This window comes from Procambarus clarkii, chromosome 59, assembly GCF_040958095.1.
Source record: "Procambarus clarkii isolate CNS0578487 chromosome 59, FALCON_Pclarkii_2.0, whole genome shotgun sequence".
NCBI lineage: Eukaryota > Metazoa > Arthropoda > Malacostraca > Decapoda > Cambaridae > Procambarus > Procambarus clarkii.
This window is the reverse complement of record NC_091208.1, coordinates 1,783,338-1,855,426: the sequence shown is the minus strand read 5'-3', so window position 1 is coordinate 1,855,426 and position 72,089 is coordinate 1,783,338. Positions and strand designations below refer to the sequence as shown.

The 72,089-nt window shown below is 32.8% G+C and overlaps 1 pseudogene; it reads left to right on the top strand.

Moving 5' to 3' along the window:
• Positions 1-12,940: 12,940 nt before the first annotated feature.
• On the top strand, positions 12,941-67,902 carry LOC138353646 (ribonucleoside-diphosphate reductase subunit M2 B-like; annotated as a pseudogene).
• The last annotated feature ends 4,187 nt before the right edge of the window (positions 67,903-72,089 follow it).

Genomic DNA, 72,089 nt, shown 5'->3' with positions numbered 1-72,089 from the left:
ATATATATATATATATATATATATATATATATATATATATATATATATATATATATATATATATACTATAACTGGAGAAATAAAAAAAAATGAATGAACTTGATGAAATACCTTATGAATTAGTTGATGATGAAGGCCAACCTTTAATTAATAATTTAATTGACTTTGATATTAAAAAGTTACACTTGGTTCCTAAAATACATTTTCTTTCTACTTTTAAGAAAAAACATAAATTTATTCAATCTTTTACTCAAAAGGAATCTGCTTTTGTAGCGGCCTTAACATTAGCATTTATTCAATATGGCAAGACAAATGGATTTATATTAACAATATCAAATATTGTACATGAGTCCCTCTTAGAACCTAATTGGGGAATGTCAAATACATTTCCTCTTGAAATATATTGGCATCGAAATGGTGACTATTCATCACCAAAAACTTTTACTTCAAACAAAAATCATTATATCCTGAATCGTTTTCATCATATTGAAAAAAAAACAAAAAATCTAAATTAAATATATTTCAGTATACCATATTTCTTATTCTTATAATTTTAATAACATTATTTTGTTTTTATTATTTGTACATATATTTGTTTGATACCTTAGGAGACTGACTTCCAGCTGCCAATACTATTTGAAGTACCCCACCCCATTCCCTTTCTTCCTCCCAAAAATGTATCATGTATAACATAGGCGATTTTTTTTTTTTTTTCGCTGGAACCAAGTACATATCAAATAAAATTTTAGTATATTATAAAAAAATAGATACAATTATGTCAAATCAAAATCCAGTTCTAAGTGATACAGAAGAGATGGAGGAAAATGATTCGGATACTTCACTGGAACTGGAAGAATTGAATAACCCCTCAACTTCAACTTCTACTCCAAAGACAAAAAAATCAAAGCTAAATCGAACCAGCACGACACAGGATGATGATGATTCACTGGAAGATTTTACAACTTCAACTCCCAAAAAAATCAAAGTCAAACCGAACCAACACCCGTCAACGAACACGGGGAACCTCACCAGGCCCAGACACTAGAAGGAGATCATCTTCGGATATTGGATATAACAAACGTATATTATTTCCATTTAAATATTCTATCACGATGAATGATGTGGTAAAAGAGTGTAAATATAAGGTAATAGTATCTGAAAATATAAATCACATTACATTTAACAAGAAATTCTTCACATTTGTAAATTGTAAAACTTTACCATTAAGATTGTTAATTCACCAGTATATTACATTATCAATGTATATAATTATAAATACCAATTATGAACCCAGATCCCGTGGTTCATGTTATCAAGCTGATGGCTCCTATCATTTTCCCACGTCGTTTTGTGGAGATTTGCTCATTATCCGAAAAATATATGACATTGTTGGCCTGGGAGGAATCGGTAGAAATCTTAAATGGAAGATAAATCCAGCTCATGTTTCAGATAATGGTATTCTTTCAAATTATTGTGCACAATATATTCACAAAATTAATAAATCAGCTTCTAGAAACAGTGAAAATAAAAATATATTCATTTATATAAAATTACTAACTAATTTATGGACATTTTTAACTGTACAAAAAGATAATGAGTGGCAAAATGCTCTTAGAAATAATCTTATTGATGAAATTGGAAAATTAAGTAAAATAATGAAAGCAACATGTAAAAATATTTATAAAGTAAGTTTTTGTGTTGAAAAATCTCCAATATATACACCAGAAAATTTTGCCAAATATTTAGATGAAGTAAGAAATATGAAACACTTAAATTGTAATGTTAGTAAAATGTCTAAGGAAGAAGCGATAGAACTTCATTTTCCCTATTACAAAAATTTAATGATATTATAAAAACTGATACTCATATGTATGAAATTCAATATTATCTGGCATATATACCACCAGATCATTGGAAGGAGTCTCAAAATGAAAGTAATGAAGTTAAGGGAGAACAAGTTTTTTATAACAATTTAAACAAGTTAAACTTTAATCCATATACATGCAAAATATCTATTATGTAAATCCCGTTTTCATTTATTCAATTTCATCACATCCACCTATAATTGTTGGGATATAAGTAGAGGTAGTAGATATTGGAAAATTTGTTTACATATTATTTTGATTATGGGGTGCTTTTTTTTATTGTAATAAAAAATAATAAGCATAATGACTACATCACTGAAATATATATACCAAATTAATAATAATTCTTCAGAAAATAATTTGTTAACGTTGACATTCAACCAAAATAATACTTATATTGATGATTTATATCCAGGTTTATCGGAATCATCTTGTAGGTTAGCTCTCAATCGATTAATTTATATAATGTACTCAATAACAAAAAATATAGATGAGGTTAGTATTAGTAATCATCAAGTTCAATTTTGGGGTGAGCACAATTCTGAAATTTTCATCCAACAAATATATTATATCGCTGGTTTAACTACTAAACCAGCCTCAAATTTAATTAGTTATCATACAATTAAATATGATCCAGAAATGTTTATTAAAATATTAAAACAAAAGGCGCCTCAATCTTACAAATTACTACAACGTTTTGATTCGAAATTAATTTACTTTTCTCTTCTTACAAATTTATGGCATACTCTTCTCATGCAAAAACACAAGACATTAATATAATAAAGAACAGTATTATACATCATCTTATAAATAATTGTTTTTATAATGAGGACCAAACAATAATTGAATCTGGAATACTTGACATATACACACCTTTTTACAGTCCTATGCATATCAGTAAATTAATTAAGAGAGTCATTGAACCTTACCATAAAAATACAAATAATATACATATTATAGAAACTAAAGATCTGACTCATTTACATTATGAACTTGTGATATCTTTACATAAAAAAAACAGATATTTTATCTAATAAAATAAAGGCAATGGTAGCTTACTTACCTAATAAATATAAAAATAATCATAACCTAATAAGATCTTTTCCCTATAAGTTATTCAAAGATAATCCTTCAGATATATTAAAGAATATTTTAACTAATTATAAATATTTCTATACAAAAAATAGAGAAATAATGTTGGCGAAAAACAATAAAATTTTGAACAAAAAAAGTAGAAGTAGAAGTAGAAGTAAAAGTAGTAAAAATAAAAGTAGAAGTAGGAGTAGAATTAGAAGTAAAAGAGTAAAAGTAGAAGTAGAACTACAAGTGGAAGTTGAAGTAAAAATCTAAATAGAAATAAAAGTAGAAGCAAAGAAAGTAGTATAACAGGCAATAAAAATTGTGGAAATATAAATATGAAAAAAATACGTCAAAATAGTACTAGTACTAGTACTAGTAGTAGTAGTAGTGGTAGTAGCAGTAGGAATAATAGTCCAACAAATTCGAGTTTAAGGTCAAATCAACCTAAAAAGAACAAAAGAGATCAAATTTTAAATAATAGAGTGAGTAAAACAAACCAAAGCAGAAGACCTCTAAAAAATATTTATTTTATACCCAAAAATAAAAAAAATACTAAAAAAGGATTGAAAAGTATATTAAAAAGTAGAAGATGGGATAACAACATTAATTATTTAGAATACAAAAATTAAATATTTTCGTATAATTTTCCATACCACTTATAATAAATAATAATTTGGAATACAAAACATATATATAATAATAAAGATCTTTTTCAAATTTAAATAATTTTAAAATAATATGTTTCATAACTATAAGATGATGATAAGATTTTTCAGTCATAATTATAGAAGTTTCATTATCATGTTTATTTTTATTTTGAATATGTGAAAATACTTCTTCATCACTCGATGCAAGTTGAACAGGAATCCTATTATGTTTAATTAGATACATAAGAATTCTAAATTGATTATGTTCATAAATATTACTTGTTATAATTTTTATTTTTGTTGTATATTCAATCATGTTTTCCAGTTCAATAGTAATATTATAACATAATATTCTAGTTTGATCAAATAAGTAATAAGTTAACTTTAATTGGTACATTTTTAACTCTTCTAATTTATTGAGATATCCTTAATAATCATAAGAGTAATGTTCAACATTCATATTTTTTATTATTATAAAATTATATATTATTATTAAAATATATATATATATATATATATATATATATATATATATATATATATATATATATATATATATATATATATATATATATATATATATATATAAATAAACAAATTACCAAAATGCAAATATTTGTAAAAACTTTATCTGGAAAATCAATAACAGTAGATGTGGAGTCTAATGAATCTATTCAAAGTGTAAAAAACAAAATTCAAGATAAAGAAGGTATACCACCAGATCAACAGAGGTTGATATTTTCCGGGAAACAGTTAGATGATCAACACACTATAAGTGATTATAATATTCAAAAGGATTCAACCCTCGACTTGGTATTAGGATTACGAGGAGGAGGATAATCAATCATTAAAATTCCCTCTCATGTTTTTTATTTTAAAAGGGCCACATACATGGCTTTCAATTTTTCCTCATAATATTTGAAAATGACATGCCGCCTAATTTTGTAAGTTAAGGAAACCAAACCAGATTCTGGAGTCCATGGAAATTGACAGAGATATACTGCTGAAGGTAAATGACAAATTCCATATTTCCTACCATAAGCCCTAATCTCATTTAAAATGGTTTTAATTATACAGGAATGTCGACAAAGTACCCTTACATCTGACGAATGAATATTTAAATGGGTACTCATCTTTATAATCATAGGAGGCGATGGCACAACTAAAGCTAAGATTATATTAGAATTTGGATAAACATAAACACATACATTATCAATTAGAGGGTGAGTCTTTAGGAGAGTTTCTATCTCACCTAAACTTACATATTCGCCATTCTTTAATCTCTGGAAATTTATTTTACGATCAATTATGCGTAACATTCCTGATTCACAATTAATCTCCCCAATATCACCAGTTTTAAAACTCCAAATACCTCTTTTGGATAAGAAAAAGTCTCCACCATCATCTCCTTTTCCAGTAATCCTTGAATATTCTCGGGCCACCATAGGATCACTCACTACAACTTCCCCTCTAGGATGCAGCTTATCTGTCGTTTTAAAATCTCCTTCAATCCAATCAATTAATGATAGTTTTACTCTATAATTAGGATCACCACAATGTAATACATCATCACTTTTGTTGCTGCTAGTAATACAAGCCGTAGTTTCTGTGGTACCATACCCTATTATTACTGAACAATTGAATAGCGTTCGAAGCTTTTGGTATGACTCTTTTGAAATTAAATCACCTCCAATGATAACTGTCATCAATCGGTTACTAAAAAACTGCTCACATATTTTCCGTAAAATATATTTATCCCAAACATGAGTAATCCATTTCAGTTTAAAAAAAATTTCAAAGGCTATATGATCCCAAATTGAATAATTATTTTTTGTAATTCCATTCATTATATATTTTAACATAGAGGATACAAAAAAAAACACAAGTAGGTTGAGCTTCAATAAAATCCCCATGACATCCTTCCAAGATCTGCGGACTTTTGTTAGTTAATGTAGAGGGTGAGGAATAGGCAATTGTAATATTCATAGCAATACAAGATAATTCAATTATTAATTCTGTGACATAAGCCAATGGAAGATATGCTAAGTATAAGTTCCCCAATTGTCGATAATCAGCACGAATACAAAATGCTGATACCGCAGAGAAAATATTACCATGAGTTAACTTCACTCCTTTAGGTTCGTCAATAGTACCACATGTATACATGATAAATGCCACATCACTCTCATCAATATATTTAATGTTATCCTTACATATATCCTCATTTTCTTTGCCGGCAAATATTAAACTATAATATGAAATTATGTTAAAATTGTCACTCGTTTTATATGGTGAAACTGTTGGTCCTATTTTATTGATATGATCATCTAAGATAATGACATAATCTATTTGAGGACAAGTAGGTAAAATTTCCTTTTGGAGTTTAGCTAATAATGGTCCACAAGAGGTAATAATAATTCGAATTTCTGTTTCCAAAAGAGAATTGATAATTGTTTTTGGGGGCAAAATGGTTGGAAGACTGACGACAATTGCCCGTTGTCTAAGGCATCCAAGAGCTGCAATAAGCCATTCTTTCTGGGTTTCAGCATATATGGCAATCGATTGTTGTTGATTTACCCTATTATCATTATTATTATTATTAAAGTTAAAATAATAGTTTAAACCAATGCCGAATTTAATTACCAATTCATTGACCTCTTGATAAGACTGGTATATATATTTTCCTAGATTAAATTTTTCTATACATTTGTTTCCACCAAATCCTTGTCTTTTTTCTAAAAGCAGTCGAGTACCTAGACAATCATCTAAACCATAATTGGCAGCAGCAAATTGTAGAATAGAAGGGGCTGTAATTGCTTGAGACTTTATTAAATTATTAACTAGAAAAAATCCATCATATCTTCCTCCCTTTTTGAAGCTCATATTTAGAAAAAAAAGTCTTGGTTTCTTATTATATTTATATATATATATATAAAAAATACAGATTCAGCACTTTGAGATTTGGGGAAACGACAATTTATATCATTACATTATTATTAGCTGTTTTACACTAATCAAGTGTGGACCACTCACTGAAGGTCCCAACACAATCCTGACTTCTCATCCTTTCCCTCCTTATCCTCGTCCTAATTTCCTTCTTATTACTAAACACTTTCCACATTGATATTAAATTTAATTCTATCAAATGGAACTAGGTCATTAATATTTTTAGCTAACAGCTTACATTCCACCTCATTATTGCCATCCTGAAACTCAAAATCTGATCATTGTAGTAATAACCAGTGGCTGCATCCTCAATTTCCTCTTTAGAGAGAGCTAAGTCATATGACATATGACATTCTACAAGACTAGGGTCAGCCTTTTGTAGTTCACTCAAGGTGGTACCCATGCCTTGGGCAGATGTGGCAGGAGGTAATGGTAGACTCTCCACTGTGTCCTCGGCCTCGTCATCGAGTCGGGCCATGAACGTATCCACAAGGTCCACTTGGTCACCAAGCAGCTTTAAGATTTTAGAGAGAGGGAGAGAGTGAATGAGAAAGAGAGAGTGAATGAGAAAGAGAGAGTGAATGAGAGAGAGAGAGTGAATGAGAGTGAGAGAGAGAGAGAGAGAGTGAGAGAGAGAGAGAGAGAGAGAGAGAGAGAGAGAGAGAGAGAGAGAGAGAGAGAGAGAGAGAGAGAGAGAGAGAGAGAGAGAGAGAGAGAGAGAGAGAGAGAGAGAGAGAGAGAGAGAGAGAGAGAGAGAGAGAGAGAGAGGAGGACTCAAATAGAAAACGGGATTCAATGAGATGATGACAGTTTCCTGTCAGGCTATATACAAGACAGAGCCCCTCCACACATTCTTCACAGTTGCTCTCCACACGCGACCAGGTCAGTGATCTCATTTCCTTACCATAACAGATTTTTTTTTTATATATATTATACCAGAGTGTTTTTTTTTACAGTGAAACTGTGGGTATGGGTTGTTAATGTCATCCCAATATTTTTGTGCTTGTGAATTATTTTTTAAATTTGTGTTTTAATCTTTTAATAGTGACGAAAATATATCTTCGTTTCCCTTAAAAAGTCGCTTAATGCTGTAATGATAATGTGACGGTACTGTGGTAATTCTCCAAATTCGGAACTATTTAATATATCCACCGTAATGAGATGAGGTGGAATATTTTGTATATAATCATAAAAACATACAAATATACGGAAAAAAGGAGATACTAGATTTTTACAGTTTAGTGTTTTATTTTCTTTGCTCATGGTATTGCCTAACTTTATATTTCTGAGGGATAAGCTATTTTTATATACAATTAGGAGGAAAATTATATAATAGTCTAAAGCTTGTCCTCGTATGTCATAAACTGTCCAATATAAAGCATCCATAAACTTTTCATCATTCAGATATTTCTCGCTCTGTGAGGCAATGAGACAGAGCCGATCCACACTTGATTCACAGTTGATCTCCATCCACGCGATCAGGTCATTGTTCTCATTTCCTTGCCATAAAGGATTTTTATTTTGATATTCTAATAGACTGTGATATATATCACTATGGTTCTCAGATAAATATGCAAGTGATGGTTTTATGAATGGTGAATTAATTTTATAGCAAGAATATATTAGGCGATATAAAATAGGAATATATAAATATTTTTTAAAAGTATCCAATAGTTTTAAATCATGGAGATAAACCATGTGATATAGTGCGCCATGAATTGCTGATTCCATTGACTCGTTTGGCAATATATCTGTAAAGAGAGAATGAAATATTTCACCAATGGCATGAATCATAATGCGGAAAGTAATATTTTCATTAAAATAGATTGGGATGGTTTTAGATTTTTGAGCAACATTTATAAATTCTTTAACTGCCCATATATTTGTATCATTTACATCGCCCAGTTTATTTAGAAAAAATACGGAATATTCACGAAGTTTGTCAGATATAAATTTAAGAGAATTTTCTGACCACTTGTCAATTTTATTTAATAAATTATTTTCATGAAGTATTTTTTGGAATTCAGGAGACATTTTGAATTTTCCACTTTTTATCTTACCAGAAATATTTCTTTTTTCTGTGTGAAGAAATAAATATACTTTGTAATTTGGGAATCAAGAGTTTAAATATACATGATATTGATAGCAATTCATGGCTTAATTTTTCTCCATTATCGCCTAATTCCCATATATTTTCAGTTTCCAGTGTATTGAGAGCGGAAAATATAAGATCTGGAATGTTAGTCATCACACCATGTCTATGAACAAAAATGTTAGTATCATGTATATAAAACGTCATGTTAACTTCCCTGACTAATTCTGGTGGAAGGATAGTTTCAATGGGGATCACTCGACTTATGATTTGAATAAACCAATTAGTTAATCTACAGGGATCTAGAATAAGATTATTTTCTGTTGTAGATATATCTAGAAGAACCACTGGAAGACATCCCACAATACGTGTATCTTCTTCCTTTTGTTGGTGCTCCGTAAAAGTTGATTCCAAAGAAGTTAATGAATTTAATTTTAGTTTGAATAGGTCACTAATGTATTTACGATTTGCCCAAGTTATAATTACATCCCCTCCAGGAGTGTTGAGTATTTCTTTAATTGAAAGTGTACATGTTTTTTTATGGACATCATCTTCGTTTTTATACTGAAATACGATTTGTGAACTAGGTGGAGAGGCTACAAAAACATTTGATGGTTTTTTATGCCAGTTAAAATTCATATCCATTTTTTTATGTAAAAAAAAACTTAAAATTATGTTTAAAAAAATGTTAACATTCATAATAATTTTAATAGCATCAGGGAGTGTGGATAGTAATGAACTTGAAGTTATTATCAAAACTGGTGTTGTTTTTGCCCGCCAGTATAAAACACTGTGAGTAGATTCACAGGAAAGATTGTTCTATAGCTTCAATTTTACAATTTATGAAAACATTTTCAATCAATTTTTAACTCTTTTGAATAGTTGTAAGCAAAATGTCCTTTTGAAACATTTAATGGAATTTATAAACTTATTCGAATTATTAATCAACAACAAGAACTTATAAAAAAATATAAATTTTTAAAAAACTCTGATACAATAATATCCAATGATCATTTTGTATGGAAATATCCACATAAAGAAATTATTTCTGAACAAATTATTTTTTTCAAGGAAACAATTGAAATGTTAAATTCAATTAATAAAACAGAATTAAATCATAGAGAATTGTGTGTATATATCAGTTTTATACATAGTACCATAAATACAATTATATCAGACATTGAACACACAGAAGTAGAATTAGATTTAATTTATTCTACAGGAATACTCTCAAGATATATTTTCAATCGTTTACCATTTGAAAAGGACTTAATTCAGATTCGAAATCGAAAAAAATTGATCTTTAATGATTCATCAATTGATGAAAATGGAGTGCATCTTTAGAAGTTGAAGATAACAAGTACCTAATGGTATTACAAATTGAAAGTGAATATTGGTATATGGTAATGTCAAAGGAAAACTTTGATGTTATTAATAGTACCTTAGTCATCATTAGTTTTTCATATTTTAATTTAAATTCACACAAATCTCACAATTGTATTAATGCTGCTTTTAATCAATCTGATGAGGCTATTTTAGAATTATGTAATTATAAATTAACACAAAAATTCAATCCTATATTTATACCTATTGTACCTGGAATTTGGATTTATTCTATTAATAATATCTTAAAATTAAACATATTATGTGGTGGTAATATTAGTCATCGCTTATATCAACAACATATATTATATCCGGGTGTTAGTTTATTAGAATTGAATAGGGCATGCTATGCCTTTTCAAATTTTTCAGAAACATCATCTGATGGATTAAGATTATTTTAAAATTATAATATGGTATTTTCACATCTAAATAAGATACTAATAAATACACATCAATCTACCAATTTCCTGAAAAAAATCAGTGAGAACAATAATAATCCCAATACACAAATACATTTAATCGATGTGTATTATTTGTCAATAATAAATCAATATTTTATTATTTTATGTATATGCCTTATATCCATATTAATTATATATATTATTATAACCATTTGTTTATGTCACTATTGTTATAAACACTATTGTAATGCTACTACTACTACTACTACTACAACTACAACTCCAGTTAACACTATGACTTTAACAACTAGTAGTAATACACAACCAGAATCCACCCCATTAATAATGTCATCCTTTTCATTACCGCCTAATCTTCCCCCCTATCCTCTTTTACCCCCTAATCTTCCCCCCTATCCTCCTCTACCCCCTCTCCCTCCTCCTCCTCCTCCTTCTTCTTCTTTTTCTTCTTCTTTTTCTTCTTCACCTTCTTTTCATCCTCTGCCTTCAGCCACTATATATATGAATGAGAATTCTATTTATGATTCACCACGTGAACATTATATGACAATGAAAGGAAATAAATAAAAATGAGTACTATTATTTATTTTCTTATAATAATTTACTTATTTATATGTACAATAATTATAGGAGGTGAGGTGATACAAAGAAAAAGAAAGTTATTTCACTATGGTATAACAAGACAAAAAAATATATCGTCATTAGAATGGTATATTGATCAGGCTGAAACCGATGATGATGCATTAGATAATAATCCATTATTAATTTTATCAACATATGGACATCATCAGGATGACAATCATCATCAAGCCTGTAAAGTGTGGGAAGGTATGAAACTAAATCAGTGTTGTATATTTTTACCTTATCCTTTATATTCTAAAGAAGGTAATGAAATATTACCAGCTAGTGCCTCCTGGCAGGATGGATATTGGTTTGAAATATCTCCTACTAATCCCCTAAAAATACCTACAGTTCCAGTATGTTCAACCACATTAGGTAAATTAATATGGCAAGATTACAATTTCACATGTGAATGTACAACTCATGGATTATTTAGTGGAAAACATTGTGATCAATCCACGTCCAAACTTACTATAGATAATGGATGCAAAAAAGTTGGATGGATTCATGATCTGAATATTGTAGACATATCTAAATTTATTCCAGTCAAAGAAGGCATATGTGTAGAATGTTCTATTCCTGAAACAGTACCGAATATAGAAGGAATGGAACCTTCTTGTATCCATGTTCACCTTAATAATAATTCTTCCTCTCTAGACATAACCACCACCACCACGACCACCACAACTACTAACGCTTTATATAGAACAAATGTTCCATCTGATACCAAGGCACCTTGCGTGTACGACGCGTTAAATGAAAATAATTACAATGAAATTAATAAATATGTAGAAGGATATGGTTGCTCATGTGACTATTTCAGTGGTTACGTTGAGGTTTTAATTCCTTCATTAGTTGGCCTGTTTCGTGAAAAAAATTTGATTAGTAATGCCTGTGTGAAAATTGGTCATAACACAATAGACCCTCATCGAGTTGATTTGGCTTACTATACACAAGAGAATGGTGGCAAACCTTTACAAATGCACACTTACTATGAACTCGAACCCCTTTTCCAACCCCTGATGTCTAAAGCCAAATCAACATTAAAAAGTGATGTTGAATTTATTATAGATCAACCGGCAATAGCAAAGGTAAATGCCTGTGATTGGATGAATCGTCACATTAAAGCTGATCCACACCAAAAACTATGGCGTTTGAGACATGATGAACGAGAAGATGACTGGCCTGTTGTTCATAAGACAAAATTGATTAATCATTATAGGCGCCGACAAGAAACTTATCCCCTATATATCTATCGATTAGCGGTTAGTCCTGGATATGAAGACAAGCATTTTTATGAGACGACTGACGATCGTCGACTATCTAATGCTATTTGGGGCCATCCAATTGTATTCAGCTTTTACTCAGAGAGTATTTGGCATGAACTTACTACCCTTAATCCCTTGGGAGTAACTGAGGGGTGGTATTTTGGTTTAACTATGCTCACTCAACCAGGTCATATAGTTCGACTAGATACACGTGGACAATTTAGGAACCCAGGTGAGGTTGTACCTAATGTGGTTCCACCTGATTATCATGATTTAATTGACCCCCGGCAACCTATTGCTCATCCAGGTATATTATATATTACGTATGAGGTTAATACTTAATCTCTCTCTCTCTCTCTCTCTCTCTCTCTCTCTCTCTCGACTGGATTTGACCTTTAACACATTGATCTCCTTAGAGCCACACGCTGTGCATGGTCCAACACCCAGCCCCACTACCCCTCTTGACTACAATAACTGCGCCGCCAGGGAATCCCAAAAATTCCCGTGACTACTATACCCACAGGCCAGGGAATATAAATATATCCCTGTGACTATAGATAGACTCACGTGCCAGGAAACATACCCCTGTGACTACGAATTAATAAAGTACATTGAAGAAATGGAAAGACAATCAGATGACAAACAGCCAACAACGCCACCTCCCCTTTCTATATATTTTAATGAAGTATTTCGACCTATAAACCAGGAAGAATCTAATAATAGTGATAGTAGCATCAGTAGTAGTATCAGTCTAAATGATGTTGATGTTAATAATCTTTTAGAAATCAATAACTTCAGTAGTAAGAGATTTAATAAGATTGTAAATAGCTACCTCATGTTTGAAGAGGATAATATAATTAAATTATATTTTGTAAATGTAATGAAAATGTTGGTTGATAATAGTAGTAATATTAATAACGTTATTTTAAAATATTTCATTTGTGTTTTAGGTCTTTATTGTATTTCTATGTATTATTTTTACAATATTTATAACATTTTTAGTGTTACATCTTTAAAAGTAGTAACTAGAGATGATGTGAATTTTTGTAAAATGTTTCAAAAAATAATATACAAACATTTAAGTATATTTGTAAGAGTCAAGATAAAATTAACATTCTGATAAATAATCCTATTCTGTCCCTCAACAAAAACATTTACAATAGTTTATGCCATTTAATGTTTATTGTAATATTTAGAGGTCAATATTTACAATTGTTGTTTACAATATCAACAAAAATAGTTGAAGGGGAAAATGGACTTTATTTTTTTCAAAATTTGGAGTGTGATAGATTTAATATCGAAAGATGGAATCCGGATAAACTATTTCAGTTATAATCAGCTTTATTATAAAGATTCCTGCCTTTTCGGAGGAATTTCAGTATTATCTTCATTCTTTCTCTTTTGTGAAATAAATTGTGGACGGTGACTAAATAATGGAACCTGATTACTTTTTACTCTAATTATTTGTGAATTAATATTTTCATTGTTTACTTCTGGGAAATAGACTATACCGTCATCATCAAGAAAAATTCCATTTTCTTTATCATATTTAAGATATACAGTGAGTTCATTTTTATGCTTAATTTTAATTATTTTGTTTATATATATATATATATATATATATATATATATATATATATATATATATATATATATATATATATATATATATATATATAAATATATGTCCATCTGTTTTAACCCGGTTTATAAATTCTTTAATGTTGGGATGTGTCATTTGATAATAACAATTTTCAAACTGTATATATATTAGAAACATATATAAATAATTATAAAATAGTACCACACATTTTATCCAAATCACTTTGGTCAAAATTACTTTTTCCAAGACATAGAAAGTATGGTGCTAATTCAATCATACAAGGAGAACACACACTTAAATACTTACGATGATCACCCACAAAATTACTTGGTTTACGCCAATTAAACAGAAATGATATCTTGGCTGTACGATAATTACATAGAGTGCAGGATGTTGTTTGTAATTCTATTTTATTAGCCTGAGACATTAAAAAAACAAAACCTTTAAATGTATCATTTCTAAATGATGATACACTCAGTCCTGCAATTATCACATCGATTCCACAACCTTGACATACATGAACAAATTCAGTTAAATTTTCTGGATAAAACAAATGAGCATCGTCGATAAAAATAGTATCAAAGTGAAGAATATAGTCTTTATAATCTAAGTAAGTTTCACTCCGGATTTGGATTTCAGTCGGAATTATTGATCGACATTTTATTTGTTTTAATTGTACACATCTAGGCAAAATCAAAATGGTTTTATTTTTATTTTCCCTGCAATGTGTTTGAGTAAGTTGCAAAAGTCGAGACGATTTTCCTGAGGCCATTTAACCAGTAATAACTGTCAAAGTGCCCTCTCGGTTTTCGTGTTTATTAAACAAACTGACAATAGTTTTGTATTTATCCAAAACCAATGACTCTCCATGGTGGTGGTCTTTAGAAATATTTTCAGGGGAGTTTTGTATTCCCAAAACCTCTTTTATTGATGTTCCATTGAATGAGTAATCCAAATAGGTATATGGAATTCGATTATAGGAAATGGGATGTTCCTTAATTATTTCATCCATGTGGCTAACATCAAAATCCAACAGAGTCTCATCAAACTTATATATAAGCAATGTTTTTCTAACATCTTTCAATGTAAGAGAACCTGTCAAAATAGAATTTAGTATTGATTCACTTAGATTACAAAGAAGTATAATATGGGCATTGCGAAATTCAGATTCCAAATGACCATATTCCTCATCCTCATGCTCCATTGGATCATATATCCAGCTAGGGGATACCGCATTTGCAGTTAGACGAATATCATACTTAAGTTGCACACAATTGGAACCCATACACAAACTGTAAATCTTAACTTGGGGTATGTCCAAAAAACATTTGTCAGCATAATAAATAATTTCTTTTCCTAGTCTGTTTATTAATTCAATTGGAGATGTAATAAGGGTGGATTTAGTATCATCTGCCATGATTATGAGATACCCCGGTCCGAGCTCAGTTCAGGACAGCTGGAATAATTATAACTTATAGTCTTAATAAATACCTTTTATATTATTTATCATATTAAAAAATCTTATGCTAAAACATGAATAGTTCTTCTAATAATCTAATAAATTTTAAAGTTGTTGGGAATGATATGATTACTAACCCTTTACAGTTTCCTATCAATTCTACTGATGACATTACAAAATTTTTAAATACTACGTTAATTCCGGGAAATTTACCCATTCTCACAGATAATGATACATTAAATTATGTTACCAAAGAAACTCTAGAATCTCTTATTAATTCTTTGACACAACTATAGATTAGTCTTCCTGTTTTCCCTGCCAGACCAGCTTTAGAATGGACTAAAAATGTAGAGAATGAAGTTATTTTAAATATAATTGACGATTACATTAAAAATTGTCAGCATCTAAATGAAGAAACTCATTTAAAAGAATCAACAAAGAGGGCTGAAGAAATCAGTAAATTATTTGATGAAAAACTAAAAAATCTTACAAATTCTGCACAAACAATCCCACCCATAATATATGCACAACCACCTCCGCCACCACCAACCCAACTGCCCCAACATACACACTCTTCATTCCATTATTCACCCCATCAACAATTCCCTAGCTCTTATTATCAATGTCAGTGTCAATATACCCCCACTTCTCCTTACTGTTATTATCATTCCCATCCTCCTCCAACAAGTGTTGTTACCTCTTCTCCTCCTCCTCATCCTTCTCCTCCTCCCCCTCCCCCTCCCACTGTCAACCCCACCCATACTCATCAAAATTCTTATATACCACAATCTCCCAATACCCAATTACCATTCACCTCTCAATCATCACCACAGCAGCAAACATCCCAATCCTCCCCACCACCACAATCTTCCTAAAATGGCAAATGTACTGAAAAGACAAAAAATTAAACTTCCATTTATGGCCCATGATATGTATATATATGTTGAATATTCATTACATGAGACAAATGTAAATATCCCTGTAGATGATCAGGAAAGCATATTCTACATATCTAACAAGGGAGTTGGTATGAGTCTGCAGAACAAGAAAACTGGAAATTATTGTCGAATTGTAAAACTTGCCATATATAATTCGAATGATAAAAAAATTATAGAAAAATGTTCCAACCAGTACTCTTCGCCAGGTTTTATTGCTGGTTATGAGGTGATTGAATGCCTATTGTTTGCTGCTAAAACCATTGCTACTGAACACAATGTTTTTTCCATAACTCAACGTCCAGTTTTCATTGTGTGTAATGAAAGATTAATTATTGATATTTTGCATTATATAATAACAAATCTAATGATTAACGATGTATGGTGTAATGAATGGAAATGTGTTCCTAAAGCTAAAGATAAAATCAAGATCATATTATGGACATTTACAAATTTGTCTGATTGGATGGAAGCCAAACGTTTATTTAAAACTGCTATTGTTCATAATTCCCAATTAAAATACTCTCTCTCTCATACGACCAACCTATCCCAGTTAAATTTTTGTAAACTTCAAGATATTTTACCCAGTTACTATAAAAATGTAAGTCGCGAAAAGAGACATGCCCATATAATTAATCGGCATAGACAACCCATTGTAATAAAGCCTAGAATATATGTGAATTTCAATCCTCAGGATGAATTTGGAACAAATATTACTACTCAATACAATAATTGTCTTAAGGTTTTTAACAGGTAATAAATAATTACTTATTATTTAATTAATTTTAAAGTTTTAGTTAAAACTTTTATGTGATTATTTGAATATAAATTTAATGATGATGGATTACTTTGCCCTAATGATTTATGATATCGGGCACTATGAACTGCTTCATATACAATTAATTTAAAAAAAAAAAATAGTCTTGGTATGTTACAGAATCCCCCCACTCCTGCCATATGATTGCTTCATTTTTAGTTGAACGACATCTTTTCATTTGATTAAAAATTGAAACAAGATTTGTTTCTTCATGTAAAATGGTGTTTTTTAAAATGTCATGTTTACTGATTGTCCAACAAGATATGAGACCTAAATTATAGTCACTTCCAAAAAATATAAAATACAATACTGTTAAACTAAATAGTTGTTGAGAATTTATATTTAATTTAACCATAATATGATTATAATTGTTTAATCCAATGTATGATTGTCCATTACATGGTGGGATAACCAACATAACACGATCATCCTCTCGAAGAATGTACATTGCTGATATATCAGAGTCATTACTTATAATTATGTAACGGGAATTTTTATTTAAAATTTTATTAATAAAACGAAATAGAGTTATTTCACCCTCATTTCGTTGATCAAAAGGTAATGATTCAGTTGATAATGGAAATATGATATTAGGATGTTGAATGTCCATTTTTTTTTATCATTGCATTTGTACATTTTTCTAAGGATAATTTTTCATGGGGAGAAAGAATGGAAAAGGGGTCAGATTTTTGTTGATTGCTACGATTTTTTGTAAAGAGAGACTTATCATCCATAACAAAGTGTATTATCATATTATTACAAGTTCTTCCCTTATTATTAGTATTAGTATTAGTATTATTATTATTATTATGATCATCATCATCATCGGTGTTATTGTTACTTAGTAAATTCATGAGAATATCACAATAGGCACAAATTATATTACATACTTTTTGGGCTCTAGCATTGATATCAATTGTTCCAACTTGTTTCCCTTTTATGGTATGTGCATGGAAAAAACGGAACCATCAATCCCAATATATTTTAAATGGTTAAGACCTGAAGGAAAGAATTTCTTTAAATATTGATTTAGCTCTTTGTCATTTTGAACAGTTAACATTATCTTGGTATTAGTTAAACATTTGTTGAATAAATGAAGACCCATAATATTGTATAAAAAATAAGCTTTTGTAAGTTCTTATATAATAGTTGATGAAAAATATATAAATTATATTTTTAAATTAATGCTTCATTTCCAGAATCATCGGGTGAATGAAATAATAACCACCTCCAGAAGAAACATGTGAAAATGGACAAATTAAAAAAAAAAACTTTGTTTTAAAATCGAAAAAATGGGTACAAAAATGTAAACAGTTAGAAAAAATCGACAAAGAAACAGGTAGAAAATTGAATGAGAAAGGAAAAGAACGTGGAGGCCCCATTAAAGGACAACAGACGACCCAAGAAGACGTGAAAAAGTCTTCTAAAGAACAAAATCTAGAGCCCCGGAAAAGTGTAACCAACTTAAGAAGGACAGGAGGTCCCATTGAAGACCGACAGATGGCCCAAGAAGATGGGAAGAAGCCTTCTAAAGAACAAAATCTAGAGCCCCGGAAAAGTGTAACCAACTTAAGAAGGACAGGAGGCCCCATTGAAGACCGACAGATGGCCCAAGAAGACGGGAAGAAGTCTTCTAAAGAACAAAATCTAGAGCCCCGGAAAAGTGTAACCAACTTAAAAAGGACAGGAGGCCCCATTGAAGACCGACAGACGTCCCAAGTAGGCGGGAAGAAGCGAAAACGGACGTTTTCTAAAGAACAAAATCAAGAGGTAAATGAAGAAGCTAAACCAAAATCTGGAAATTTTATAGAAAAGATTAATCCCAAAAATATCCAAGTAAAAGAAAAATATATTAGGTGTTGTTGTTTACATGATAAAGTTATATCAAGACATTTGCTATTGTAGACAGAAGAATTAATATCCTGAATGAGAGGTGTGATTTTATAAATAAAAGATTGGATATTGTTATGGAAAGTAATAGAGAAAAAAACATTAAGAATCTAAATACATTATTGAATAATATAAATGAGAAATTGTATATTTTGGAAAGAGAGAAAAAAGAATTAAGATCCTAAATATTATATGGGATAATTAATTTATATGAGAAATTGGATATTTTGAAAGTCATAGAGATTTACATTATTAGATGGGTAGTAGTATATAGTATAAAAGAAGTATGTATATGAGCCATTAACACAAAGAGGAGCTGAAGAATAAATAACAAAAATGGTTGAAATATATGAAATAATACCTAATTCTGAAATAGATAATTTTACTTCTATGTTTCTTACACCAGATTTAAAAGAGATATTTATGAACAAATATTCTTCAATGATCAATTTTGATATGTGTATTAGAGATATGGTATGGGAGTTATGTGCTACCCCACTTATTCCAACTTATGTCCAAAAAGAAATTGAAGATTTGTTGTTAACAAAAGCCATTCATGAAAATTATATAAAAGATGCTGATTTAAAATTTATTCTTCGTATAAAAGACCAAACAATTGAAATGGATAAAAAAGTTTATATTAAGGTTGAGGAATTTACCCATTTTTTATGGAATAAAGTCAAAATTCAAATACATTTTGAAATGATAAGTTACCAACGACATCTATGCCAAGAAATTTATCAAAAGATGAGTAACGAACTAGATTATTTTTTCTTACACCCCAATATTATTGGTGCATATGAATTAAATAAATTATCACTTGTAGCATCTTTAGCTTACACACTACAGAATCTACATAAAATGTCTTGGCATGCATCCAGTTTTCAATTTATAAACGACCACAAAAAAGAGATTAAGTATTATCCTCAAATTGTAAATGGTATTAAACAAGAAATGTCTAATTCTTGGCTTTATATGAGTTTACTTAATGAGATGGTATATAAATGTAACCATAAATATAATGGTCAAATAAATGTCGTTTCCCTTAGAAATTTAGCCAAGTTCTCTAAAAAAAACACTTGCTAATTATACAGAAGAAGAAAAAATAATTATTTTGAAAATAGTTAAGGATATTAAAAAACAAACAATGTCAGAGTGTTCATGGTTTTGTTTAGGGTTACTTGATTCATTATGTATGTAGTTAGTTATATGTTCTATTTTTAGCCCATTTTGTAATTGTTATAAATATAACATAATAAAATATATAGCTGTTTTATTTGTTATTTTGTTACCTAAAGATCAGAAATATAAAAAAAAAAATAGAGAATGTTTATATGTCAAAAAGAAGTTAATTCCTTATAAGAATGTGCTTTTAGTTATATGCCTTTTTCCTATGAAAGTTGGTCGTGGAGTATTAATAATTCCTCAGAGAATAATTCAAAATTTGATGAATATTATTACCTTCCACTACATGACAATAAAGGATTTTATCAAATTGTTACCATGTTTCTCAAATATTGTAGCCAAATATATAATTCACTCTCTAATGATAAAAACCATAATCATAATGAATATATAGCAGGAAGATGCCGACTACGCCAATTACCAGGACTCTTGCTCTTAGGTTATGATACTGTGAAAAGAAAGAAAGGAATAGTATCTTTCTCATTTTTCACCAGTGATTTGCTATGCACTTGGGTTATTCCAACTTCGATTTCTTATTTTTCTGAAATTGTTACCAATCCAGGTTGGATTGCAACTACAATGCTAAAACCTAAAATACCACCTGTTTTTAATTTACCCCACCCTATTAGTATCTTCAGTCTTGCTGACAGTGGTTTAGTAGTAGCTTATCATTGGTCATCTATTCTCTTTTTGCTCTTACAACCCATATTGGTGATACCTTCTTCTCAGCTTCAATCTAAAAATCTAAAGGGTAAGTGGGATCCACATCAATTAGTAAATACAAGTAAAAAATATCTTAATGATAAAGAAGCAAGTTTAAAACTTCTCGGTTCTCATTATATCATTCAATATTTTCCCAAGTCTCATCTTAATGAAAATACATTTTCTATTGCAGTCTTTCACTCAAAGCATTTACCGATCAACCAATAACTACAACACGATTCATTTCAACCCTCAGATTTTATGAAATCCCTCATTTGGGGTATTTCTCTTCTACAACTGAGTCAAGAAAGTCTGAAATAAATAATGGCAGCAAGTTCTTATTCCTCTCTACCACATCATCCTCCTCCTCCTCCTTATTCAATCATAAAACTGCAAAGTAGTGATGGTGATATTTTTGAAGTAGAATATGATATTATCAGACAGAGTGGTGTTATAAAAACCATTTTAAATGATTTGAGTGATGATACCAATGATGAAGCTATTCCTCTTCCAAATGTAAACACTATTATTTAAAAAAAAAATTGAATGGTGTGGTTACCATCACAATAATAATGATAGTTCTATAATGTCATTTTCAAAATGGGATTTTGATTTTTTTGAACAAGATACATTGTTGCCAATAATTTTGGCAGCTGATTACTTAAATATTAAAGATCTAACTGACAAAGGAATCAAAATGTTTGCCAATATTATTAAAAAATTGACAGTAGAAGAAATCAGAGAAATATTTCATATAACTAACGATTTGACACCTGAAGAAGAAGAAGAAATTATTAAAGAAACTAACTGGTGTAAATTTATATAAATATAAGACCAGAAAGGATGTAAAAAATAATTACTGTGGAGTTCGTAAACCGTAGACTTTTTATTAATGGTTAATGAAGGCAGAGGACATGACCTCCTGGGTGTTAGTAATAATTAGATGCTAGAAATTAGGTTTTGAAGATTTACTTTAAGGAGAAAATACAAGATTTGATAATAGCTGTTGATATGTATTAATTAGATCCATATTAAATGATTGTTAGTAAGTAACAAACAGTACACTGATGAGGAAACATTATCATTATAACATCATTTATATAATATGAGTCTGTTGATATGCATACTCCTTTTTCTTCTTAGAATGATTCTCTAAATATTCATTATATTTTTGAATACACCAATCATATGACATCAAATATACATAATATATTAACATTAACAAAACAAAAGAAGTTAATGAATAATGTAAGATAATAATAAAATATTCATCATTATTATCATTTATTACATTTTCACTAACTTCTACTGAGAATGTACTCTGTTCCGTTAACACCAAAAGTGGTATTTTCGTAAATTACCACTTTTAATTACTTATTTGGAAAGACTAAGGAGACTCAGGGGTAGGTAGGAACTTGTGTTAATCTCCTTTCCCATACAACTCCTTTATATAGCTATCAAACAAATATATATCATTATTATTTTTTATTTATTTTAAATATTAACATTTTTACCAACAACTCTTGTGGGAACTACTTTATACATCATTTTCTCCTAAGGTATCAACCAAATATTGGATGGAAGTCAATAATATAGTGCCAGTCACTTCTAAGCATAGACAGGTACACTATTTTTCGGGTAATCATTATTTGTTTATTTTGTAATTTATGGAAAAAATTTGACACTCTTTTTTTTGGGGGGGGGGTTAAATGTATTATATATATAGAGAGAGAAGCTATATCCTAACTTATTGTATATGATTTTGGTGCAGGGTGACGACAACTATCATTGTCCATGATTAGAGGTAATGGTTTAGATATCATTGTCCCTGCAGGTGTATAAAGCCTCTCTCTCTCTCTCTCTCTCTCTCCCTTTCTCTCTCCCTCTCTCTCTCTCTCTCTCTCTCTCTCTCTCTCTCTCTCTCTCTCTCTCTCTCTCTCTCTCTCTCCCTTTCTCTCTCTCCCTTTCTCTCTCCCTCTCTCTCTCTCTCTCTCTCTCTCTCTCTCTCTCTCTCTCTCTCTCTCTCCCTTTCTCTCTCTCCCTCCCTCTCTCTCTCTCTCTCTCTCTCTCTCTCTCTCTCTCTCTCTCTCTCTCTCTCTCTCTCTCTCTCTCTCTCTCTCTCTCTCTCTCTCTCTCTCTCTCTCTCTCTCTCTCTCTCTCATTCTCTCTCTTTTTCCTCATCCACAATAACTTGAACTTCCCCAAAGTCAGATAGAAGAAAATTCTAAAATCGAAAATTATTGGCTACATGGCCATGCATGATATATAAGACAACCCACAACCTTATATTCCTTATATTAGTTCTCCACTGTGAAGGGAAGAGACCTCGCTTGGAGCTCGTATATATATACTATATATATATATATATATATATATATATATATATATATATATATATATATATATATATATATATATATATATATATATATATATATATATATATATATAAAAGTGTAAAAATTATTATTAAAACATATAGTTTTTCATTTCAACAGATATCATTAATTTTTATGGACACTCAGAGTTTCAATGCTGGAACAGAAACTTTTCTACAAACGGGGGAACAGGAACCTCTAGTCATGGATGAGGTAAAAAAAAAAAAAAAAAATAACTATATCATCATCTGAGACTCCTCATTACAAATTTTCATAAGATTGTGATTTGTCATAAGATTGTGATTTGTCTTCTTCAGTCAAAGGATGACTATTCAAGTTATTATATTTTATCAAATATGTTATGTAAAACTATGTTGTGAATACAATATAATAAATGATGTTCATTTTTTTTTTTTTTTTGTCATCTTATAAGGTAAATGTGGTACGATTTGATATGAGATTACAATTCGAGGGGGACAGCAAGGACCAACACTCCCGAGGCACAGAGCGCCGGTGCAGGTGCAGTAGGCGCAGCAAAGACCAGCACTCCCGAGGCACAGAACATCGGCGTAGCAAAGACCAACACTCCCGAGGCACAGAGCGACAGCGCAGCAGGCGCAGCAAAGACCAACCAACACTCCCGAGGCACAGAGCGACAACACTCCCGAGGCACAGAGCGACAACACTCCCGAGGCACAGAGCGACAGCGCAGCAGGCGCAGTAAAGACCAACACTCCCGAGGCAGAGAATGGAGGTGCAGTAAAGACCAGCACTCCCGAGGCAGAGAATGGAGGCGCAGTAAAGACCAGCACTCCCGAGGCAGAGAATGGAGGCGCAGTAAAGACCAGCACTCCCGAGGCGGAGAATGGAGGCGCTGTAAAGACCAGCACTCCCGAGGCAAAGACCAGCACTCCCGAGGCAGATACCAGCACTCTCGAGGTGGAGACCAGCACTCTCGAGGTGGAGAATGGAGGCTCAGTAAAGACTGTCACCTCCTTGAGTTATCACAGAGTAGCGGCGCTCCAAAGACCAACTTCAATCATGCTGCTCTTACACCACCTGTGCTGACCTGATGCTAGGAGAAAGAGGAAGGGTTGAATTGTACTTACCTCAGTACACGCATGAGGTTTCCGCAGGTGAACACCTTTCTGTTGTAGTTCTGAAATAATTTTAAAAATAATATAATCACGTGATACGACTCCTTTTGAATTTTAATTTATTCCTAGATATTATTTTCACTCTTAAGGTTTTCTTTATAGTTAAAAATGAATAATAATAATAATAATAATAATAATAACCTCTTTAAAAAAAAGAGAAAGAGGAAAAAGAAAAAATTGAAAATTTTGTCTCAATGGCCTATTTCCCATCAAAAGGAGGAATTTACAGTCCCAGTGAAAATGAAGAATCTAATAATAAAATTAGAAAAAACAAAACAGCTGCAACAACAGCAACAGAATCTAAACCAACACCAACACCAAGAACAACTAGTGAAAGAAAAAGTGAACAAAATCGAAGAAAATCTCAACAACAACAACAACAACAACGACGATACCGCATACCATTTGTCAAAACAGCAGGTGGCCTCTTACCCTCTAGTGACGCATATCGTGTAAACCGAGATGGTCACATTAAAAACGAGAAAAATCACTTTAATAGGGATGTTTATATTGATGATTATGATTTAGAGGAAAGAACGCGAATAGCTAGAGTTGAAAGACGTTTACAGTATATTGAGGAGTGTTTAGGTAAGAGTAACATCATTAAAGCTGAACCAATAACAGCTTTAATTTATACACATGAAAGTGCTCAATTTATTATAAATAAAGTTTATCATAACTGGATTAGATTTATGGGACATGTGGCTAAGCAACTTATGTCTAGAACAATTGAAAATTGGTTTGGAGCTGCTGATCAATATTTGTTTGAGGGTTGGTTTGAGATTCAAAAAAATTTAAGATTACCCCCACTAAATTATCATTTTATCGACTATAAGGAAAATGTATTAGAAGTAAATAAGGAAATTTTGAATTTGGCGTTAGAAGGTGATAGAGATCAAAATGGTAAACTCCTCTATCCTCAAGATTGTGAGTATATTAATCTTTATTTGGACAATACTACTAATAATGTGTATATTTTTTAATCAATAAATGAATTAATAAACATATATAAAACAAAAACAGATGATGATAAAAAATTATATAAACAAGGATAATGATCGGTCTCTTGTAAGTGGCCTAGATGCTTATAGTTTGGTTATGCCTGGAGCTGATAAACGATATAAGGTGTTAGGTTCCCATCGTATTTCATATAATACATTTGTAAATATGTCTAATGGAGAAATGTTCAACACTAGTCTAAATGGAATGGGAATGTCAGCTCTTAACGTCTGTGTTATTATTGTTCATGCCATGATTCATTTAAAATGTTTACTTGATAAAAATATACTTCCCACTGAGAAAATGCGACACTCTAACAAACATTTCATTGAAGAAGTAATAAAACATGTTCCTTCCACATTATTCGGGCATCCCATGTTACCAATTGTTACCTTCAAAGACCAATAAAAAAACAATTTAATTAATTTTTAAAAAATAAGAAAATAATGTCGTGGAATATGACTACAAAGCCACTTTTATCATATTTTCCTTCTGATATAACTAGTGATACTAATGCAATTATTACAACTAGTGACACTACGTCAACAACAACAACAACAACAACTACATCCACTGCGACATCTACAATTACTACTGATATATTGTCACCAATAAACAATGATGACAATAATAATAATAATAATGATGATAATATTAATAATTATTTTAACAGTAAACAAATGTTAGATACTGAAGATTTTACTCAAGATGTGTTTTTTTATAAATATGTATGATATCTTAACGAGGAAAAAAGAGCACCAGCTCTTCTTGTTTTTAATTTCGATAATACATTAGACATATATGATGAACAACAACATTTACAACTGAATTTGTCAGATAGTTTTCCCTCAGTATATACACGGCCATTTTTATATGAGATGTTAGATTATATGAAAGCCACCAACAAACACAATATTCTTATTTTATGGACAGCAGGAAAACGATCATATATTCAAAATGTTTTAACTTTATTGAACATGTGTCAATATTTTACACATATTTTAACGTATTATGACTGTGTTTTATCTAAAAATAAATATGGTGTTAGTAAGTCATATAAATATATTGTCAATAAATACCCTAAATATTCAGATATGAGAGCCATACTGATAGATAACTGGGCTGTTTATAATGCTTTGGGATGGAAAAGAAAGAGTTATAAGACAAATTATGATGATGGAATAGTCAAACAGCAATACAGTCGACTGATATCTATCAAACCTTATACCATATATGACGTGGTGAAAGAATTTGGGGCTTTCAATATACCCCCTCATCAAATAAATGATATTGATATGTTCATTCGTTCTAAAGGCTTAAACGGCAAAACCAATAATAATTATAATCATAATAATGGAACAGATTCATCCACACCAGGAAAATTAGACCAGTACCCATCATATGGGGACACAGCTCTCTTATCCTTAATATGTTTCTGTGAAAGAGAAATCTTTGGGATAGTAGCAACTCCGACTATACAAAACAAAAGAAGTATAAACAGTGACTACTATATTATTATGCTTGAAAACGATCAGTTATCATTGATAAATAGAAACAAGGTAGAAAATAGTAATATGATCAGAAGTAGACAATGCCGTCCCCTTATATGGATACAAATTTCAACTTAATGATGGTAGTACTATTAATATCTATTTTATATTTCTATAAGTTTGATTAAGTAGGTACTCGTGGGATTATGCCTGAAAGCTTCTAAGGCAGAATCCCGGCTGGAGATGCAACAATATGGTGTTCAGCTGACATTGGAATGGTCAAAGAGCGATTGGTTTGTATCCCTAGGACTCAATGATCGTTGGTCATCTTGTGTTAATTCATCATCATCATCATCATTCATTCCATACGTTTTTATTTCGGATATGATTTTTTCTATTAATTCAAGTTGGTTATTTAACATTAATTCTTGTTCATGTATAGTGTCAATAGTTGAAAGGTTAACCCTTTTCCATAATTCATTTTTACTTTCCTCTGTTTTTTGTAAATTTCTTCAATTTTGTTTTTATAAATTTCTTGAGAGTCTTTTAGTTGCCATTGATAATGTTCATGTAACTGTTGTATACAAAATTTATTATTGTTTTCCAATTGGTTTACATTATTTTGAAATGTGTTTTGAATTTTATTTATTTTTGAATTAGAGATTGTATTCATATTTACACAACTTTTTATGAGTTCATTCATGCGTTTGCATAACAGAAAACAAAGGTAAATCAAGTGAGTGTAGATTGAAAATGGTGTATAAAGATGACTACGTTCAAGGGCAAATAGAAACTGTTCAAATAATTTATATACACCAAAAATTCTGTCCATGAGATTGGGTTCATCCATATTTTCATTTTCAAGTTCATTGATTGCACAATGTATAAGGTTAGTTAGTAGATCGTTAATGAGGGATGAACCTACTATTTGGTCAATATTATCGGTATTTTTAAAGAATTCATTTAATTTTTGAAGATTTTCTTTCGGTTTAAATTCTTTTATATCATTTTTCTTATCTTCTTGTAATGCTAATTTGAACAGCGTTGAACATATTATCAAAGGAAATGGGTTTAGTCTCTCTGGACTATTTTAATTTTCGGGTATAATTTTAATTTCATTTACAAAGAGTGTTTTTAGAATAGATTTTTCAAAGTCTAAATAAATTTGAAAAGCTTTTTTATATTTTTTATTTTTAAGGGCATCATTAAGATTAATAATATCCAAGGTTGATTTTGAAGTCATTTTTTTTATTTTATTTTACTTTGTTAATTTGGTTGTTTTATGGACTCAATAAACTCGTTGTGATCTTTCATTTCAGCCAAAAAATTTATATTATGGGTAATATTCCCTAGAGAATTTTTAGAAATGAAGTTTGTGCCAGTATCTCGAGCTAATATATTTGGTAAAAATGTTGCCATATTCTTTAAAACTAATTTTTCATTACTGCATATATTTGTAAGGGAAATGAATCCTATATGAGATGAATAAGCAGTATTAGGAGGGGTGGTTTCTAATATCCTAATCATACATTCTCCATTGGATTCGTCAGTGGAAATATCAATATTTGAATTTTTTTCCGGTTTCAAGTAATTATCTAATATTTTACTAGGGTACATTCCCATTGCAATATCGAGAATGGAAACATCATTAATGTTATTTACCACATCCACATTTAGATCATCATTAAATGTATTGAAATACCGTTTTAAATTATCAGTATTTGAAGTTAAATGACTTTGATACGTTTTAACCATAGGTTTCTCAGTTGCAATATGAGACAGACAAGAAAATTTGGTCTCATGTATAAAAGAAGGGGGATGAATATCTATAGGTCTAACAGGATTTTTGAGCTGTTGTAATACATTGGGTGAACTGGTATTGGTTTGGGTGGATATTTTAGGTTTAAGAGCTCGTTTTAACTGTATACATTCAGTGGATTGATTTTTGGTAGTAGTTGTAGTAAAAATAGCTCTTCTTTGTCTGTTAACAATAAGAATGTTATGCATCGTGAAGATACATCGACCATTGAGAGGTGGTAATTCTTTAAGATCATCGAGGGAGTCAGAAAGAGCAATTGCTATAGCTATATAATCATGAGTCCTATGTGTCGATAATGGTTCACAGTATGACAATCGATTATTTCTTATTTGTAAGAGCCGTTGCTGAGATTTAATTAACTGAGCATAACAAATACTCATTATATTGTTAATATCAAAGATTTTTAATTCCACTGAATTAAAATCATCATTTTTTATAACTTTAATAAATCGTGAAGAAGGTGGAGCGCTTATTCCCTTTTCATTGTCATTCCATTGTTCGTTTTTTAATGGACGTTTATAGTAACCGTTTTCCAAAGGATATGGGAGACTTTCTACAAATTTTGTATAAATTTTAGTTAAATCGTCAACATTTATTTCATTTATTTCGTCTATTATTTCTTTAGTGTTAACCCAAACAATTTTAATATTTTGATCTATGAGATTTGATGGCATAGCTAAAATTTGTAACAAAATGTTGGGATTGGGTAAGATAACATTACCAGGGAAGAAAGATATGTTCTGTGTTTGTTTAATTTGGGGATAAATTTTGTAATTAATACCGAAACTAGATAGAGCATGCCAGAAATATCCTAAATTATAGGTGTGTATTCCAATGTTATTATGACACATTTCATTATAATGAAAATCATTTAAAGTTTCCCGAAAGATTAAACCCATTTTCACATACAAACATGATTGGCATATGGCAGATAAACTTATATAGGTATTGGATTTGGATAATTTTTCTTGGGGTTTCATATAGAGTTGTTCAAGTTGAAGTAAATAATAATCTTTATCTTCTGTTTTTACATTAGGTAAAATTGCATGTTTACAAATACATTGAGTACCTATCATATTTATTTGTTCTCTAATCATCGTTCTAATTAAACTATGTTGGGGTGAATCATCATTAATTTTAGAAATGATATTAATGACATCAGAATTAACTATGGGATTTTTTATTGAAAGTGATGATGTCGGTGATTGAGGTAAAGATGAAGACATTTATTTACCTTTTTATTTTAGTTTATAATAAAAAATATATGAAAATATGAGTAGTCCTGTAGGGATTCCAAATAGAACCAATCCTGTACAATCACCAAACCCACCATCAAACCCACCACCAACACCACCAGCACAAAACCAACAAACAAACACCATAACACAACAATCAGTAGTTGGTCTAACTCCGAATTCATCTATAACATCAATAATGGCCAATCCAAAAGTTAATCCAGAAATATCTGAAGTTCTTTCCAAAATTCAAGATATGACTAGATATATCAGTGACCCTAACCAACGTGCTTCTTTCATAAAAGCTTTGGGTCAACAGTTAAATATGATAGGTAATTCTTCTAAATGTGTTTGTATTCACGCTCTATTTCCTGACCTAAAATATGAAGAAAAAGATTATCATTTACAACAAATTGAAGATTTGTATAGAAAAGCACAGGAAAAACCAGTACATAATATTTATAAAAGTTTGTCTGCTATATGTCCACCCGGTTTATATCTAAAAATGGGTTTGTTATCAACAGACGTGGTGAAAGATTTTAAAGACTCATTTTGTTCCAACAAAACTGGGCCTCATAAAACTTATAATTTAGGACCAATGGCTCATGTCTTAACAAGTTATAATGTTAATCAAAAAGTCTATCCTAACATGCAAAATGCTATGAATATATCTTTTCATCCAGGTAATATTCTAATCCCTGATTCAAAAATCTTTTTACAGATGTTAGCTATGCCATCAAATCTCATAGATCAGGGGGTTAAAGTAATTTGGGTTGATACAGAGGAAACTGTTCCTTGCAATAATAATAACATTAAAGACCAATTGAAATGTTATGAAAAGTTTATGAACGCTCTCCCTGCTTCTCTTGATAATGGTTATTACAAAGGTGAGCATATACCAACTGACAAGAATAAATTAATAACTTCTCCACCTCATAAATTTGTTAAAGCAGCTAAAGGTGAAGAAAATTTAGTTTTACTAAAAGTTTTTGATGTAAATTCAGTTTTAAACATATATTATTCTCAACTAATTCAATCACAGCGACGTTTACAAGAGAAAACTATAACAGATAATGATGGAAGTAGATTATATTTGAATCCAACCAATTTTGCTTGTTATGAACCCTTGTCCACACATCGAATACATGATTTTCTAGCCATAGCGGTTGCCCTCTCGAATAATCCGGAAGATCTTAAAAAATACCCTCCACTCAATAATGAGTGTATCACTACTCCACATAATATTCTCATCATTAATAATAAAGGGAAGGCCGTGTTTACTGACAGTACTGAACCTAAATCAACTACAGCCTGTGAAAAATTGAAACGAGGACTTAAAGATGGTACTAAATATCCACCTCATAAACGATTTGTAAATACAGCACATACCATGACACCTAATACAAATCTCAAACCTGGAGATCCTATTAAACCAGACAGTTTTCCTGACTTAAATACTACCACCTCTCCTGATCTCGCTGATATTGCTATGGAGAAACATATTTATGATTCGGAAATGTTTCGTAAGAATTTAAAAGCAAATATAGACAATTTGAAAAATTACTTTTCAGAGTTTAATGATGACCTGAATAAACCTGTTGATATAAATAATGTTAATTATTCTATTTTTGATATTGCCATTGGAATGTCTCCCTCAAAAATACTCGATATCAATCATAATCTTGCAGGTGAAAAACCCAATGGTATAGATATATTTTCAGACTATCCCGAAAATGGCACAAATATTCTTGAAATAGCATCGCCTAATGTAGTATATTCAGATCAAATCGGTTTTGTTACTCTCAAGAGCCTATGTTCTAATGAGATGGTAGTATTAAAAAATACCATTGCCCATTTGCAAAATATTATGAATCGCAGTGTTGGGGTATTTAGGAAATTTGAAGTAACACCGGGAAACAACATTACAACTCTTCAACCTAATTATTTAGTACAAATACGAGATCCTTCTGAATATCTTCAAGTTGTTGATAAAACTATAAAAGCAGATACATCCATCCCCAACTTCCAAATAGAACCTCCTAATGATGTACATCATATACCACAAGATTTGTGCGGTTCAATGTCATTTAATCAGTATGTAAATTTGTATACCCCACCTAAAACACAAGGATGTATATGGTAGTTTATATTATAATTAAAACTTTTCAATTATATTAATATTTTAATGTAATGTTGGCCAATAAACGGTCTATATGGCAATTACCCAAAATACTTAGTTGTTGTTTTTTATTTTTTATGAATTATCCTCTAATATTTTTTTTGTTTTGGTTATTATAAAAAAATGAACATTTATATATTTGTTGTTGGTATATGTTTACTAATTATTTTATTTTTAATGTGGATGAGAATCCAATCCACAAACAGCGACACCATCTCTCAACAATCAGAAGATGTCAGTGCCACTGTCACCTACACCAGCACTCCAGCTGCTAACGACGAGACCACAAGTGGTGATTCCAGGGACGCCACTTCCTCTGGAAACCCCATACCCAGCAGTGACACTGTCACCACCTCCACCTCCATCAGCACTCCAGCTTCTAACGCATAATTAATATTCCCACAAGTTTTTTAATAAATGGCTAAGAATTATTGAACATTGAGAGGTTTCGTTTAGCATTAAATATATATATATATATATATATATATATATATATATATATATATATATATATATATATATATATATATATATATATATATATATATATATATATATATATATATATACATATATATATATATGTCGTACCTAGTAGCCAGAACTCACTTCTGAGCCTACTATGCAAGGCCCGATTTGCCTAATAAGCCAAGTTTTCATGAACTAATTGCTTTTCGACTACCTAACCTACCTAACCTAACCTAACCTAACTTTTTCGGCTACCTAACCTAACCTAACCTATAACGATAGGTTAGGTTAGGTTAGGTAGGGTTGGTTAGGTTCGGTCATATATCTACGTTAATTTTAACTCCAATAAAAAAAATTCACCTCTTACATAATGAAATGGGTTGCTTTATCATTTCATAAGAAAAAAATTAGAGAAAATATATTATTTCATGAAAACTTGGCTTATTAGGCAAATCGGGCCTTGCATTGTAGGCTGAAAAGTGAGTTCTGGCTACTAGGTACGACATATATATATATATATATATATATATATATATATGTCGTACCTAGTAGCCAGAACTCACTTCTCAGCCTACTATTCAAGGTCCGATTTGCCTAATAAGCCAAGTTTTCCTGAATTAATATATTTACTATAATTTTTTTCTTATGAAATGATAAAGCAACCCTTTTCTCTATGTAAGAGGTCAATTTTTTTTTATTGGAGTTAAAATTAACGTAGATATATGACCGAACCTAACCAACCCTACCTAACCTAACCTAACCTATATTTATAGGTAAGGTTAGGTTAGGTAGCCAAAAAAAGCTAGGTTAGGTTAGGTTAGGTAGGTTAGGTAGACGAAAAAACATTAATTCATGAAAACTTGGCTTATTAGGCAAATCGGGCCTTGAATAGTAGGCTGAGAAGTGCGTTCTGGCTATTAGGTACGACATATATATATATATATATATATATATATGTCGTACCTAGTAGCCAGAACTCACTTTTTGGCCTACTATGCAAGGCCCGATTTGCCTAATAAGCCAATTTTTCCTGAATTAATATATTTTTTCTAATCTTTTTCTTATGAAATGATAAAGCTACCCATTTCATTATGTATGAGGTCAATTTTTTTTATTGGAGTTAAAATTAACGTAGATATATGACCGAACCTAACCAACCCTACCTAACCTAACCTAACCTATCTTTATAGGTTAGGTTAGGTTAGGTAGCCGAAAAAGTTAGGTTAGGTTAGGTTAGGTAGGTTAGGTAGTCGAAAAACAATTAATTCATGAAAACTTGGCTTATTAGGCAAATCGGGCCTTGCATAGTAGGCTGAGAAGTGCGTTCTGGCTACTAGGTACGACATATATATATATATATATATATATATATATATATATATATATATATATATATATGTCGTACCTAGTAGCCAGAACGCACTTCTCAGCCTACTATGCAAGGCCCGATTTGCCTAATAAGCCAAGTTTTCATGAATTAATTGTTTTTGACTACCTAACCCACCTTACCTAACCTAACCTAGCTTTTTCGGCTACCTAACCTAACGTAACCTTTAAAGATAGGTTAGGTTAAGTTAGGTAGGGTTGGTTAGGTTCGGTTATATATCTACGTTAATTTTACCTCCAATAAAAAAAAATGTCCTCATACATAATGAAATGGGTAGCTTTATCATTTCATAAGAAAAAAATTATAGAAAATATATTAATTCAGGAAAACTTGGCTTATTAGGCAAATCGGGCCTTGCATAGTAGGCTGAGAAGTGCGTTCTAGCTACTAGGTACGACATATATATATATATATATATATATATATATATATATATATATATATATATATATATATATATATATATATATATATATATATATATATATATATATATATATATTAGCGTTCAAAAAGGAGTAGAAATGAGTGATGGCGCCTGCCTCCGCCAACTCAGAAAAGTATTGAAAAAATCTATTTATTATCAAATTGACATTTTAAAGAATTATTTATTAACTGTTATATGTCACTACTGCTGCTGCTGCTGCTGGTTTATATATCATGATGAGGATGAAAATAATGATGACATTAATGTTGGGAATGAGACTGATGAAGAAATTCAAAGAAGCGTGGGTAAACGGCGTGAGTCATATATCATACAGTGGGGAGTATGATATATGAAACATATGAAACATGTGAAGATTTCTGGGTCTAACATAATATAATATATATATAATTTTTTATCAGAATTGAAAAAAGTCTATATAAAATGGCGATTGTATTTTAATTATCTGATGGATGTTATGTAACGGCCTATTGAATGAATCTCAATCATCAACTCCCCACTGTATGATATATGACTCACGCCGTTTACCCGCGCTTCTTTGAATTTCTTCACTTTGACATTCAGAGCACTGGGCAGAAATCACATTACATAAACATCTATCTCTGACCATCGCATTGCTTTGCTTTGTTTTAATTAGACAGTCGGATTCCCCTGGTCCATGCCACTTTTGAGTTGATTACTATATATGATGGTCAATGTTGGAAACTAGTTCAACAAACAATTTAGTTATCATCGAACCTATATCCAATATTTGCATTATGAATTTCAATTGTGATGATGCTGGGTACCCATCCATCTTCAGTAGAACCCATCCAGAACCATTTTGGGTTTATGAGGTATGTTTTTCATATCTTTTTTTTTTGGGGGGGGGGGAGGACACTAGTACTAGTTTCATTTAGTCTTTTTCATTCCCAACCAACTTTCAGTTCAGTCAAACTTCTCGTATCCTAAAACAAAAACAAAAACAAAAATAAATTAATAATAAACCTTGATATTTAGCACGTGCATTTTAACTAACATAAATAAATTTGAAGAAATAATGTACTATTAACTCATCACCTCTATTTTTCTCTTAATTTCAATTGTATCATCTTTATTAATGAAGGTGTATTATTATTCATATTTATTGGCGCTTCTATACCAAAAACTGCCTTGTAAGGCGATATGCCAATTCCACGTGAATATGCTGTGTTTTTGGTGAATTGCACAAAGGGAAGTCCAGCTGACCAATCTCGCGTTTGATTTTCACACATCCAACTGCCAAGTATTTTAATTACATTTTCTTTTGTACATTCAATGCTCCCTTGGCTCTGTGGATGACGAGGTTTGCTATTAATGAGGAGCATGTTGGGCCACATTTCGTTTTTTAGCTCTTGAATGACCTCTGCCACAAATTCACGGCCGTTATCGCTCTGTAAAATTCGTTGGGCTCCCAAGAGAGCAAATATATTGAGTAAGTGGCGTGCCACTTCAATCGCCCGTTTACTGCGAAGAGCTCGTAAAACCGAAAACTTTGTTAAATGATCCTGATAATGTAAAATATATTTATACACACATCCTCCTTCTTTTTGCATATTTATTAAGTCCATTTGTCCTCGCTCCGCAAAACTGGTCGATACAATGGGCCGTATTACCCCTTTTTTTCGTCGAGGAAGTCGTTTCAAATTGCATATGTGGCAGACTGAAATAAAGAGTTTCACCGATTGTTGAGTGACGTTAGCGATAGTTTTACTTGCTTCAAAATAAGTTCTTTTTTCTCCTCCGTGACAAACTGCTCTGTGTGCATCATAAATCGTATCATACAATTGCCCTTGATGTATGAAACGACGACACATCCGGCCAGGATCAGCTGTTGTTCCTGTTGTTGTTGTTGTTGTTGTTACAGCCGTAGTAGAATGACGATTGTCACTGGTCAGTTTACGCTTGGTCCCCCGCTTCATTCTTCGTTCAGTTTCGTCGATGGTTACTAAGACGTCATCCCCAAATAGATTTTTGACATCATATCGAGACAATAGATCATATTCATGAGAATATTTCCAATTCAGTTTCAATTTAGCATTTTTGACTTCCTCAATGTATTGTGCTAATTTTTCTCGAGTGAAAATTTTCCGACTCCCAGGCCCACCTTTTTCCAACATTTGGCTTATCTTTAGCTCAAATTCATGTTTGCTGCAAAATTCTTCGTTTTTGTTTTGCCTTGATATCATCCTATCACTATTTTAATTTTATTTCAATTTGTTTATTTTATAACCACCAAGTTTTTTTTTTTTACAAATCGCCTAGAACACTAGTGATGATAATGGAATTTGAATTGAAAAGAAGAGTTTGAAGCCTTTACTGTAAACCTGAAGAATCTCGAAATATATATAAAAAAAAAATATATATATATATAAAATGCTATGCCTAGTAAATATATATTATGGTCAGACGGATTTAATAAATTTACCATTCATTAATTACATGCCAAAATGAGTGGACAACATAGCATGAAAACATTAGAAGGTTTAAATTTCAAAATAAATTTAAACATTTTAAAACGAAATGGGTTTTATTATAACAAACAAGAAAATCTATGGAAATGTATAAAGTGTCATTTGTCACTTACATTCAATATAAATAGTAATGCAATTGTATATCCAGAACATAATTGTACATTTATTTCACAAATTAAAACACCTATCAGAATGTTTAACAACATTTTTTTTTTGAAGTTTGAAAGTGCACGTCTAGACACATTTAACAATTGGAAATTCCCATGGATTTCCCCCTCTAAATTTAGCTAGGGATGGATTTTTTTATCTTAAAAGAAACGATGCATGTGCATGTATTTTCTGTAATACAGTTATCAAGAACTGGCAAATAAACGATATTCCACATAATAAACATAGACAAAGAGTTCCTTATTGTCCATTTATCATGGGAAAACCCGTTGGTAATGTCCCTTTAGAGTTATGTGAAGTTATTCTGCAATCCAATTTATTCCTCTCATTGTCACCTCATTGTCCCAGTGTCGATCGAACATATGAAGATTGTAAAAATCGCTTGGAAAGTTTTAGCACATGGCCACTTACATTACCAAACTCAGAAAATCTAAGTTCAGCTCGATTCTTTTATACAGGTCTTAGTGATCATGTGAAATGTGCTTTTTGTAATCTTGGGCTATGGAATTTTGACATTTCTGACAAGCCTCTACTTCTTCATATTCAATGGAATCCGGAATGTAGCTTTCTGAAAAGTTTCATGGATTTATCCTCGAACAAGATTGAGATTACAATACGAAAATTTCGAGAGGTATCTGTAAATGATAAAAAAAATCTCATTCAATCTTTAATTGAAGGAATGGATACCATATGCCAAACCATTTACCATGATAATATACCTCGAGATATTATACATAGTATTGTAAAAGAAACTATAGAAAAAAAAGAGTTTGTAGTATTGTTTTCATATATTTTATTTCGGTATAAATGCCAGGAAAAACAATTTGGTAAAAAATTTTCCTCAAATAATAAAAGATATGGAAACTACCACAACCCAAACAACACCCCCACTATCACCCTACCCAAACCCCACCAACACAACAACCCCCACAACAACCCAAACAATATCCCAAACCCCACCAACACAACAACCCCCACAACAACCCAAACAATAACCCAAACACTGCCACCACCACCACCACCACCCTCCCAAAACCCTAACCAACACAACAACCCAAACACTGCCACCACCACCACCACCACCACCCTCCCAAAACCCAACCAACACAACAACCCAAACACTGCCACCACCACCACCACCACTACCCTCCCAAAACCCAACCAACACAACAACCCAAACACTGCCACCACCACCACCACCCTCCCAAAACCCAACCAACACAACAACCCAAACACTGCCACCACCACCCTCCCAAAACCCAACCAACACAACAACCCAAACACTGTTACCACCACCACCACCCTCCCAAAACCCAACCAACACAACAACCCAAACACCGCGACCACCACCCTCCCAAAACCCAACCAACACAACAACCCAAACACTGCCACCACCACCACCACCACCACCCTCCCAAAACCCAACCAACACAACAACCCAAACACCGCCAGAACCACCACCACCACCACCCTCCCCAAACCCCACCAACACAACATCCCCACCACAACTTTTATAATCACCCACACCCACAATATACACACCCTAATCTCACGACCACCCCAATAACCTTACCACGCCACCACCACCACTCCCTACTACACATTACTGAATATAATCCATGTTCCGTTAGAATAAAAAAAATATATAAATTATTATATAAACACCATTCATTTTTAGATATAAAATAGTCAGTATGTCATCTCAGTATTGTAAAGAAACTGATTTTTATTACAAAAATGCACATCTTCCTCCCACTATAAATATGCCATTAATACAATTAAAACCAAACCAATTAAATTATGATAATAAAACTAAAAAATCTTTAGGGCTTTTATATGTAGATGCCAGTCAATGTTTTAGCACAGACGAAAAAGTTATATTAAAAAAATGTAAAATCCTAATGTTACATTCTCCATCATACTTTTATATTTCGTATCTTAATAATAAAAGTTATCGACATAAATGGAATGATAAAACGAAAAATGTTATTATTTTTGAAAATTCGTCCCCCATGAGTCAAGCCGAATATGTTAATTTATATCAACATATGTTTGGTAATGGAAATACAATAGAGGGGGAGTATACACTTCCTCGTGGTCAACCCGAAAAAATTGATCAAAAGATTCCGATAATTACCCAAATTAGAGAGTTTATGGAAGAAACACATTGTTTTCATTTAGATTTTATACCAATTATTAAAAGAATTAAATTGGGGATGATTCATAATAACCAATATAATTTACCAATGATATCAGAGGAATGGATAGCACTGAATGGTAAAACCTATCAGTGTGATTATAGTATTTTAATTGAAACTGAAAATGCAAATAATTTAATTCAATTTACACACTCTCGGTCTCGATGTTTAAATTGGATACTTGGAACTTTAGGATGTATTTTCAACCTAAATGATAAGAAGACCAACAACCGTGCAATTAAGAATTATATGCATCGTTTTCCTTTCAGTCATCGCTTAGATGAAGAAAAAATTGCCTGTTATTTCTCACTTGAAGAAGCCCTAATACATATAAACAGCCATCGACTCAAAACACTAATACCCTTCAATAGTGAAACATTAATTAAAACTATAATTAAAAAAATAAAAGAAAATCGTTTTAAATAAAATGGCACATCCTCATCTTTCAACAACAACAACGGCTTCAGGAGAGAATCATCAACAACTTCCTCAGTTACTACCTCAACCTCATGTTATGGATTTGAGAATAGCTAACAGAGTACATGAAGATTCTTATTGGAATCCAATACCAACGACATCAACAACTCTCGCAATTAATGAGAGACATGATAATAAGGAAATATCACAGGAAAAACTGAATGTCGTTAAGAAAAAAACAAATTGGCCCCTTTCTATTATGTATCTGTCTTTTTTGGTTGGTTTATTAGCCACCTTTTATCTTTTGGGAACAAATATTTCCAAATCATTAATGTCATTAGTAATTGCTATTATGGCTCTTTTATTAATTACATTTATCTTAACTTACCATCAATATCAATATAAATCAATTGTTTCTTATGCCAAAAAAATCGTTCCTCCAGCTAAACAGCTTATACATCTATTAAATTATTAAATTATAATTAAATTTCATAGTCATTTTATTATTTTTCTCCTATATAAAAAATAACAAAAAAAGATATGTTCGGTAATAAAATATTCACATATTTTATACTTATTATATTAGTTATCTTATGTTTGTTTATTACAATACCATCTGTTATGAATGTATATGATAAAATACCATTTATGGATTCAGTTAAATCTGATGATCACATGAAATATGTTATGGGGTCACATCATGCCATAGCTGGGCTAATTGCAGTAATTCTCGTGATTTTTACAACGATTAATACATATAAAATTATAAACCATGAAGAAAGAGACCAAATGAATTTTGAAGCACAGTAAATTTAATAAAGTATTCGAAAAAAATTGTTGTAATGTATGACATTTACCAAGTCATAGAAACAGGTGCTTGCTTTATTTTTTTAATACAAGTGTAATCAATAATGATCATAAAATTACATAAATTTTTTTTATTATAATCATAAAAACCTACAGTGTGTATGTGTGTGTGTGTGTGTGTGTGTTGTAAAAAGAAATATATTAAATTTGATATATACAAAATTCATATTCTATAATGTTTACAATTTCTAAGATCTAACTGTACATTTAATAATTGAAGGTGGTGGTATGCCTAATACAATAATAATAATAATAATAATAATAATAATAATAATAATAATAATAATAATAATAATAATAATAATAATAATAATAATAATAATAATAATAATAATAATAAAAATAATAATAATAATAATAATAATAATAATAATAATAAAAACTCTCGGAGAATGGTAATTCGAATGTAAGTTACAGTTACTAAAGAGATATTCATCAAATCCTTATTCTCAATAATGGATCCTAAGTGAGTGGGTAAAACGACACATACAGAGGAAGAAACAAACAACGGGTAGGTCTCCCGAAACCCATTTAAACCTATTACAAAAAACAATAACAACCACCAAAATAAATATATATATATATATATATATATATATATATATATATATATATATATATATATATATATATATATATATATATATATATATTAGTATATTTTGGTAGCAGTCTTTCCTGTAGACATATATTATTAAATATGACCGAAAAAGTAAGATTAATAATTCTAACACGAATTTTCTCAATCTTTCGTACATTACGCTTCACTGTTGGAGGTAAATCAAAAATCACTTCTCCAAAATTCATTTTTATTTCTAGTCTGACGCGACACGGGCGCGTTTCGTAAAACTTATTACATTTTCAAAGACTTCACAAATACACAACTGATTAGAACTTACGTATCTCTGCTATTATATCTACATTTGAGTGAGGTGGGAGGGGTGATGTGGCATTAACACAAGACTGAACATGAGGGGATATTAATAGGGTATTAAAAGTATCAACACAAGACAGAAAAGAAACAATGGGTATTGAATAGAAGTGTTTGTAGAAAGCCTATTGGTCCATATTTCTTGATGCTTCTATATTGGAGCGGAGTCTTGAGGTGGGTAGAATATAGTTGTGCAATAATTGGCTGTTGATTGCTGGTGTTGACTTCTTGATGTGTAGTGCCTCGCAAACGTCAAGCCGCCTGCTATCGCTGTATCTATCGATGATTTCTGTGTTGTTTACTAGGATTTCTCTGGTGATGGTTTGGTTATGGGAAGAGATTATATGTTCCTTAATGGAGCCCTGTTGCTTATGCATCGTTAAACGCCTAGAAAGAGATGTTGTTGTCTTGCCTATATACTGGGTTTTTTGGAGCTTACAGTCCCCAAGTGGGCATTTGAAGGCATAGACGACGTTAGTCTCTTTTAAAGCGTTCTGTTTTGTGTCTGGAGAGTTTCTCATGAGTAGGCTGGCCGTTTTTCTGGTTTTATAGTAAATCGTCAGTTGTATCCTCTGATTTTTGTCTGTAGGGATAACGTTTCTATTAACAATATCTTTCAGGACCCTTTCCTCCGTTTTATGAGCTGTGGAAAAGAAGTTCCTGTAAAATAGTCTAATAGGGGGTATAGGTGTTGTGTTAGTTGTCCCTTCAGAGGTTGCATGGCTTTTCACTTTCCTTCTTATGATGTCTTCGATGAAACCATTGGAGAAGCCGTTATTGACTAGAACCTGCCTTACCCTACAGAGTTCTTCGTCGACTTGCTTCCATTCTGAGCTGTGGCTGAGAGCACGGTCGACGTATGCGTTAACAACACTCCTCTTGTACCTGTCAGGGCAGTCGCTGTTGGCATTTAGGCACATTCCTATGTTTGTTTCCTTAGTGTAGACTGCAGTGTGGAAACCTCCGCCCTTTTCCATGACTGTTACATCTAGAAAAGGCAGCTTCCCATCCTTTTCCGTCTCGTAAGTGAAACGCAGCACGGAACTCTGCTCAAATGCCTCCTTCAGCTCCTGCAGATGTCTGACATCAGGTACCTGTGTAAAAATGTCGTCAACATACCTGCAGTATATGGCCGGTTTCAAGTTCATGTCGACTAAGACTTTTTGCTCGATGGTACCCATGTAGAAGTTTGCAAACAGGACACCTAGGGGAGAACCCATGGCGACCCCATCTACTTGTTAGAGGCACCCTTCTTGAGCCCGGATGGGCACATGTATAAGCAAGTAGATGGGGTCGCCATGGGTTCTCCCCTAGGTGTCCTGTTTGCAAACTTCTACATGGGTACCATCGAGCAAAAAGTCTTAGTCGACATGAACTTGAAACCGGCCATATACTGCAGGTATGTTGACGACATTTTTACACAGGTACCTGATGTCAGACATCTGCAGGAGCTGAAGGAGGCATTTGAGCAGAGTTCCGTGCTGCGTTTCACTTACGAGACGGAAAAGGATGGGAAGCTGCCTTTTCTAGATGTAACAGTCATGGAAAAGGGCGGAGGTTTCCACACTGCAGTCTACACTAAGGAAACAAACATAGGAATGTGCCTAAATGCCAACAGCGACTGCCCTGACAGGTACAAGAGGAGTGTTGTTAACGCATACGTCGACCGTGCTCTCAGCCACAGCTCAGAATGGAAGCAAGTCCACGAAGAACTCTGTAGGGTAAGGCAGGTTCTAGTCAATAACGGCTTCTCCAATGGTTTCATCGAAGACATCATAAGAAGGAAAGTGAAAAGCCATGCAACCTCTGAAGAGACAACTAACACAACACCTATACCCCCTATTAGACTATTTTACAGGAACTTCTTTTCCACAGCTCATAAAACGGAGGAAAGGGTCCTGAAAGATATTGTTAATAGAAACGTTATCCCTACAGACAAAAATCAGAGGATACAACTGACGATTTACTATAAAACCAGAAAAACGGCCAGCCTACTCATGAGAAACTCTCCAGACACAAAACTGAACGCTTTAAAAGAGACTAACGTCGTCTATGCCTTCAAATGCCCACTTGGGGACTGTAAGCTCCAAAAAACCCAGTATGTAGGCAAGACAACAACATCTCTTTCTAGGCGTTTAACGATGCATAAGCAACAGGGCTCCATTAAGGAACATATAATCTCTTCCCATAACCAAACCATCGCCAGAGAAATCCTAGTAAACAACACAGAAATCATCGATAGATACAGCGATAGCAGGCGGCTTGACGTTTGCGAGGCACTACACATCAAGAAGTCAACACCAGCAATCAACAGCCAATTATTGCACAACTATATTCTACCCACCTCAAGACTCCGCTCCAATATAGAAGCATCAAGAAATATGGACCAATAGGCTTTCTACAAACACTTCTATTCAATACCCATTGTTTCTGTTCTGTCTTGTGTTGATACTTTTAATACCCTATTAATATCCCCTCATGTTCTGTCTTGTGTTAATGCCACATCACCCCTCCCACCTCACTCAAATGTAGATATAATAGCAGAGATACGTAAGTTCTAATCAGTTGTGTATTTGTGAAGTCTTTGAAAATGTAATAAGTTTTACGAAACGCGCCCGTGTCGCGTCAGACTAGAAATAAAAATGAATTTTGGAGAAGTGATTTTTGATTTACCTCCAACAGTGAAGCGTAATGTACGAAAGATTGAGAAAATTCGTGTTAGAATTATTAATCTTACTTTTTCGGTCATATTTAATAATATATATATATATATATATATATATATATATATATATATATATATATATATATATATATATATATATATATATATATATATATATGTATATATATATGTATAAATATAGGTTAGGTTAGGTTATATAGGTTATATATATGTATATATATATATATATATATATATATATATATATATATATATATATATATATATATATATATATATATATATATATATATATATATATATATATATATATATATATATATATATATATATATATATGCGAACAAGCCTGAATGTAGATATATATAGATATATATTTATATATATATATATATATATATATATATGTCGTACCTAGTAGCCAGAACGCACTTTTTGGACTACTATGCAAGGCCCGATTTGCCTAATAAGCCAAGTTTTCCTGAATTAATATGTTTTCTCTAATTTTTTTCTTATGAAATGATAAAGCTACCCATTTTATTATGTATGAGGGAAATTTTTTTTTATTGGAGTTAAAATTAACGTAGATATATGACCGAACCTAACCAACCCTACCTAACCTAACCTAACCTATCTTTATAGGTTAGGTTAGGTTAGGTAGCCGAAAACGTTAGGTTAGGTTAGGTTAGGTAGGTTAGGTAGTCGAAAAAACATTAATTCATGAAAACTAGGCTTATTAGGCAAATCGGGCCTTGCATAGTAGGCTGAGAAGTGCGTTCTGGCTACTAGGTACGACATATATATATATATATATATATATATATATATATATATATATATATATATATATATGTCGTACCTAGTAGCCAGAACTCACTTCTCAGCCTACTATTCAAGGCCCGATTTGCCTAATAAGCCAAGTTTTCCTGAATTAATATATTTACTATAATTTTTTTCTATATGAAATGATAAAGCAACCCTTTTCTCTATGTATGAGGTCAATTTTTTTTTATTGGAGTTAAAATTAACGTAGATATATGACCGAACCTAACCAACCCTACCTAACCTAACCTAACCTATATTTATAGGTAAGGTTAGGTTAGGTAGCCCAAAAAAGCTAGGTTAGGTTAGGTTAGGTAGACGAAAAAACATTAATTCATGAAAACTTGGCTTATTAGGCAAATCGGGCCTTGAATAATTGGCTGAGAAGTGCGTTCTGGCTATTAGGTACGACATATATATATATATATATATATATATATATATATATATATATATATATATATATATATATATATATATATTGTTGGGGTTTCACCTCTCTACCCTTACTCTGGGGTGAGCAATAGTTATGCTCAAGGTCACTCACCGTAGCCCTGCGGGTCTTCCCTCGATCCTCACGGCGCCACTGCACGCCAGGAGAGTCTCCCAGTCAATCTTAACGGCCTCTAATTAAGAAAGAGTGAGAACACGACTCGTGCACTTGACTGTCGTGTGCCCTCCCCAACAATCGGGCTCTACGGTTAACCACAAGGTCGCCAACTGGTGTTTTAGGTGGCCAGTAACACCATCAGTGTACTAGTGGAATTAGTGGCAGCCTTGGCAAGGTCACACTCAAAAGATCAGGAATCAGGCAGGTACTTATTGTTATCACTCAATGCTTACCAGTATAATATAGCCACAAGATCAATGGAGGGGATGATATAAACACAAAGATAGTTTTGTATTTTACTTAAAATGTATGAAAGATGTCACAAAGGCCAAACAACGACAAAAAAGTCAACTGATCCCGACGCGGCCGGAAGTTCCCACGGATAGTATGAGATCACTATGGTGGCAACACCTCCCCCTCCTCACCAAGTGTCAAGAACAGCTGATCGCCTGGCCCGCGCGCGGAAGCTCTTTGCTTGTTTTCTAGATTCACGCGCGCTGTTTCCTTAAGTTCTCCAATATTACTATGAACTCGCACACACGATATTGGCTACAACAACACGTATCACTTGGTTACACTGTACTCAGGCTCAAACAGTCTTTTCTACAATCAATGCTATAATGACTCACTGTGATGGCCTTACACTGTTATTCATCCAACAATATATTATGAAATATTAACACTGGAGTTTTCAGTACTTTCTCTCGTGGGCGATAACTCAATAATTCACTGTACTCACAAACGACTTGTCACTGCATGAACATAGCATATATAATGTAGACACATCAAATATCAATACATGGAAAATAAATGATTTCTGGGCACACAGCCTAACTTTCAAATACTGGCATAATATTATATATAATTTACCACTATATGTTCATATCAAAATCTATAGAAAGATATACACAACACAGTAAATTTATCACTTGTTCCTGGTGCCTGTACACACCAATAATCAACATGAATATTACAAGTACTCTTGATAGTACTGTCTAGCACACTGGTGCATTATCGTGACATGGGTGAGACTTGCTCACGACATATAAAATCCTCAGGCTAGATAATATAGCCAAATAACATAGCTAACTAAAGGGGAATGGGGAGGGAACTAGAAACACCTACTTCACCCTATCCTCCGATGAGAGTCGAGATGTAGCTCCTGGTCCTCGTGTCGGGAACGCCCCCACACTACACGTCGTCGTGTCCTACCAGAGCCTCTCGTCGTCCCACCGTTTAGCGCGTCGTCTCCGTGCCTCCTCACTGCATTCCGTCCTCCTTCTTGACTTCTTGAAGGTTGGAGTCGGTCTCCTGGCCGTCGTCTCCTCCCAGCAACGGCTGTCGCCTACGTCTCAGCTACAGTCGTCCGGTTTCCCCAAATAGTCCTCTCTTCCTCAGCTACCCAGTGGCTCTGTCAGCCACTACACTGTCACGAACTGGTGAATTGCCACAGACGCCACATACGTCACTGCACGGCTTCACTGCTACTGGCACAGTACCTGACTGGAGCACTTGTTGCTCAAATAACCGTCAATTCCCTCTTCTGGTTCAACACATGAACTAGGGAAGACTTCTCAGAATACTGGCGGACTTCAGGTGACGCGTAAATCCACGGGAGCGGGAAACACTGTCCAACTGACAGGACCATTCGTCGCACGTCCAACCTCTATGACGTGTCGTTTCTGACCCCTTCCTTCGTGACGTCACTTTCGCTATGGGAAGTTTTCATTGGCTCCCGGTGCCACATTGCTGTCGGTGACCAATCCGGTGCCACTGACGTCACACGGTTTTGGCGTGATATCAGGGAGGTAAGCGCCATCTTGGCTCCCTAAAGGGCCTAAACCACAGGCCAAAATATTAATATTTCACAAATTTCTCGCCTCTCCGAGAACACTCCACTCTCTCCCATATATCAAATTTTAGCCTGCAACGTAGAGAACGCTTGGGAAAAGTAGACATGACTCTTACTGCAGGCGTGGGAGAATTATAAGGGGGGGAACTCCGTCACATACCCCTCCCCTTAAAATAAGAGTCATGTCTGGTTAGTGTATGCGGGATTGGGCGTCCGCTACTACGTCGTCCTTCCCCTTGATGTGCTTGACCTTGATTCTTGTCAGACTCTCAGTGTCGGTGAGACGGGTGCCGTCCGCCCTGGACCACTTACTTTCCTCCTCCGGGAGTTCTCGTTTCCTCGGTACACACAGACCCGTCTTCCGCTGGGTTTCTCGGGTATCCGTTCCGTCCTGCTTGTCGGCTCTTCCTTCCACAGTGAAGAAAGGTTTCAGGCGGTCTGCGGGACACACCTGTTTCTTTCGGGGTCCATCCGGCTTCCCAATCTCGTACGACACTGGACCCAACCCACCCAGCAGCCCTCGGTATGGTCTCTTGAACCGCGACTTGGTCATTCTACCTTTACCTGGCAGCACAACCATTACTTTGGATCCGGCCTGAAAATTCCTCTGCGCAGCTCTCCTGTCGTACCACTCCGACATCTTGCGTTGCGCCTTCTTCAGGAGTTTCCTAGCCAATTCCTTCGCTCGAGTGAGACGTTCTTTGAACTTCTGGACATATTTATTCACCGTCCTCACGGTCGCTCCTGGTGTCCATCGTTCCTTCAGCATGGATAGCATGGCATATATAATATAGATAAATGGAAAGTAAGCCTTCTCAGGACCCACACGTCCTCCTTCGGCCTTACTAACCAATTCGGGGAAGTCCTCCTGCTGTGACTCTCCGAGACGAGTGCGGTTTATATATATATATATATATATATATATATATATATATATATATATATATATATATATATATATATATATATATATATATATATATATATATATATATATATATATATATATATATATATATAACTGAAAACTCACACCCCAGAAGTGACTCGAACCCATACTCCCACAACTGGTATGTACAGGGACGCCTTAATCCGCTTGACCATCACGACCGGACATAAGGAAGTGATAGCCGAGGCTATATGAACCACTTCCCCGCCGGCACTCGGATGGTAATCTTGGGCATAGCATTTTATCAAATCACCTCATTCTTTGGGGCACACGTGAGGAACACAAATGCAAACAAGCCTGAATGGTCCCCAGGACTATATACAACTGAAAACTCACACCCCAGAAGTGACTCGAACCCATACTCCCACAACTGGTATGTACAGGGACGCCTTAATCCGCTTGACCATCACGACCGGACATAAGGAAGTGATAGCCGAGGCTATATGAACCACTTCCCCGCCGGCACTCGGATGGTAATCTTGGGCATAGCATTTTATCAAATCACCTCATTCTTTGGGGCACACGTGAGGAACACAAATGCAAACAAGCCTGAATGGTCCTCAAAGAATGAGGTGATTTGATAAAATGCTATGCCCAAGATTACCATCCGAGTGCCGGCGGGGAAGTGGTTCATATAGCCTCGGCTATCACTTCCTTATGTCCGGTCGTGATGGTCAAGTGGATTAAGGCGTCCCTGTACATACCAGTTGTGGGAGTATGGGTTCGAGTCACTTCTGGGGTGTGAGTTTTCAGTTGTATATAGTCCTGGGGACCATTCAGGCTTGTTTGCATTTGTGTTCCTCACGTGTGCCCCAAAGAATGAGGTGATTTGATAAAATGCTATGCCCAAGATTACCATCCGAGTGCCGGCGGGGAAGTGGTTCATATAGCCTCGGCTATCACTTCCTTATGTCCGGTCGTGATGGTCAAGCGGATTAAGGCGTCCCTGTACATACCAGTTGTGGGAGTATGGGTTCGAGTCACTTCTGGGGTGTGAGTTTTCAGTTGTATATAGTCCTGGGACCATTCAGGCTTGTTTGCATATATATATATATATATATATATATATATATATATATATATATATATATATATATATATATATATATATATATGTTGTACCTAGTAGCCAGAACGCACTTCTCAGCCTACTATGTAAGGCCCAATTTGCCTAATAAGCCAAGTTTTCATGAATTAATTGTTTTTTGACTACCTAACCTACCTTTTTCGGCTACCTAACCTAACCTAACCTACCTTTTTCGGCTACCTAACCTAACCTAACCTACCTTTTTTGGCTACCTAACCTAACCTAACCTACCTTTTTCGGCTACCTAACCTAACCTAACCTACCTTTTTCGGCTACCTAACCTAACCTAACCTACCTTTTTCGGCTACCTAACCTAACCTAACCTATAAAGATAGGTTAGGTTAGGTTAGATAGGGTTGGTTAGGTTCAGTCATATATCTACGTTAATTTTAACTCCAATAATTTTTTTTTTATCTCATACATAATGAAATGGGTAGCTTTATCATTTCATTAGAGAAAATTAGAGAAAACATATAAATTCGTGAAAACTTGGCTTATTAGGCAAATCAGGCCTTACATAGTAGGCTGAGAAGTCCGTTCTGGCTACTAGGTACCACATATATCCAACTCGAATTGATATACTCTCTGTAGTGATACTTTTTTTAAATAATATTTACAATAAGAATAAAGGTATTAAAAAAAAATATATATCATTTCTATACTACTTATTATTAAAATACTTATTTGTCAATTTAATTATATGGAGAATAAATGTGAATTGCTATATTCAATATCATAACCAGATTGTATTAACATGTGATACAAATAATACAACTGTAAATTATTTAAATTTGTGGTGTCAATTTTCCAATTTGGTGATAGATGAATAGGATTTTCTTTATAATAATTAATCAATGCATCATGAAAAATTTGCTCATTCGGCATTAAAATAAGTTGTTTGTAAATTGCATCTGAAATTTTATTTGGACATTTTGAAGAATTATAATACGGGATAACCATATTATTAATGATCATAAAAGCTAATTTGAAAGGTGAATTGGAATTATGAAAGTTGTTTTTATAATCTGAAACTTTTTCTTGTATAAATTGAACATATTTTCGTTTTTCTTCTTCATCATTTTGATTATTAGTAAATATGTTTGTTTGATCCTCCACAATCATTAAATTTTCAGTATTATCTTCTTTGAATGGTGGCAGTGGCGATTGTGGCAGTGGTGATTGTTGCGGTGTCGGTTGCAGTGGTGATTGTTGCGGTGTCGGTTGCAGTGGTGATTGTTGCGGTGTCGGTTGCAGTGGTGATTGTTGCGGTGTCGTTGCAGTTATCTTGAAGGTTATCTTGAAATGATTTCGGGGCTTTTTAGTGTCCCCGCGGCCCGGTCCTCGACCAGGCCTCCACCCCCAGGAAGCAGCCCGTGACAGCTGACTAACTCCCAGGTACCTATTTACTGCTAGGTAACAGGGGCATTCAGGGTGAAAGAAACTTTGCCCATTTGTTTCTGCCTTGTGCGGGAATCGAACCCGCGCCACAGAATTATGAATCCTGCGCGCTATCCACCAGGCTACGAGGCCCCTATGTGATTGGGCCTCGTGGTGATTGGGCCAGTGGTGATTGTTGCGGTGTCGGTTGCAGTGGTGATTGTTGCGGTGTCGGTTGCAGTGGTGATTGTGGCGTTGTCGGTTGCAGTGGTGATTGTGGCGGAGTCGGTGTCGGTGGTGATTGTGGTAGTAATGGTGATGGTAGGTGTGATAGGTCAGAATCCATTTTAAGGATTGCTTTTGGGATTTTTTTTATACATTTTATATATATATAAAAAAAGGGGGGCTGGATTTTTATTATAAAAAAAAACATTATACTAAGATGGTGAACCAATGTTTTTAAGTAGGGGTGGTGGTGATGGTGGTGGTGGTGGTGTTGCTGCTGCTTTTGGTAATAAACCTTCATCTTGATTGATAAACGTTACAATTTCATCCTTTTTTCCTGGTTTGAATGATGTCAATTAAGAGATGGGGATTTCGGGTTCTTAAAAATAACCATATTTTCGTTTTTCTTCTTCATCATTATGATTATTAATAAATATGTTTGTTTGATCCTCCACAATCATTAAATTTTCATTATTATCTTCTTTGAACGGTGGCAGTGGTGATTGTGGCCGATTGTGGTGATTGTGGCAATTGTGGCGATTGTGGTGGAGTCGGTGTAGGTGGTGATTATGGTGGTGATGGTGATGGTAGGTGTGATAGGTCAGAATCCAATTTAATTATTGATTTTGGGATTATATTAATTTATATATATAAAAAAAGGGGGCTGGATTTTTATTATAGAAAACGTTACAATTTCATCCTTTTTCCCCGGTTTGAATGATGTCAATTAAGAGATGGGGATTTTGGTGATTGTGGCCGATTGTGGTGATTGTGGCGGTGTCGATTGTGGCAATTGTGGCGATTGTGGTGGAGTCGGTGTAGGTGGTGATGGTGATGGTAGATGTGATAGGTCAGAATCCATTTTAAGGATTGATTTTGGGATTATATTATTTTATATATATATATATATATATATATATATATATATATATATATATATATATATATATATATATATATATATATATATATATATATATATATATGCGGAAAATCCACAGAGAAATATGAAATGAGGTGAACGTTTCGGCTTTGTTAAAGCCTTTGTCAACACCAGACTGACTAAGGAGAAGGGAGAAGGTGGAGGATATATAGGCCGACACCTGACCAACCCATCCCTAGGGTTGGTCAGGTGTAATTAACCAAAAACAGGTATAGCTTAGCTTAGAATGGTCAAAGAGGATTAAGCGGTCAGAGAATAAGGATGAAAGATTAAAGAAAAGCCTCATGAACACACAATATATGAATATACAATTATAATGAGACATTGTAAGCCTCTCTATCAGAGTTGTTTCTTAAACTGTTGTGCAATATTATAACTTAAAAATGGATCAAGTTTGTACATTCCAGTACTAACATTAAGAAGATTTGGACACTGACTGATTAGAGCAGACTCAATCAAATTCCGTTCCACGAAATCCCCACAATTGGTAATGCTTTTTACGTTTCAAGCGTACGTTTTATAATCACGTCCCTTAGGCGAAATCAAAAATTATTAACTCATTGGTGGTACCTTATGTGAGTGGACTTGAAAAATTGTATCTGATTTTTAAGAAACTTAATATAAATTTGGTGTTCACTAATAGTACGATCAAATCCAATTTAATAAAAAACTCCCCTGATACAGCAGGTTGTGTGTATTCGATTCCCTGCAATGATTGTGATTCTGTGTACCTTGGACAAACAGGAAAGTCCTTACAATTGCGGTTGTCACAACATGCTTATAGTATTAGAACTGCCCAAACGTCTAATGCATTGTATCTACATACGAGTTTATGCGATCACAACATTAACTGGAATGGGGCAAAAAGCATTACCAATTGTGGGGATTTCGTGGAACGGAATTTGATTGAGTCTGCTCTAATCAGTCAGTGTCCAAATCTTCTTAATGTTAGTACTGGAATGTACAAACTTGATCCATTTTTAAGTTATAATATTGCACAACAGTTTAAGAAACAACTCTGATAGAGAGGCTTACAATGTCTCATTATAATTGTATATTCATATATTGTGTGTTCATGAGGCTTTTCTTTAATCTTTCATCCTTATTCTCTGACCGCTTAATCCTCTTTGACCATTCTAAGCTAAGCTATACCTGTTTTTGGTTAATTACACCTGACCAACCCTAGGGATGGGTTGGTCAGGTGTCGGCCTATATATCCTCCACCTTCTCCCTTCTCCCTCCATTTGGTCACCACTTGGTCCGGGAGACATCTCCCGTCACGCAGGGTGCAGTTGCGCCTCCACAGATCTCCAGTATCATCTATTGATACTGGTGATGGCTCAAAAGGGCCACCACTTACGGGCTATTCATGCCCGTGCCACCTTTTGGATGGCTTAATCGTCATCTTGGACACATTCATGGGAGACATCTCCCGTCACGCAGAGTGCACTTGCACCTCCACAGATCTCCAGTATCAGCTCTTGATACTGGTGATGGCTCAAAAGGGCCACCACTTACGGGCTATTCATGCCCGTGCCACCTTTTGGGTGGCTTCATCTTCATTTTAACACATTCACACGGGAGACATCTCCCGTCACGCAGGGTGCAGTCGCACCTCCACAGATCTGTAGTATCATCTATTGATACTGGTGATGGCTCAAAAGGGCCACCTCTTAGGGGCTATTCATGCCCGAGCCACCTTTTGGGTGGCTTCATCTTCATCTTCTGTTTAAAACACGGGAGACATCTCCCGTCACGCTGGGTGAAGTCGCACCTCCACAGATCTCCAGTATCATCTATTGATACTGGTGATGGCTCAAAAGGGCCACCACTTACCATTTCATGCCCGTGCCACCTTTTGAGTGGCTTCATCTTCATCTTAACACATTCACAAGGGAGACATCTCCCATCATGCAGGGTGCATTCGCACCTCCACAGATCTCCAGTATCAGCTCTTGATACTGGGAATGGCTTAAAACCACTTACGGGCTATTCATGCCCGTGCCACCTTTTGGGTGGCTTAATCTTCATCAATCAATCATCAATCAATCAACCTTCTCCTTAGTCAGTCTGGTGTTGACAAAGGCTTTAACAAAGCCGAAACGTTCACCTCATTTCATATTTCTCTGTGGATTTTCCGCATAAAATGATCAGTGTTTTGTGATCGTCAATTGCATATATATATATATAAAAAAAAGGGGGCTGGATTTTTATTATAGAAAGAAACATTATACTTAGATGGTGAACCAATGTTTTTAGGTAGGGGTGGTGGTGGTGTTGCTGCTGCTTTTGGTAATAAACCTTCATCTTGATTGATAAACGTTACAATTTCATCCTTTTTTCCCCAGTTTGAATGATGTCAGTTAAGAGATAGGGATTTCGGGTTCTTAAACAATATTATCATTGGTCATCAATATCACTAAAAATACGAAAGTAATTCCCTTCGTCACATGATTCCGTGTTAATATGTCACAAAAAATTATTCCTGTTGGGTGTATTCATGTTTAATCTTTTGCTGGTTTATATACCATTCTTCATAAACTTCCAACTTTCCAGTTAATTTCAAATGTATTTTTTTTATACATTAGATGTCTATATGATTTAAAATAGTGTTGCCTTATCTAGATTTAAATAACCAAGTGTGTATATATGCTTGTGGGTGCCGGATGTCCAAGAGTGACTGAGGGGAGGAGCTGTGTGTGTGTGTGTGTCTTTATGTGTGTGACTTTGTGTGTGTATGTGTGTGTGTGTACTCACCTAGTTGTACTCACCTAGTTGTGTTTGCGGGGGTTGAGCTCTGGCTCTTTGGTCCCGCCTATCAACCGTCAACCAACAGGTGTACAGATTCCTGAGCCTATCGGGCTCTGTCATATCTACACTTGAAACTGTGTATGGAGTCAGACTCCACCACATCACCCCCTAATGCATTCCATTTGTCAACCACTCTGACACTAAAAAAGTTCTTTCTAATATCTCTGTGGCTCATTTCGGCACTCAGTTTCCACCTGTGTCCCCTTGTGCGTGTTCCCCTTGTGTTAAATAGACTGTCTTTATCTACCCTATCGATTGTGTGTTGTTGTGTGTGTGTGTGTGTCTTTGTGTGTGTGTGTCTGTGTGTGGTGTGTGTGTGTGTGTGTGTGTGTGTGTGTGTGTGTGTGTGTGTGTGTGTCTTTGTGTGTGTGTGTCTTTGTGTGTGTGTGTCTTTGTGTGTGTGTGTCTTTGTGTGTGTGTGTCTGTGTGTGGTGTGTGTGTGTGTGTACTCACCTAGTTGTGTTTGTGGGGGTTGAGCTCTGGCTCTTTGGTCCCGCCTCTCAACCGTCAATCAACAGGTGTACAGATTCCTGAGCCTATCGGGCTCTGTCATATCTACACTTGAAACTGTGTATGGAGTCAGCCTCCACCACATCATTTCCTACTGCATTCCATTTGTCAACCACTCTGACACTAAAAAAGTTCCTTCTAATATCTCTGTGGCTCATTTGGGCACTCAGTTTCCACCTGTGTCCCCTTGTGCATGTTCCCCTTGTGTTAAATAGACTGTCTTTATCTACCCTATCAATCCCCTTCAGAATCTTGAATGTGGTGATCATGTCCCCCCCTAACTCTTCTGTCTTCCAGCGAAGTGAGGTTTAATTCCCGTAGTCTCTCCTCGTAGCTCATACCTCTCAGCTCGGGTACTAGTCTGGTGGCAAACCTTTGAACCTTTTCCAGTTTAGTCTTATCCTTGACTAGATATGGACTCCATGCTGGGGCTGCATACTCCAGGATTGGCCTGACATATGTGGTATACAAAGTTCTGAATGATTTTTTACACAAGTTTCTGAATGCCGTTTCTGAATGTGTGTGTGTGTGTGTGTGTGTGTGTGTGTGTGTGTGTGTGTGTGTGTGTGTGTGTGTGTGTGTGTGTGTGTGTGTGTGTGTGTGTGTGTGTGTGTGTGTGTGTGTGTCTTTGTGTGTGTGTGTCTTTGTGTGTGTGTGTCTTTGTGTGTGTGTGTGTGTGTGTGTGTGTGTGTGTGTGTGTGTGTGTGTGTGTGTGTGTGTGTGTGTGTGTGTGTGGTGTGTGTGTGTGTGTGTGTGTGTGGTGTGTGTGTGTGTGTGTGTGTGTGTCTTTGTGTGTGTGTGTGTGTGTCTTTGTTTGTGTGTGTGTGTGTGTGTGTGTGTGTGTGTGTGTGTGTGTGTGTGTGTGTGTGTGTGTGTGGGTGTGTGTGTGTGTGTGTGTGTGTGTGTGTGTGTGTGTGTGTGTGTGTGTGTGTGTGTGTGTGTGTGTGTGTGTGTGTGTGTGTGTTGTATAAAAGGAGGTGGGATCCGGGCAGTATCTCAATTCTCATCCTGCCTTTCTTTGGATATTACTACAGTGAACTTCTAAAAGTTAGACTTACAACCATTGTGTTGTAGTATATTAACACTTACTAAGGCGTAAATAAGGGGTGAGTATTTCAGTGTTTTTTTTTTTCTTTTTTTTTAAGTAGTAGATAACTTTCAATTTTTGATTGAGATTGTTTCTGTTTCTCCTTGAATGGATTGATGATCATCTTAGTCTATTTCAATACACCAGACTATTTCAATTATAATATATATATTTTTCAGGTGGGGAAAAATGAACCAAATGGATATTGGTAATGGGGAAGCAGTTGGCATTGAGAAATTGGGAAATGATGAAGAGAGGAAAGTAAATGAAGAAGGAGTTGAAGATGAAAAGGGAGATGAAGAAAGGGGTGAAGATGAAGATAAAAAGGTAACTGAAGAGGAAGACGAAGATATAAAGGTAATTGAAGAAGAAGATGAAGATATAAAGGTAATTGAAGAAGAAGATGAAGATAAAAAGGTAAATGAAGAGGAATATGAGAAAATCAAGTTTTTTTAGAAATAAATTTGAAGCTCCATTTAAATATGGCTCTAATTTTAAAATATTTAAAGAATTGAAAAGTGAGCTAGATAGGATATTTCTTGAAACTAAACGTAAAGTTGAATGCTTAGAAAAATGTACATTCACTAAAGAAGAATTATCCGAATCCGGATTTCAAGATTTTATTAAATATGACCATATGGACCGGATATATAATTATTTCATTTATTATGGTTGGTATTCCACCATAACAGCAAGAATTAAGTATAATAATTGTTTGGTATATGTTCACATATATTATGTTTATGCAAACAATTGTTGTAATATGTGGGTTACTGAGGATGCTCAAACATTTCTTAAATTTCTTGTAAATTAATTTTTTCATCCAAGTAAACCCCATTCCGAAGAAATTTGGTTAGCTATGAAAAATGATAACTTAAATGTAGAGAAACCTCCTCAATATACATATTGAGTTTTATCATGATGAGATGATGTAAAATAGGATTGAATGTTTTTGGAAGATAAAAAACACTAACACAATATTACCAGATTTTCTATGGTGGATGTGAAGGTCCTAATTCCACATACATCAAGTTAATATCTTGTGATGACCATGAATTCATCATTAAAAGGAAAGATGCCTTCACCTCAAATTTAATTCAAGCTATGATGTCAAGTTCAACAACGTGTATTGAAAATGAAAAAATGAAATCTATTTTAAAACAATTCCGTAAGTATAAAGCTGTTAGAACAAAGTGTTATTTTATAAACTGTTATATTTAGAGATAAACTGTTATATTTAGAGAAACATATAAACTGTATATAATAAATAAATAATTATAATACTTTTATTTTTTTATTTTATTTCTTCAGATCATATCTTCTTCAAAAAGTGTGTACATATTTCACCTACAATACTCAATTCAAGAAAAATGAGATTACTACTGATCCTTAATTTCCAATTGAAAATAATATTGCTCTAGATCTGCTTTTGGTTGCTGATTTCCTTGATTGTTAATAATGACATCCATAACCATATATTTTTTACTAAATGTTGAAAGATTAAAATATAAAAACAAGCTTTAATGTTATATTATTTTTAGTTTATTTTGTGGCTTTAAAAATGATTCCAACCCTTTTATTATTATTATTAATATTATTAATAATTATTCCAGTAATTCCAATGAATCAAGAGTATGATTGCAATGAAGTTATAGTATTGAAAGATTCAATTAAATACTGGTTTGATAGAGGTGATGAGCAAATTAAATATAAACATGAAGAACTTTTCAATATATATGATTTACTATCACAACAAGAATGGTTCGAGTTCCAGTTAAACTTTAAAGACACTATACAGGTATATATACTAATAGGACGAAATTCATCTATTATACTTCCAAACCAAATAAACATAACTAACTTAGTGCCAATTTTAATAGAATGCCGTTATTATAATAATGAAAATGTACAAAGTTATAATGAAAATGTACAAAATTCATCTTTTATTAAAGATGCATATATGATTAGGACTCCTGTTAAATATATGAAATTTTCTGTATTGTGGGATTATAAAAATATACTACTATGTTGTAATCACTTGTCTATAATAGTAGGAGGTATCAATAACGAAACTCAGGTGTGTAATAATTTACAAGATAATTTGAATGTCATAATGTGTTGGTTATATGAAAAATATAACATTACAATCCTTGATAATAGTTTAAATATAAATAACAGTAAATATGTTACAAATAGGACCATTTATATAGGTATTACACACACCAAGAAAACGATATCATTATTTGTTAAGAAATTTTTCATTATATTAACAATTGTTTTCACAATTTTAAATGTTATAATTATTTTACATGGTGTTTTTAAATTGGTATGTTTTTTTTTTTTGTAATATCCCCTAAATTCCCATATATATCGTATATATGACTTGAAATTTTAAATTGGTAATTCCAATCATTCCAACATTGAAGGAAAATATATGGGTGGTGAGCTGTACTTTGGTGGTAGCATGGTAGGTAGCCTTGGCTATTGGCTAAGATATAATAACTTAATCCTCAATAAAGAGTTTTAATTTTTGGACTGACATTATTGTAAGAAGGGCCTTTTGATATACTACTATGTTAATCCCTATTACCTATTATTTGGGAAATTTGAGACAAAGATATGATGATACTACCCTATTCAAACCCCAACCCTAAATAAATTTTGTTAACAATGAGTGAGTATTTCTATTTCACGATTTATAAATATGGCTCTCATTGTAATTGTGTTATGGACCCGACGCCTCCACAGAGAATGGAGAAGCGATGGCAGCGCTGCTATCTATGAGCCGTCACCCACAAGTATGGGAAAAGAAGGCGCCCTCTTCTGGTCAAAAGTACAATTATCAGTGGTGAGTGACTCTTACTATGATTGGACACGGAATGGATTATTACAGTGCGATAGGTGTGGAGGAAGTGGACTCGACAAGGGTGTGGTCAGAGACAGTGTCCTGTGTGTGTCGCTCTATATAGCGACATTGACGCAATGATATTTTTTGGAGGCTACATTCAGTTTTATTATGTACATTAATGTACTTTCTATATATTTATATAATAAATAAATAAGTAAGTAAATAAATAAACTTTTATATTATTTATCTCCATTCTTAGTGTTGTATTCCTTCCTATATGTTATGAACCTCATAAATTCCCCTTATGAAGCCAATGTACATGATTTGTTAAAAACACTGAGCCCTGAAGATATTAGATGTCTGGCTCAGACATCAACAGGTAATCATCGCCTTTCACCTAAAAGTTCTCAAGAAGCCCTAAATATTATTTTATTATATACTTCAGACTTGAAACGCTTGTTTTCTTATCGACGTCTTACTGCCCAAAATCTTTTTAACTACCTCTATAAAAATCAAGTACCATCAATGCCTTTTGCTAAGAAAATGGAATTGGTAATAGCTGTAAAAGAGTTTTGGACAAAGCAGCATGGTAAAATAGGTATCGGATATTCAACTGAACAAGGAAGAGCACATTCAAACCCCCAAACCGATATTACAAGTGCTATCCAACTCTCAATACCCGGAAATACGAACATCATTTTATGTTCCAATCCAAGTTTTATTCAATATACAACTGGTGAAACCAAGAATATAATTAAAAATCCTAAACAATGTAGTTTTATGGGTACTGCAGAACGTACAAATTTAGGAACAGTACAATGTCAATGTGATTTATATATAAGTACACTATTACAGCATCAGACAGAAGAGAGTGAAATGAAAACTTTTACTCAAACAAATAATGAAAAAAAAACAACCTGTCTTATGTGATGATGTTCCTAAAACTTCTATTCGAACTGTTAATGAAAAAAACAAATTTGTATGTGGTGTTCTTTCCCCGTTAGAACATAAAATGGAAGTTATAAGAAGTGACGAGTTTATACAAAAATTTTGTAAGTGGTATTTTAGAATGATTAATCGTTTGCAGCCAGAGTGTTTCCACCTACCCGGAGATACTTTTCGAGGTGATATTTTTTATGACAACAGTTACACTGATATTTACTTAATTGGCCAGTCAAATAGTGAGAGACATGCTTTTGGAGGAGGAAATACTTTCCAACTTTTAAAACAAACATTTCAAGAGTATAAGATTCAGTTCAGTCCTAATTTAGAAAATGGAATACAAGCTTATCAGTCCAATTTTGGTATGGTCAAAATCAGTTGTTGTGGCACCATACATATCCGAAACTCATGTGTGGGAATTTTTGAACAAGAAACGGGTATGGTATGCAGTCCAAATGATCATGTATGGAAGATAATGTATATAAAGTTAAATTTAAAACATGTTAGTACACATAAACCTCCAAGTCTACCTTCATGTCAAGTGTTTGAAATTAAAATTTGAAATGGGTTTTTTGATTAACAACGAATAAATAACAGAATAAGTGAAATCTATAGACTTTACTTCTCCGGGATGTAGATGTATTCTGTCAGGATATTCTTTTTGATTTATAAATATACTATTTTAATTGATATCATCGCAAGATAAAGATTGTGTAATAACATTATGTACTTTTGAATAATATTATATATATATATTTTTTTTAACAAAGATATAAAATATGGGTTCTGTACCAAGATATAACCATTAAGGTTCCTAGACTCATCACAAGGATAACTAGTGGCACTAAAAAGCAAGTAGTTATTTCAGTCAAACTAAAAATGGAATGGAATTGGTGTAAATATGACATGAATAGTATGGTTTGGTCCCATTTAGATCTATTTTCTAAACACGCTATTTTCATGTTTTTTTCAGGAGGATATTCTAGCAATAATCATCATGGTATCGTCCTCCAAAATCACCAAAATCAACAAAACCCCTAAAATTATCAAGAAAAATCCCACTTTTGATGATAAATTTTTTGAACTTTTAATTAATGAGCGAGTGAAGAAAGTGGTGGACATGCTTATCAGTGTCCATGGTATTCATGGTAAAAGGAAAATTTATATCATCTCCAAGTTGGAAGATTGCTGGAATATGAGATCAACTTTTCCACTAAAGCGAGACACTTATATAAATTTATGTTTATCATTGTTAAGAGATCCAGCATATTCACATGATACTCTTAGTAAATTTAATGTTTTAACCCATAATGAATGTGGCGATTACATGTTTGGACATCCTGTTATAGTCAATGATAACCAACGAACAGGAAGTCAGCTTGATATTCAATACTCATGTTCGGAAGTGATTATCGGGACAGTGACTACTGAACAAGGACTGGTCAATGGTTTCATAAATACAGGAAAAATTACATTTACAAGTGTTAGGTGTACCTTTCTTGAATATTCAAAGGCTAAAAAATTCTATGATATGTTCATTTTAAATTGAACTATAATGTTTTTTTTTTTTTTTTTAAATCAGTTCATATTTAGGTAGGGTTGATTTTAGGTTTGGTCATATAGATATTTAGGTAAGGCTGCGATATTGACACTACTAAATACCTAACCATAAAAATACCTTTATGGTTTATATGACAGACAATCTGTAAAATATTTTTTAATAAATGGAATCATCCAGTCTGCTATATCTATGTGGTTTTCATGTGAACCCTGTTTTGTTATAATAAGAATAACTTCATATATAATGAAAAAATTCTAATACAAGCATATATTTATTTATTTACCATAATTTTTGAAAATATATTTTCAATTTTCTTCTATAAATTTACCATGGTCTGTTACTGTATGTGTTTACCACAGCTCTGTTTTTGTATATTTATACCAGGGGAGCCAGACAGATCACTGATAAGTGATCCAGTCACCAGACACACTAGTGTGTTAGTCGCCAGGCACACTAGTGTGTTGTACCAGCTTCACACCAGTGGGCTATTTAGAATTTATTTCAGAAAAATTATGGTAAATCGCAAATACACAAATAAACAAAGAAAATAACTATTTAATCATAGAAAGAAATTGGTATAGGTTATAAAAAAATGAATAAAAATCTTCTAATTGATAATAATAAGATCAATGACAAATTTTTACTAGGCCTAACTCTAATTATGAATCAAAATTTATGTTTAAAACTTTCAAATTTTTCTTCATTCCAATATTATGGAAAAGATAATATACTCCATATACATCCTGTATTATGTGAAATGAAGCCACTAGGTTTACTGGGCCAGTCATTAGATTCACTTTATCTTTCAAAGAAAATTATACCTAAAGAAATTCAGATAATATACATTAGCCCTCATCATATTTTTTCTCACGAAACCAATGGCCAAATTACAGCTGATTTACTCTTAGGTGGTTTCAAGAATAATATTACGCCACTTTATCTCTTAAATGAACATGATCTAAATTCCCTTGTTGCAAATCCCTCTCACAGATTTAGACTTATAGATGGTCGATCGGTAGAAATGTTTGATAATATGTGGAAGCTAGGAACTAATGATTGTGCAATTGATAGTAAAGATCATAATAATGATTTATTGGGAATTCATCCCATTTTGGGCTTGTGTGATTTATTTTCTATTTCTAAGCGTTTAATATATTTAACCCAATTGAGCGATTTGATCAATAAAATTCACCAAGTATTTAATATAATTAAATATTTTCCCTATCTAATACATCCATATCGTTTGCTGGTTTCTGAAACAGGGAAATTTTATATTATGTCATTTAGTCTCCTTCATTATTTATTTTCACCTCATGCTGAAACCAAAAAAATTAAAGATATTGTGTTTTCTCATCCCCAATCTTTAATACAACGTACTGAAAATATTGAAAATCTTGAAAGTAATACTCTAAATAGAATCAAAGTTAAATGCAAAGAAAATTTAATAATAGCTAGCAAAGACTTCAAAATATATCATAATTATTTAGCTCAAAGTAATTGTCGTCTACTTCTCGATATGTTACACTCTCTATTTGTAACTATTATATGGATTGCTAATGGTGGAGGAGTTATACATAAACAACATACATTGGTACGCAATTATTTGACCTTACAAGGGAATATTACCCTAAAACCCACCCACCCCCAAAATCCATATAAAGTTACATCACGAAAACCTATTCATAATCCTAGACTACCTTCTTCTTCCCAACCACCATCTCAACTTGAACTAACATCATCTCCACCATCACCGTTATCTAATAATGTTAATCAACAACTGAATTGCCAGAATCCATATGGTTTATGTCATGCACAGATTATTTACAGCTCATTCCATACAGATGAAATCAAATGTAATGTGGTTCAACATGTTCATAATTATGGTTGCCTTCATTTGTTGAATTATACTCCAACAGTTCTTGAGGAAGCCTTTAGTGAAACATTAACATCACACAGAGATAATATTCTAACTGATGTAATTGAAAATGAGATCAATATAATTTTAGCATTTATATCACAGATAAAAAAGGAGCTCGAGTCAACAATAATTTAATATATATATATACTAAATACCCTGAGATTATCTTGAGATGATTTAGGGACTATTTAGTGTCCCCGCGGACCGGTCCTAGACCAGGCCTATTTCTTCCCCCAGGAAGCAGCCCCTGACAGCACTGCTATGAAACAGGGGTACCAGGGTGAAAGACGCTATCCAATGTTCGCATCCACTCAGCTGTGTGGTGGTCTAAATGGAAGATTATTCATGTGTAGATTCGAACTGAGGATAGTCGTGACCCCTGCAGGTAACCCCACATATTGACTAGATGACCGTCGTATCAAAACTAACACAACTAAATCAACAAGAATGTTGTTTCGTTTAATATATAATATAATTATTAGTATACATTATTAGTTTAGATTTGAGAGACATTTTTTTATATAAAATAAAATAATAATGTCACTATCAAATTCTTTATATATTATAATATTTATGATGTTTTTAATTGTGATCTTTTTAATTATATAATTATATTATTCAAGAAATAGGTCAACAATTTCAACTCAGCATCCTCAACTGTCAATGAATTTCATTACAAAAACTAATACTAAACCTGCTGGTCTGTATGTTGTCTTTGAAAGTAAGTATTATATGGACCAAAATCGTGGTTGCGATATGATTTCTCATGTAAATACAGTTAATTGTAATGATGATACAACGATTAATCCTAATGATGAAAATAATAATGTATTTTGTAAATTTGATAAATCCATATTTGATCAATTTAGAAAAGAGAATTGGTATTTTAATACCTTAACATCGATAATTTTATTATCTATTCGTAATCTTCCAAATTTTTTACCTAATGTATATGATAGAATTGAAGATCTTCCACTCTCTTCAGATCATGAGATTACAAGCCTGCGTGAAAATATGAAGAAAAGCTCAATTGCTAATGGTAATAAGTTACCAAAATGTGTATGGGTATCTTGTTCACATATTTGGGTTAATAGTCCAAACAAATATACTCTGCAAGGTTTTCCTGTTTATTATTTTCCAACCAAGGAACATATAGATGGATATTATGCCCCACTTCTTCCTATTCAATTAAAACTTAGCCCAGGTGAAAATATTATAAAATGTAAAATGTGGGCAAAAAATATTAATATAATGAGTGACCCATTTGCTGTGGTTAAATTTAGGATCACGGTTAAAATGTAGGATTTATAATACTATAAAGCATGATATACTACCCTGTTTAAATATTATTACTAAAAAGATAATTATATAAAAAATAAGGTATGTAGATTTTTTCTTGTGGAACAAATTATTCATTCTACTCTTGTATCAACACATCTTTATATATTTCTGAGCTTATAATATACAAAGAACTATTTTTTTTATCATTTTCAGATAATTATAAAATGATGGTGATATTGGTTCTATTTGTTCTTCAAGATCCCAACTGTCAACAAGGGTGGCGCAGTTGCTTTTTTTTTTTTTTGTAAACCATGAAAAAGCAATATGAAATCTACCCCAGAAAATATTCTGTTATAATGCTAACAGCCCCAAAAAATATAATTCAAGTGTGGGATAAAATTGTCATATGGAGAAATAATTTAAAAATAAAAGTGGAATTTTTACAAAACTTTAATCCAACAATCAACTTGTATCATTTAGTGGAAAATTCATTTTTACTTATATTAGATAATGTTTCATCGATAAATGTAAGAAAAACATTTGCCGACGTATTAATTGATCTTCAAAACAGTGAAATAATTATTATGAAATGTGCTTCAATTACTTGGCCCTCAATAAATAAAGTGGAAAACTTTAATTTAAAACATTTTGAAGATGTTAAGATTATTTTAAATATGAATGACTGGGAACGAAATTATGTATTGGTAAATAAGTACCTTTCATATGAATTTGCAGACATTAGTATTAAACATCATTTAAAATCTTTAAATATTTTAACAGAAGATATAGGGAGTATCAATTCAGAAAAATTGAGAGCAAATCTACTTGATACTTGGAACAATGAAATACCTCCTATATACCCTTCTGAAGTTCTCCCAGAGAGTGAATATACTGTTACTGAAGTAAATAGCAACAAACGCAGCAGTGAGTCACAATCAGGTTCAATTGGCATGGCTTCAAAACATAGGAAGTATTACTGCCTGGTGTTATAATGGATACTGCTCATTGGGAAGCGTGTCAAAGAAAAGCAGCACAAGACACCGCCATAGTAATAAGCTCCAGCCCTGTCAACGAAAAGAGCAAGGTTATTTTGCCTGCTCTCTTCATGTTACTAGGTCATAAGCCAAATTTTAACAAAATTCATATATTTTTCCAGAAATGTTCTACCCTATCCTATCATAACATTAACCTAAACTAACACAATTAAGTCAATAAATCATGATTATAATATAATATAATAGTAATAATTCAAATAAACAAATTGGAAACAAATTATCGAAAATAAAGAAAAGCACTCAGCCTACTATACAAGACCTGATTTGCCTAATAAGCCAAGTTTTCATGAATTAATTGTTTTTCGACTACCTAACCTAACCTAACCTAACTTTTTCGGCTACCTAACCATATATACAGTATATATATATATATATATATATATATATATATATATATATATATATATATATATATATATATATATATATATATATATATATATATATGTGTGTGTGTATGTATATGTATATATATATATATATATATATATATATATATATATATATATATATATATATATATATATATATATATATATATATATATATATATATATATATATATATATATATATATATATATATATGTGTGTGTATGTATATGTATATATATATATATATATATATATATATATATATATATATATATATATATATATATATATATATATATGTATGTGTACCTAGTTTAGAAGAACATGTACGTAGTAAATTAATCTCTTTTTTACTCAAAATTCAATAATTTCATTCGTTTATTATACTATGATAGTGAACACAATGTTAAAATAAATATTTTATTTATTTATTTATTTATTTTTTTCAGATGATTGAACCCTTTTTGATTAAAAATCCAGGACGTTTTACACTGTTCCCAATTAAAAATCATGATATCTTTAAAATGTATAAGAAGGCGCTAGCATCATTTTGGACAGTTGAAGAAGTAGACTTGTCAAAGGATATTGTAGATTGCGAATAGAAACTTAATGAAGAGGAACGTCACTTCATTTCACATGTTCTAGCATTTTTTGCCGCATCAGATGGTATCGTCAATGAAAATCTTGTTGAACGTTTCTGCCAAGAAGTACAAATACCATAAGTGAGGTGTTTTTATGGTTTTCAGATTGCCATAGAAAATATTCACAATGAAATGTACAGTTTACTTATTAATACATACATAAAAGATTTACAGGAGCAGAACAGATTATTTAATGCTATTGAAACGCTGCCAGCTGTTAAGAAAAAAGCTGATTGGGCTCTAAGGTGGATTACCAATAGAACGGCAACATATGCCGAACGCATTGTTGCCTTTGCTGCAGTAGAGGGTATTTTCTTTAGTGGTTCATTTGCTGCAATATTTTGGTTAAAAAAACGTGGTTTAATGCCAGGTCTAACCTTCAGTAATGAACTGATTTCTAGAGATGAAGGGTTACACACAGATTTTGCTTGCTTGATATTTAAGTACTTGATTAATAAGCCTGATCAGAAATATGTATATTCTATCATTGATAATGCTGTGAAGATTCAACAAGAATTTTTAACAGATGCCTTGCCAATCAAACTTATTGGTATGAACTGTGATCTAATGGGGAAGTATATAGAATTTGTGGCTGACCGACTTCTCTTTGAACTCGGTTTTAAGAAACTTTATTATGTAGAAAATCCATTTGACTTTATGGAAAATATCTCATTAGAAGGGAAAACTAATTTTTTTGAAAAAAAAGTAAGTGAATATCAAAAATATGGTGTAATGAATTCAGATCAATACAGTTTTTTTTACATTAGATTCAGACTTTTAGTTAATTAGTTGATGGATGGAATAGAACATGTTTTTTTTATATAGAATATAAATAATTTAATATAAAAATAAAAATTTATATATATTATCTTTTACTATTTTACTTATCATATTTATATTTTGACTTGATAAATAATGAATTAAATACCTTACATTCTCTCTTTCCATTAATTACAAGTCTACAAAATATGAGGTATGTAATTATGGACATAATAACCAAACCATAATCTTCTTTATAAAATATCAACATATCACATGATTCCCAAGCAGTGCTACTATCGTCCGATGTAAACACCAAGTTTGGTTATCGCCATTGAATCAACTTTTCTATTTTATATTCACCAATGAATATAATTCAAAGAGAGAAATGAATCATTACATTAAGTTCCATGCAATATGCCGGTGATACAATATATAAGAGCCTCCGTATCCAGTCCAGTCAACCAGTATGCCAGAATCCTGTTCAGTAGTAATACGGGCTACTGTGTAATGGAGCTATCCAAGGAATCTTGTGGTGTAAGTACCTAAAAGTTATTTTATGATAAGCATGATGAAGCTTTGGACACTATATTATAATAAATAAATAAATAATGTCTCAGGTGCATTTGTGATGAAATCTAATCTTTCTAGGATGATATTAGCGATATCAGTGAGGGAGTCGAAGAGAAGAAGATAAAAGAGAAAAAAGATACTACTTCAACTAGCAAGTCTATTATTGTTAAAATAGAAAACCATATCCATTCCAATGATGAAAATGTGGCTTTGAGAAAGTTGGTTAATATAACGCCTGAGACTATATAAACAAACAACGTTATTGTGAAATTAATACTCAAAGTTTATTACAAATATTAGATTGGTTTGCTAACCACGATGGAACCGATGTGTTGCTGTATGAATTTGCCCACAGTGCATCATGTCAAAAAAAAACTTGTACCCCGATTTGTCTAATGTTTCGCCGGGTTCGTCATCATGTAGTAGTTTCTAGACATCCACATTGTTCGGTGTTAATCTTATATTCAACCCTCTTGCATACACATGTGTCTTCATGTGTTAATGATGCTTGTGGGTTGCCTGCTTGTCATAGACTGAAAACCACCAGATCAACTATAAAGTTTCGTCTTGCCAAAAAGAAGTGTGGTTGTTAACTCAATGTTGTCTGCTGTGTTTTTTTTTGTTTTTTTTTTTTCATAATATTTGACAAACGAACCTCTGTGAAGAAAAGACGCTTTCCTATTTCTGCAACGGAGGCCTGCCGCTGGATATTTATTGATTTGTACTAGTTAGAGATATGTTATATTGAATGTTTTCATCATACCCCTGACTAGTTAAATTAACATATATTTACAAACATAAGGCAATTGTGATCTGTTGTAGGTCATTTGGTGAGATGGTGTGTTAAATGGTTTCACCATAATGTGTGAGGATTCGATGAACATTGTTTTTATTTCACTGGTCGAGTCAAATAGGGGCAATCATCAGTTTCAGATGCTTCACCAACAACCGGGCTCATCATCAATGGCATTACATATTGCAATCTGTGCTCCTTCCTACTTCAATAATGAAAATGATGAGGTCTTGCGAAAGTGGAATCAACTTCATGCTTTTTGGGGGTTTGGTAAAGGTAAATATGTGGAGTTTTTTTTTTTTTGATGAGGTAGTGAGTAAACCATTATGGAAAACTTAGTAGATTTGACTAGTTGTTTATAATATTGTAAAATGTATATAATTAAAATAAAGTATAATTTTATGAATTTTATTCCAGGTTATTATTCGTCCAATATGTCACCTGTAGAGTTCACATCTGAAAATCCATATTGTCGTTTCAAAGTAGTTTGCTATACAAAAATTCCCAATTATCGTAATGAAGATGGTATTGTGCAAATTATAAATGGAAGGGGCCTTTCAGAAGTGGAGTAAGTAATTAATAATCATATACTTGTATAATATTCTAATAATTTTTCAGTGTAAAATATGACTAGGATCCGGGAACATTAAAAAATGTTTTTTTTATTTTTTTTTTTATTCTTCCAGGGCCTACAAACAGGAAGTTATTTCAGCATTGAGTATATTATTCGGAGGTAATGAAGTTGTTGTTAATGAAATTTTTGCTGCTGAAGTACCAAACAAAACGAACTTCAGATTTTACATTCAGCAAGTTTTTCCTAATGGTAAAAGAATTTAAAGATTTTATAATGTTTTCCCTAATAATAATTAATATCATAAAAGATGATTTCAAGTATGGTATTATGCAAACTGCTCTATATTATATATATATACCTTCTAGGAGAGATTCAACGTGCATCTACCACTGACACCTTTAGTCATATGTTAAGAGCATCATACAATCCAATTTTTAAGGTAAGCTAAGCCTTATTATAGCTTGCACCAATCTATTTCATAGGATTTGATATCAGGTTGGCTTAAATAATCAAATTAGCTTAAAAGGGACATTATTAATGGAACATTTATTGACAGACAGGCAGGCAGATAGCCAGACAGAGACAAAAATGCCTACTTTTTCTGTTTCAGAATTTGTTTATTGAACAGATTATTCCAATGTTGACTTTAACTGAACAACAAATGAAGAAATATCTTGATACACCGCAAAGAGGTAAATGATTTTGATATGACCAATCCATCTACTTATCGTGACATAATGACAAAAGTGAAGATATTACGGGGTATTTTTTTTATTGTACCTACATTTGTGGAATTAAAAATTAAAATAAATTATTTATTGTTTATAGGAATTGATCCAGCATTGTGGGAACTGGGCAAGCGAAAAAATCCTGACCCAAAGAAATTGATACCTGTTGTAAAAGTGGGATTTCAGGAATTACAGAAACAGTTCAAGTATCAAGAAGAATATGACAATAAACTTCATAATAGTATGAAGAATATCATGGATGATATAAAACAATTAAGTTGTATGCAGACGACAATTAAAGTTACCATTCAGAATTTTAAGTTGAAACAGACAAATATATTGCGCCGAGTTCTAAAATTGGTGTCAGCACAAGAGGTTGAAAGGAAAAAAAACTTTACCACTAGAAAAAACAGAGGATCAGATTCGACTGCGATTAGAAAACTTGTATATGCAGCTGCAGGACCTCAAGGGATGTTTGAATGAACTAATGGCTCAGTCTATAAAGCCTGGTAGTTTTCCGCGAGCCCAACGGTATGGACTGGTTGTTGACAAAGTGCAGGATATATCACAATACCTAAAATGGCAGCAGGATGCACTTTAGGCTATAGTTAACATACTTAAGGAAGATATACAAGTGGTCGTTAACATAAAGAAGAACATCAGCTAAGTTTTGAGAGTTAAGGAAATTGGCTAACCGTCAACCAACTTCCCCAAACAATTTAACACCTCCCTTCACCCTTTCAGGGAGGGTATGATGCTACACTGAATTTTTTTGGTTCGTAACCAGCAACACACATTGAACTGATGATATTTCACTCTCTCAGGGAGGGTATGATGCTACACTGATTTTTTGTTTGTAACCCGCAACACACACATTGAATTGATGATAGTCAATAAATTAAATTTTAGTCCAGTTCCTTGTTTTTTTGTTTTTTTTTGGTTTTCCACATACAATAAGTGCACTCTGCCCATTAGGCAAAGTATTATACTAATTTTGCTAGATATTGATGACACTGACATTTTAACTGAAACTTGAAATAATTGACCTAGAATGTAACAACAATGTTTGTGTTGTCTTACAGGAATAATTTAGTCAAATAAGCACAAACTGTAAACTGCCAGCTTAACCAAGAAAGCCTGCCAGTGATTGGTCAATATAAAATATTCAGCGTGTGAGGGTTAATATCAGAGTCAGTCGATTTTGCTCCCGCATGGAGGACACACCTACAATTTCCTCTCCATTAACATGTGGACAGAAACAACAAGAAAGAAGTGATAATAACAATACTAGTGTTGATGAAGAACCATTACCTTCATCATCCACGTCTTTACCTTTGGGACAAAAAGTTAATGAAGGGTGTGAGAGAGAAGAAGAGGTGATACAAAAAATGGAATTTGAATTAAAAATTAGCCAAATGTTGGAAAAAGGTGGGCATGGGAGCCGGAAAATTTTCACTCAAGAAAAATTATCACAATATATTGAGGAAGTCAAAAATGCTAAATTGAAACTGACTACAAAGACATCTCATGAATATGATCTA